Source organism: Coffea arabica, chromosome 8c (assembly GCF_036785885.1).
Source record: "Coffea arabica cultivar ET-39 chromosome 8c, Coffea Arabica ET-39 HiFi, whole genome shotgun sequence".
Lineage (NCBI taxonomy): Eukaryota > Viridiplantae > Streptophyta > Magnoliopsida > Gentianales > Rubiaceae > Coffea > Coffea arabica.
The window spans coordinates 14,896,372-14,968,460 of record NC_092325.1 but is presented as its reverse complement, the minus strand read 5'-3'; the positions used below and the strand labels follow the sequence as shown (position 1 = coordinate 14,968,460).

At 37.2% G+C, this 72,089-nt stretch overlaps 2 protein-coding genes across 3 annotated transcripts; one reads left to right on the top strand and one right to left on the bottom strand.

Moving 5' to 3' along the window:
- Positions 1-2,176: 2,176 nt before the first annotated feature.
- On the bottom strand, positions 2,177-2,677 carry LOC140013397 (uncharacterized). The gene has a single exon (XM_072062669.1). The coding sequence runs from the start codon at positions 2,675-2,677 to the stop codon at positions 2,177-2,179; it is 501 nt and encodes a 166-aa protein (XP_071918770.1).
- Positions 2,678-18,428: 15,751 nt separating this feature from the next.
- On the top strand, positions 18,429-35,758 carry LOC113692721 (LRR receptor-like serine/threonine-protein kinase FEI 1). 2 transcript variants are annotated; one of them, XM_027211234.2, is made up of 14 exons: positions 18,429-18,789; positions 20,903-21,125; positions 21,489-21,624; positions 22,453-22,524; positions 22,635-22,706; positions 23,826-23,897; positions 26,219-26,290; positions 26,376-26,447; positions 27,125-27,216; positions 29,220-29,384; positions 29,503-29,835; positions 31,223-31,468; positions 33,588-33,721; positions 35,106-35,758. In XM_027211234.2, the coding sequence occupies exons 2-14, from the start codon at positions 21,029-21,031 to the stop codon at positions 35,322-35,324; spliced, it is 1,782 nt and encodes a 593-aa protein (XP_027067035.1). In that variant the 5' UTR covers positions 18,429-18,789; positions 20,903-21,028; the 3' UTR covers positions 35,325-35,758. The 2 variants fall into 2 exon arrangements, with proteins under 2 accessions (XP_027067035.1, XP_027067036.1); XM_027211235.2 differs by lacking the exon at positions 26,376-26,447.
- Positions 35,759-72,089: the final 36,331 nt, after the last annotated feature.

The following is a 72,089-nucleotide window of genomic DNA, read 5'->3' as shown; positions in this document are numbered from 1 at the left end:
TATAGGGTACATTTGCTTGAGAGTCCCCTTTCGATAAGGGAAACGAGCGAGTTTGGCTACAAAATAGCCTTAGCACGCTAGTTCTTCCTTCTAATCCAAGGGAAAATCAAAGTCGTAAAGTTAGGAGTCCTTCCGTGCCCGACCTGATGCATTCCCTTAGGGTCATACACTTGCATTCTTTTATATCACCTCCTCACTCTTTTAGCCACATTTTCTCACTACTTAGATTTTTCTCAATCCATTTTCGTACCACCTTTTTCCTATCCCTCATTTATTTTTCTACCTCATAAATGGCACTCAAATTGCACTTATACGTATCTAATATCCTATTTTCATTCATTTGCACACACAAACACCTTTATTTTCTCACACTCGCACACTTACACTTGAGTCCTCACTTGCATTAATCACGACTTCTATGAGAGCTTTCCTTATTGGCCACCACAATTCATGTGGTTGGGACCAAAAAGCCTCATAAGAAACATTTTAGATTTAGGATTGCATTTTTTTTTCCTTTTCGCATCCATTAGTCATATCCAACATGCGATACATACCTTGGGTAGAATAATTAGGAAAAGTGGGGCTAAGTCACGCAACTAGCTTTGGCTAGGGTGAGGGAGTGCCTTAGGCTTTGCCTTTGCCTTCTCCCTTATCAAATGTGACCCCCGATCCCTTTCTTTGGTTACGTAGACTCAAAAGTTCTTTAAAAAAGGTTTGTTTACTTTTTCGTTCAAAAACAAAAAATCATTTTTGGGTGACTTGGTACACTCTAACTCTATACCGAGTGGCGACTCCATTTTTATCCCAAAAACCCTTTTTGAACTTTATTTGGCCAAACCGTCGCATTTCATAATCCCACGGCCTTTTATTTTGTCACTTTCACACACATTCACATTTCACACACTACACCACACACCATCAAAAAGTGGGGGGCGACACTCATCGCCCGACCTTGCGACTCGAGCCGGCATAGGTACGGTCGAAAAGTTTGGTGAGCCATGAGAAACTTGTATAAACTTGATCTAATGGGGATATCTTGCTTGGCATACTCGAGTAGTATCGCCTTAAATAAAAGATAGGCGGGTCCAATACAGGGGTATGTAATGGTGATCGGGGAACGAGTAAGTGAAATTCTACGGATTTTAACCTACCCGATTGACGGAGTGTCAACTCGTGGAGGTTCTTAATCGTGCAAGTGGAAAATAGCTCCTGAGAGTTCTTATATCCTTGAATTGTTTCTGTTTACTTTTCTCATCCGAATTGTTATTTACTTGAATGTTATTGTTTCACTTGTTGGATGGAATTGTTACTTCGATAATATGCTTGCATGTGTGTTCTTGGCCTCACGAGCAATTGCTCATCCCGTAGATTTATTTTCCTTAACAGGTGGATTAGAAGATTATGAAAAGCCGACTACGTTATGTTTTTGATTGGAAATCTTGGTTGTAAATATTTAGTCGACTTTTAATGGTTATATTTTGAGACTTGATATATCTTTTGAGAACCTGATGTAAAATTTGGAAAATTGATGTACTTCGAACTTATGGTGTAAGATTTGGATATTCGGTTATGGAAGCGACTTTTCTTTATTCGACTTGTATTAATTGTTATGTATCGTTAAGCTTGAATCGATTTGTCTTAAGTCCTGGCGAGAGTTAGGCAGGCGTTCCGCGGATACCATTTGGTTCGTCTTAAGGAGAAGTGGAGGTGTCACATTGAGAATGAGATCTTTTTTTCCTGATGAAGGAAGAACCATTGAAGAAGAGTAACTCTATTTGCTATTGAATTGGATGCTATCCAGAAAAGAAATATGTCCAGAATAAATTCTTTGAAAGAGCTGAAAGCACAAAGGGGATGAAGGTCGTTTGGCCAGAGAGCTCATGGTATGTGTGTTTAGGGGAAGGATGCAGACATAGTGGTAGACAGCGCAAAAGAGAAAACATGTAAGTGGGATAGGTTTTTTTATGTCGAAAGCCCCAAAATTGGCTATCTTATAGCAGACAACTAACGCAAGAATTAAAGGCAGTCTTAGGTATATCTTTTTTCAAAATCCTCAATTGATAATAACCCTGCCTGAAATCCAACTTTGAAAATACTACCGCCCCTTGCAATTGGTCGAACAATTCATCAATATGAGGTAAAAGATACTTATTTTAATAGTAACATCGTTCAAGTCTCAGTAATCTATACACAATCTCAATCTCTTGTCCTTCTTCTTAACAAATAACACTGGATCTCCCCACGGAAAATCACTTTTTTTAATAAAGTCTCGCTCTAGTAAATCCTGCAATTGCCACTTCAGTTCTTTCAATTCAGCTGGAGCCATTCTATACGGTGTCTTAGAGATAGGTGCTACCCCTGGAATCACATCAATTTTAAATGCTATCTCTTTGTCTGGTGGCAATGACTCAAGTTCCTCAGGAAAAACATCTGGATATTCCTTTACCACTGGCGTATCTTCCAACCTCACCTTATCACCGGGAGTGTTTATAAGAAAGGCCAAATATCCTTGAGTTCCCTTACTCAACAACTTCCTAAATCGAATTTCTAAAACAAGAGCGAACGATGCTAGTCTACCCCTTACATCCAATTTTAGGATTGCCTCTCCCGGAATACATAGTTCGACCGTTTTCATCTTACAATTTAACTGAGTATGGTAGCGAGCTAACCAATCCATACCTTGGATAGTATCATATCCCTTAATAGCTAGACCTATCAAGTCGGCCAACAACTTCCGTTCTCCAATCCATATCTTACAATTTCTATACACCAAATTAGCAATCAAATTTTGATCCCCAGTAGGCGTTTTAACTTCCAAGTCATATAGTAGTTTAATCGGCCTCACGTCTAGCCCATCATGAATTTAGGGTTTATAAAAGAATGTGTCACACCATGGTCAATTAAAACCTTAACTAAGTGGTGGTAAATAGGAATCGTACTTTCAACGACCTCAGCATAGTCTAAGGCGACAAAGATGTTAGTCATTCTCTCCAACCAATTCTCTGCTAATTCTGGGTTAGGCCTTCCAAGAAATTTAGGCAGGGTAAACTTTAAAAATCGTTCTAAGACTCTATCCTCTCCTCTCTCCTGAACCCCAGATTAGTTAACAAGTCCTGAACCCTGACGATCTGCTAACCGTTCTAAAATATCCATCATACGGTTAATAGCGGTAGCTATTTGATTGTCCCCTTCATTCCTTTCCATTGGTTCGGTCCGATTGCCGATTCCTGATCATCTCCTTGAACTTGGGGTTGCCCAACTTCGCGCCCTCTGCCCCTTCCACTTTTTTGTCCGTCCATAATTCTAGTATTTTCTAAAGGAATGAACGAAAGATAAACATGCACAAGTGAGATTTAAAGTGACACTTTAAATATGCAAGACGAAAATAAATGTGTGCGACACAAATAATTGCAAATGTGCACAACCCATAACATAGATTAAAAGTCATAGAACAACAAAGTCAAACGCATCATGCATAACGTTCAAGTGCTTCAAAAGATAAGTAACATAGTTAAACAAAATACAATGGTCTTTGAACAAACACCACCCCAACTATCCTGGACAAAAACTACTAAAGTGGAATAAACTACTAACTTAGTGACTGGCAGAGGCAGAGGTCTCGACTACTTCAGTAGGATCATTCTTATCTTCAGCACTAGGATTTGCACTCTCCTATCCCTCATCAAGTAGCTTGCCATCAACTACTTGTTCAACCAAAGTCACACATTCAGCCAACATTCCCTCAGTTCGATCCCGCACTTCTTATACTACTCTAGCAAGCCGACGATTAGCCTCTTGAAGCTGCTTACGAAGAGCCTCTGCTCTGTTTTGCTCTTCGAGTACATCCGTCTCCAACTCATGAATCCTAGCGGTCTAGGCATCCATAGTCATCATCAATTCTCGATTATCTTTTGGGCTATCTCATTCGCATTAGATAACTGCCTACACTTTTCATATAACGCTAGCATCACGTCGTTAGGGTATGAGTAAGTCCTCCGATAATCGCATGAAGGTCTAGTTCGACGAATTGGATTCCACATCCAAAGAGTGCCCCCAGGCCTTTCTCGATAACGGATCACTGGAAGACGCCTTGAAGATGGCTCATTTCCACCATTTCCTTCCATGACCTACAATTACAATTAGAAGTTTAGACAACTCAAATACAGTCAATAAACTAGATCCTAATACTTCACACTATTACGTATACTTTTCACAAGATCAAGACTCCTAATTGTCCAAATAATTCAAACCTAGGCTCTGATATCACCTGTGACAACCCCACTTCTCCTTAGGGAGAACCCTAGGGTTTCGGCAGGTCACCTACCTAGCTCTTGTTAGGACTTGATACAAGACCAGATTTTAACTTGGAACTAATCAACCAATAAGAAAACTAATATAAAGAAGAAGTCGCTTCCTTCAAAAGACATAAAATTCAACGCCATATTATTTTCAAAAATTACATCAAACTTTCCCAATTTACAACTACCAAAAGGCCAGCTAAAACATTTACATCCATAATCAGACCAAAAATATAACCAAGACCAGCTTCTTCCAATCTTTCCACTTCAAATTCCTGTTAAGGAAAACAAACTTAAGGGGTGAGCTAACGCCCAATAAGGCCAAGAAAATAGGCAAGCAAGTAGGTACAGGTAGCATTAACAACATAAAAAAAATAGCCACGATATTCGTGTAAACTCACAAAAGAAAATAAAACACAATCAATAAAGGATACGGGAGCTCTCAGGAGCTAAATTCACACTGCTTCACCGATATCTTGATCTAAAATTTTCAAGCGTTGACACTCCATCAACTGAGCAAGTAACAAGTCCGTAGTACCCCACTTTTCACCAATTTTTCGTCCACCGTTACACCCTCTACCGGGTCCAAATATCAAACAAGTTGTGATATTATTCGAGTATATCAAAGCAAGTCAAGTACACGAACCCAAGATTCACCAAACTCCTCAACCAAGCCCATGCCGGCTTGAATTGAATGTCTAACCATTAGGTTTTGGGGCCCCCAAGTTCAAGTATAAGTCGATGAGATTGCTCTCAAATCGACGCCAAGTCAAGCACAAGCACAAGCATAATTGTCAAGTACGAGCGAGTCAATCATCAAGTCAAGCAAGAGAGAACCAGTGAGATAAAGTACATACTCGCCTTGGCAAATTTAATTCACATAATCAACAAGAAGCGATCCAAGTATTATGCAACAAGTTATGTACTTGACACTCACCAAATTCAAAAGCAAGCGAGCAAGTATGTCCTTTAATTGTCTGCACCGGGATTTCTTTCGAAATCCTCTTGAACACCTGAAAAAATATTAACCAACCACCTTTAGGTCAATTTTTTCCCTTAATCCATCACTCATGTATATCCTAAGTCACTTAGCATATAAGGAAGAAAATTCATTTCCTTAGGCAACCAAGACAACACATCACAAGAGGTTTAATCCTTTGAAAACCAAAATTCAAAATGAAGGTTTAAAGTCACAAAAGACCTTGTATCCATCCATGAAATCAAGCTTAAAGTGGACTAACAATCTCAAAGGAAAGTTGGAAGTCCTTAAAAGAACATTTTGTTTGAAACCAGAAAATCCCAGATTTGTGCGACAATACTTGAAAAATCATATCTTGAGTTTTGTAAATCCAAAGATTGGGAAATTTATACCGTTGGAAACTAAATTCAATGTACTAAAACTCTCTAGAAGACACTTTTTCCAGATTCAAATCAGAAATCATTCAAATCTCAGCTCCAACTTGCTACTTCATTAAAACAGGGCAAAACAGGCATGATTTTCAGTGAAATTTGAAAATTTAGCAAAATTCATAGGAATCGAATTGGCCTCTGAAATTTATAATACTGAAAGAAATTCAAGTCTAGTTTCAAACACAATAAGTGGAACTCAATTTGGATTTTTTTACACCAAGATACAATATCTCTTCGAAAACTGGTTTTTGAAACCTGGTTCACGGATTTTCAGCCTTGAAGCATCCGACACAGTTTCGAAATCAAGTCATAACTAAAGCTACACAAGTCCAAAATTAACATGGTTTATGGTGTTGAAAACTAGATTCAAAATGGCAAAAATCACTAGAAGAAACTGTCTTCAAATTGATTTCACAAGAAGAGTGAAAACAGACTACAAGATGCAGCTGTGCAGGTCTCACGGGTAAAACACTAGGAGAAAATCAGTCTTGCCAGTTCACTATGGCTCATAGAAAATGAATTATACCGTTGGAAAGTTCTCGGAGTCTAGTTTCAAATGCCGCAAACGACACTTGATTTCGACTCCTGTACGAAAATTTACAGCTGTTGAATGCGCACAGGCAGGCTGCACTGATCAAAAATTTCAGATTTGATTTTTCTCTCTTTAGCCTAACTTTCACCCACTCAAATGAAATGATTTTTGAGAGATAATTTTTACACACATAATCCAACATATAACAAGAATTTTTACAGCAATTTAACAGGAAAATTCCAAAATAAATCAAGAGGAATAAATCAGGAAAAATTCGGATAGCACTTCCTCCTCTTTTCTTCAAATTTTCTCTCCAACTTTCAAGCCCAAAATCAAGCTAGAAATCACTAAATATCAATCAAACAAACAAGAAATCTTCAAGTCCGCTTCCTAATAATCCACCTCAAGGCATCTACCTAATTATAAATCAAGAAGACAAGGGTTTCCTCAAGTCATCTTGCCTAGCTTTGTTTAGGGTCTCGAATACCCTTTCATAATCACCCATAGCTACTACTAAATCTTGCATGAACTAAAGATCAAGTGAAGTGAAACTAGTTACCTCACTCAAGCTTATTTAACCCTAGTTAGAGCCAAGCATTGCACCGCCAATCCACCAAGAAATCACCACAAGGTTGGAGCTTTCCTCTATCTTGATCAACTTCCAAAGGTTTGAGGGTTTTGGAGAGATTTTTGGAGCAAAACTTGTTGTTTGAAGGAGGAGTTTTCTACCCTTATTTTTGAGCTTCAATGGCCGGCCAAGTGAGAGGAAAAGGAGAAGAGATGGAGCGTTGAATTGTGATGTGAAATTGAAAAGAAAGCTTGCTTTTTGATGGGTTAAAAAGTCAACTAGGAATAGTGACCAAATAGTGTCATGCACTACTAGTTTCCTTCTTGTTTCTTACTTTCTAATACTAATCTTTCAAGGTAGTTTCTTTTACACCACTAATACTCATTCTTACTAGTTCGAGATTAATTCTCCAAATCCCCAATTAATCGCGCCGGTGCGACTTTTTTTGAAATTTTTGACGCGTAAGAGATAAAAATATGTTTTGAGTAAAATTTATGCTAAAATAATAAAATTAAATAACACCAATGCAAATAATTTTAAAATAAGTAAAAATTAAGAATAAAAATACAAGTCCTCACAATCTTTCTGTGGACGCTTAAGTACTTTGGTGAGTGTTCTAAGTGCGTGGTAGCACTATATATATGCTTGATATGTCAATGAGTTTGAGAAAAATGATATGATTATGAACTGTCATTTTTGAACTTGTTTATGAACGGGCGAGTGTGTACTTTATCGCAGTCGACTCTACTGAATTGTTATTGCTCTAAGTGAATGTGGCATGATATTATTGATATGTGGGGGCCTCAAAACCCAATGGCTAGTTATTTGAGGTTGAGCCAACAAGGGCTTGGTTGACTCGATTAGCAAACCTTGGATAGTATATATGTGTTGGATCCATGCTGTTCTGGGTATACTCGAGTACTACCAATCATTGAAATTTTATTGGTGTATGGGCCCGGTAGAGGGTGAAAGGTGAACGGAGTGGTGTAAAGTGGAGATTCTACATGGACATAAAAGTTGACGGAGTGTCAACTACTTGAATTACTGATTGATCGAGTGTTTGCCAGTGCTGAGTATCCTCTTGTTTATGATTGACATATCGATTTTAATGATGTGCTTATATGATACCTCTTGTTTATGTTTCTTGTTAACTTATATATGTGAAATAATTGCTTCTTAAATTGCATGTCTTTCTTAGACCTCACTAGGCGCAAGCTCATACCTTTCCTTTTGTTTTCCTTAGTAGGGTTGGTTCATGATTCGGAGATTAGCACTTAGCTTTTGTTTTAGTTAGACTAAGTGATTAGGGTACTGCATTATTTTGAATGTGAATTGTAAGTTTAAACCCTCTTTTGTATTTTAAGTTGCTTCGCCGAACAACTGTATGTATTAGTTGTATTTAACATACTTTGTGGTAAGATTGGATATTAGGTTTGATTTTGTGGTTTGTTAACGAGTCTTGGTGAGAGTTGGGTAAACGACCCGCTGATACCTTAGGGTACACCTGTAGGAGAGGTGGGGTCATCATAACAAGCATCTATTTCGACTATAAATGGAATGATAAAGTCTGGTAATCTCAACACTAGTGCATTACTAATGGCTAGTTTGAGTTGCTCAAATGTTTGTTGTAATTTTTTCCCCATGTAAAAGCATCTTTCTTCAATAGAGTTGTGAGAGGTTCACATATGATGCTATACTCTTGAATAAACCTTCTATAGTATCATGTTAACCCCAAAAAACTCTTTAACTCTTTGACATTTTTAAAGACTGGCCAAGATAGAATACATTCCATTTTTCCTTCATCCATACTGACCCTTTTTTTTGAAATAACATGCCCCAGGTACTCTACTCTAGTTTGTGCAAATGAACATTTAGCCATTTTAGCAAATAACTAATTCTCACGTCAATACTTTTCTCAAATGTTCAATGTGAGCAGTCAATGTAGAACTATAGATTAGAATGTCATCAAAAAAATACCAGCACATGCTTCCTTAAGAAAGGTCTAAATACTTGACTCATGAGAGCTCGAAAAGTTGTTGGAGCATTTGGCATGACAAGAAACTCATAGTGCCCATAGTGTGTTTGAAAAGCAGTTTTGTGAGTGTCTTCCAGCTTCACTTTGATTTGATGGTACCCAGATCTAAGATCAATCTTGGTAAAGTACTTGGAACCATGTAATTCATCCAACAACTCATCTACATTAGGAATTGGGTATCTGTCCTTCATAGTGACACCATTTAGATGTCTATAATCCACACAGAAATGCTAGGTGTTATCTTCTTTTTAACCAACAACACTGGAGAGGCATATGGACTACCATTGTGTTTAATAAGCCCTGCCTATAACATTTCAGCCACTTGCTTCTCTATGAATAGGGATATCTGTATGGTTTCATCTTGAAAGGTTGTAACCTTGGTTTCAATGGTATTTGGTGGTCTAGTTCTCTGGCAGGAGGCAGTTGTGTAAGTGGTTCAAATACTTCAGGGAATTGATTTAAAAACTTCTGATATGGATGTTGGAGTGGCCTCTTTTTGAATTACAGGCTCTCTCTCAATTGGACAGAAATAGCACAGTATATCCTTTTCTTTTGCAAAAACCTTTTGAGATCTTTTCTTCTGACCAAATCCATAGTAGTCTCATTTACTGCTCCATGCAAGGTTATCGATTCCCCTTGATGGAACATTGACACTTTCAACTGATGAAAGTCAAAGGTTATTGGACTATAATTATGCATCCAATCTACTCCTAGGATTATATCCCATTCTTCCAGCTTCATATTTCTGAGATCAAAACAGAATCTATATCGTTGTAGATTCCAAAGTACTCCAAGACACTTGGCACAATTGGTAACCAAACTGCCATCCCCCATGCTGACTGTAAATGGTTTGGCATACTCATAAGGAATACCTAATTTTGAGACCAGTTTATAGTGAATATAACTATCAAAACTCCTAGTATCCACCAAAATCTTGACAGTTTCCCTTGCAATTTGTCCTTCGAATAGGATAGTATTCCTCTTTAGGGAGTCTGAGTGTGCATTTAAGGACACATTTGCAGTTTCTCCAGGTTTCCCGATGTACTCATCTTGCTCTCCATTAGCATCAACAAATTCTAATTCATCATCTTTCTTATTCAGCATGAAATTTAGGTGCTTTATTTTACATTAATGTCCAACGCTAAATTTCTCACCACATTTAAAATAGAGTCCATTGTTTCTTTTGAATTGGGTTTCTTATTGGGATATCCTCCTGGCTTTTGGCTGCTTAGATGTAGATGTAGTGTTATTATGAGTCTCTGGTAACTTATAGTAATTACCTCCCCTACTTGCAGATACAAGACTCCTATATAGTCCATTTTTGCGTTCAGCCATTACCTTTCCTCCAGTCTTCATAGCTTTACCTTGAAGTTTAAGGGCTTGCTCCTGTAATTGAGCCACCTCAGCCTTTCCAAATAAGGAATATGGCTTGAGCATCTTGACCATGGGTTTAATCTCCTCTTTAAGTCCACTGACAAAACTAGAAATGAACTATTTTGCACTTAAATTGGGATTTTTCAGCAACATCAAGGTTTTCAGTTATTCAAACCTTTCTTGATAATTTTCAACTGTACCTTCTTGTTCTAACTTGTTAAATTCTTCTACAACATCTCTATCACCACTGCTAGTAAATCTCTTGCATAATAACTCGTCAAATTCTTACCAATTCATGTTCGGTTTTTCTAGTTTTGCTCCTTGATACTAGTTATCAACTTTTCCATCTAAGAACATTTTGACCGTTAGCAGCTTATGTACTTCTGGAATTCGATTAACTAAGAAATCCTTGTTACACTTTCACAACTATTCTCTTGGTTTTTCACCACAGAACATAACTAGTCCAACTTTAGAAGGGTTGTAATATAAATTCTTATCGATATTTAACAGCTTTTCCCTTCAGTATTTGTCCCTATATTCAATTTGTGATGGGAGGGAGGGGTAGGCAGCAAGGGTTCTTTGATTCCTCCTTTATCCTTGTTGATCATCATCTTCCCCATTGTACCGAGTGCATTGAACTTTTGGTCCATTCCAGTGATCAATGATTCAATTTGCTTTTTTTTCCTTCCATTTCTTCACGGCATTGAAAATGAAACTTGTGCATGTCTTCCATTACCTACTGTAGTTTAGCATCCTACCTTTTGATCTGGTCTTCCAGGGTCTTAAATCTTGTACTCTCCACCATGGTTATCCTCTATTAGCCAAGATTCACTTGCTCTAGTACCAATTTGTCAAGAACTCAAGTTCTTGAGTTTGGCAGAGATGTAGTTAACAAGAAACAAGAAATGAAAAGAGAGGGAGATTGAGGACGCGAGAGAGAGAGAGAGATAGAAGACAAAATTATAGAGTTGTCTTATTCCTCAAGCCTTTTCAGTACATTTCATTTGAGTTACATATGTTCAGCTACAGTTTCATTGGCCAACTGATTCTCAATATCTTCTAACCAACTCTTCTGGCAGTTACTAAGTTCTAGTTATTCGCTATAATATCCTTCTATTTTTTTTCGCTATAATATCCTTCTAGACTTGACACATTTTCACAACTAGGGCCAAACTTGTCTTGTGCTTATGTAATGCTTTTAAATACATTTGTTCAAATCCTACAAATAACTCTCTTTTCTATTCTTTTCTTTTTTATCAACTAACTTTGCTATTTAAATATTATTCTTTTAGACATCCCTTTAAAAACTTATTCACTTTTTCTTTATAAATTTGTTGTCCTTATTCTATTCTAAAAGTTGATGATTCACCAAATTACATGATACTAAAGTCCTCACAACCAAAATCAATATCAATAAAATTTTATACTTGAAATTTTGTGAATAAAATATCATAAAAAATCAAGTACAAATGTATTTGATATATATATAAACCATCTTCACAAACTAACCATCTAATGCATAGTGAAAAGACATATGATATGTTTATGTCGCGCCCCATTTTTTAATAGGAAAAAATAAAAGATGAGTTTAGAAAAATGGCTTTTTGATTCAATTTTTTATTAGAAAATGAATTTTTGATTTGAAAAGAGAATGAAGAACATGGGTCTAAATGGGACTTGAAAATGTGACGATTTGACCCAAAATATAGTTTAAAAAAGGGTTTTTGAATGAAAAATGAAGTCGCCACTTGGTAGAGAGTTAAGGTGTACCAAGTCACCTAAAAATGAATTTTTAAAGAAAAAAACGTAGAAAACCCTTTTTAAACAACTCCAAGTCTACGAAAATCAGAGAAAAAGATTCGGGAGTCGCATTTGAAGAAAGAGAAGGCAAGGATAAGAATCCAAGGCACCCTTTCAACCTAGCCAAGGCTAGTTGCGCGATTTAGTCAAAAATTTTCTTATTTTAATCTAAAGATTTATCGCATTTGGATGTACTATATGAATGCAAACCCTAGACCTAAGAGGGTATCGGGGGGTTGAAATGTATCTTCAAAACTCAATTGATGCCAATCACATTGATTGTGATGCCCAATGTGGACTCTTTGAAGAAGTCGCGAATAATGAAAGTCATGAGACTCGAAAGAAAGAAAAAGTAAAGAAAATAATAATATACAAATGTGTATGACCTCAAGGAATGCATCATAATGGGTGCGGGGGACTTATGTTCGTGACTCAATGTTCCCTTTAATAGAGGGAATACGAGCGTGCTAAAGCTAGAAAGCCAAACTCGTCCATATCCCATATCCAAGGAGTTTTTCCTAGTCTAGTCAAGCAAATGTACTAATCCTAGGTCTAATACTTAGATGAAATGCAAGTCTAATGTCATGTTTCATACAGAGGGGTAAGGAATATACATATAAGGGAAAATATGGGGGAAGGGATATACGTATAAGGAGGGATGTCATGCAAAAAATGATAAAAGACCCTAAAAAGTGAAAATATGCATGAGATGAAGTGATTTTATCACACAACCATGATCTAATGCTCGAAAGGCTCCTAAGGGTCTAGCGTTGGACTAGCCCATGTCTACAAATTCTCACTAGCGTTGGACTAGTGGAAAATCGGAACAAAGAGCCACCACTAGCATTGGACTAGTATGGATTCGAGAAGAGGACCACGACTAGCGTTGGACTAGTGTGGTGATGTCACACATTCATTGCAATCAAATAAATCATGTAAAGCATAATAAAGCAATTAAACACATAAATCACATATAGCACATAACAGATAAGCATGGTATCTAGATGCAAGGCCCTAAGAAACCAAGTAACACACAACACATAAGCATGCAAAAACACACAAGACAAATATAAAGCAAATAAAAAAACCCTAACTATTACATTTGAGGGGAGCCCTACTACAATCTAAGAGGGGGAAAGGACTTATAAAAGTAAATCCTAACTATTACATTGACTAGTTAAGACATGTCTTCAAGAGAGGAGCCAAAACCTAGCTACAAATTGGGATTCAAATGCCCTCAAATGACTTGCCAATTAAAGAAAGCAAAAAAAAATAAAAAGAAAAGTAAAACAGGTGATTAAACATAAAAAAATGAATTAAAGCATGCATATTCACACATAGCACGTAGGAGCACATAAGAGAAATAAAATCAAAGAGATAGAGGTTACCTCCCTTGCAATGGTAATGAAATGAAGGAAATATTAGTTTCAAAACAATAAAAGGGTCAAGGCACCAATTAAATAGTAAAGTATAAACAAAATCATCAAATCCCTCCCAATTACGACTTAAATGAAATCAAATAATGCATAATTTCTAAGAAAGTAAATTATTGATCAAATTCTAAAAATAGAAAAATTATCAAGGACCCAATTGCAAACATTAACCAATCACTTCAGCCCAATTAAAACATTTTGGGAACTCTAAAGGTTCAAGAGCAAAGAAAGGGTCAAGTAATGATTGAAATTGCAATTATTCTAGGACTTGATTGCAAGAAATTAAAACATAATTGGGCCTTTATAGAACGAGGAGAAACATGTGAGGTTAATTTGCAATTTTTAGAAGTTATTTTGCATGCAAATTCCATGCAACAACCCACGATCAAATCAAACAAGCATTCTGCAATAAATTTCGGCAGGCCGAAGTTACTTTTTTTTTTTTTTGCAAATTTCTTTAGCAAACCAGCAAAATGGCAAAGGCTTGAACAAAGCTCACGCTGCATCCATTCTTCTATAACCTCCATTGACACAAGATTGAGTATGCAAACAAGGTGATGAAAACCCAGCTTTGTGGGCTGTTTTCGTGAAAAAGAAAAAGCAGCAAAAGACATAAGAATGAAATGCAGCTTTTCTTCATACACTTCAGAAACTAACATGATGAAACGAAGGAATGGGACACTGATATGAGGATACAATTACAACCCAAATGAATGTTTAACAAATGCGAATGGTGCGTGGATCAGATGGGTTGCTGTGCAACAACTTCATGAGCTATGGACTTCATAAAGCTGCAAACTGAATAGCATTTGGGCAAGAGATGGTTCTAGCAAACATGGGAGTGACCATTTCATGCAACACAAAGGAACCTTAAGGTATGAGGGACAGAGCTAGGTCATTACAAGAAGATCATAAGCAAGGAAGTCAAGGAAGCTCGATCATTTCAAGCATGCCAGCTTCGGCAAGATGTTCTGCAATTTTCTGCTGCAAATTTGCAGCTCAAACCCAAACGGATATTTTACAAAAAGTTCACAGAACACCAACAACCAAACCGACATAAACCTTGAGCCTCTGGTCCCCAAACCCAGGCCAAGTTCTTTACTTTATGAACTCAAGATAAACTGCTCACAGCAAGAGGATACCATCGAGTAAACATAGAAACAGTAGGTGGGCAAAATAAACACAGTGAATTTTTTCAAATGCTTGGGAAAAGTGGAATCCAATCACTATGAACCAATCATCAACCCCGTGATAAACTTCGATGCAAACCAACGTGATCCAGGGGAACAAAGGAGACAGGAACGTGGGCATGCAAGTACTCAAACAAGAAAAGGGGAAACCAGTTAGCGAATGGAAATACAAAACAGCGAGTTTTTGCCGCATAGTTTCTGGGCATGAGTCATAGTCATCAAAGAGGATTTCACCATCCAATAAGTTAGAAAATGTATCCATATGAAAAATGCAGCAAGGGTACATAAGGAACAACTTGAATCGATCCTAACTAAAAAACAGATTTTGCTCAACTTCCTTCCTACAAAATCAGCATGTATATGAAACATTCAACACCCCAATGAATCTGTAGATGCATCAACTAGTGCCCCTAACTCAACCTAACTCATGTTTGAACCAAGCAACAAAACAAACACAATTCCAGTTACTGTAATTCTTCCCCCCCAAAAACCTAGTCCGAACAAAGCCCCAATCTAGATCTATATATGCCAAAAAATTCTGAATAAAGAACAATCAAAGTTAGAAACTTTTCTACAATTTTTCGTTGCTACTTTCTGCAGCTTCCGTAGCTTAACATTCCCCAAAGGCTACACAGAACAAAAGTTCAGCAAAACAACATCCTATGCTCACGCACTAAAGAGACACAATGAAACGTAAAATAGACTGTAAAGACAAACAGAAGCGGTGGACTGAAACAGGAACAAGGAACTGAAATGGCAAGATCAAAAGAAAGGGAGAACCTGATCTGGAGAAAGCTTTAGTTTTTCAGTGTATTTATTGCTTCTCAGCTTTCTCTCTCGGCCGAAGCTTGCTCAGTGCTTCTTTGCTTCGTTTCTCCCACAGATCTTCGCTGCCCGTGGCTTCTTCCTATCCCTTGCCAAACGTGTTCAAGCTTCTGCCGTCACCCTCCTCCTCACTCTTTTTAGCTCTCTCCCCAGCTTTGAATCTTTTTCCAGCTCATTCTTTTCCCAGCTTTTTCACCACAGTCTCCCTATCTCTCACTCTCACTAAGCTCTCTTTCTCTAGACCTAGCCGCCGCCTCTACTCTCTTTTTCCCCCCAAAACTCCCCTTCAGTTGTCACTGATCTCTATTTCCCAAACCCTAGCCACCGTACCTCACTCTTGTTTCTTTCTTCTGCCTAGCCGTCCAAAACTCTTCTTCCAATTGTTCCCCCCTTTTTTCTTCCTTTGCTCAGCTTTTTATATCAGAAACTCACTCCCGAAACCTAGCATCTAAGGCCCGAAAGAACTCCATTTTTTTTTGTATTTTTTACAACCTTAGATCTTCCTATTTTCTAGTAAACCGTGGATCAAGCCAAGTGTTTTCTATTGAGATCATCAGACGGAGGAGAAAAAATGAAAATAAAGGAACTTAACAAAATATTACAAAGCCGAAGAAATTGCAGCACTCTCCGCTGTTTTGTTTTTTGCCTGGAAATATAATATGAAGGAATGGGCTCGGATCCTGTGTGGCTTCTGGTGCATGAGCTTGGTTTTCTTTTTCCTTTTCTTTTCTTTTTTTTATTAGTTAAATCAAATATAAAGCATATTTTTTTGAACAATTTTCTTTTTCCGCCAAATCCTAATACTCAAAGTCTTAAAATAAAATTAAACGACTAAATGAGCAACGATAAATATAGAAAAACTAGAATAAAATAATAAATAATAATAATCTAAATTACTATAAAATGCTAAAAAAAATGCCTGAAACAAAAATCATGAGATTAGTAAATAAAAAATAGAAAATAATTATCACTAAAAATAAGAATAAGAATAAATTAAAAATTTGGTGTCTACAGTTTATATATTATCATAAGTAAACTTATTTAGAAAACTCATATATTTTAAAAAAAATTAAAGTTTACTCGTCAAATTTATTTTTTCCTAATCCTAGAAGTATTTAATTATCTTATAGTTTATCCAAAATTAATAAACATTTGCTGTAACATAGTGCATTAATGTTTGTAGAATATATTTGTATTAAAAAATCATTGAATACGATATTTTAATCAAAAATTAATATTATAATAATTTCCCGGTTCAACCACACTAATTTAATTGTATGGTTGTATTAGTAACTTGTTAACCCACCATTTTCATTGGTTTCTTGTTCTAGCCATATTTAATAACTATGACTAAGAGTTTAAACAAGTCAAATTAAATAGAAATCCTTTGCATTCACCGTTGATTGAGATGACCAAAAATCAAGCTCAATTAACTTAACTTTTTCGCGCATAAGTATCCATTTCATGTGAGTGTAGCTAAGCTCTAAGACAAGTGCAAAATTTTACACTTTGAGAAAGTTTAACAAAGATTAAGTGCTATTCATGTTTAGCTTGTGTTGATTAGTGAACCTAAGTTCAAGCAAGCTCTTACGCTCGTGAATCCATACCTTTAAATGCAATAAAATCTATCTTTTGTTTTCAATTTTGATACCGTCTTTTATGAATATTTTCCCCCTTATTAACAATAATAATAAAGAGAAAAAAATCTAAGGAGCCCTTAAATTATTGTCATTGTCAACTTTTGACCCCTCATCTAAAATTTGTTTCCGATTGATCCTTAAACAATTTAAAATGCATACTTTGAGGACTTCCGATGACTTTAAGCACAAATCTGACCGGAATTAAAGGAGAACTGAAAATGAAAAGAAACCATCCAAAACTACAGTAGCCATCAGCAGCAGCAACACGAGTGCAAGTCCAGGAAAGTAGCTATTCAGGTGGGGGGGGAGTTCAACGGGAAGTGGCAGCTATTACAGCACCATGGCGAGTTGCAGCTCTGCAGGAGGAGGAAGCCAAAGCAAAGGGAAGATGTGGGTTGATGACAGTGGCGGAGCTAGGAATTGCAATTAGGGGGGGCGAGTTTCTGTTATTTAGACAAAATCCAAATAACTTTCAAACATTATTATTTGGGTCCTTAGGAGGGGGCAAAGTGAAATTTTTATCAATATTTTGGGGGGCAAAACACTATAAGAAAATTTTTTTTTACTTAGAAATTTTTTTATAACAATTGGAGGGGGGCAAAGTGAAATTTTTTATCAATAATTGGGGGGGCAAAACAATATAATAAAAATTTTTTTACTTAAAAATTTTTTTTTTTAACGATTGGAGGGGGGGCGGTTGCCCCCCCTGGCCCCCCCCTTCCCTCCGCCCCTGGTTGATGAGTCTGACCGGCAAGATGATGAGCTTTTGGCTGTTTTGGGCTATAAAGTCAAGGCATCAAATATGGCTGAAGTTGCACAAAAGATTGAGCAACTTGAAGAGGTTTTTGGTAATGCTGAAAATGATAGTTTATCCCATCTGGTTTTCGAGACCGTTCATTATAATCCCTCGGATCTTTCGTCTTGGTTTGGATCTATGATTTCTGAACTCTACCCGGATATGTCTTCCATCCCTGATTCTTCTGCAATTTCCGATGAATTTAAGCACAAATCTGCAAAACATGAACAGACAAAAATGCCCTTTAATTCCGGTCAGATTTGTGTTCAAAGTCATCGGAAGTCCTCAAAGTATGCATTTTTAAGGATCAATCGGAAACAAATTTTAGATGAGGGGCCAAAAGTTGACAACGATAATAGTTTAAGGGCTCCCCAAATTTTTTCCTCTAATAATAAATCTACAAAATCCCTCCTAGCGTCTTATCTCTGCTCCTCGGACACAACACAAGCGTCGGCGGCACGTGCGGCGAGTCCTGTTCACACGAGCGAACCCACTCTAGTTACACTGCATATCTCGTTGGCCTGATTGATGCTCCCCACTTTTAATTCCCACCCAGCACCAGTAGAAGAATCACCAGCGCAGCCATCATCACTCATTCACTCCCTCACTCATTTCTTGCCCCCAAATCTACACACACAACACACACTGACCTCGCTCCAGTTCCCAGACCGATTGAGACATTGAAGATAGATAAAGCTAGAAAAAGGGGCTCTGTATTTTGTCCTTTGTTTTTGTTTTTGTTTTTTAGCTATTTAACTTGGAGAGGACTTTACAGCTCAACCTCACTCTCTCTAACTCTGCACTTTGAATCGAGGAGAAGATTTCACCTTTTTTTGGGTTTTTTTCAGCTTCATTTTTTAGGCCCAGATCAAATCTACCCATTTCCAGGTATAGTGCGTTTGCTTAATTGACTCTCTTTTTTTTTTCTTTGGTTTTTGAGTTTATATTAGTAGTAGTTTGTGAATTAACAGTAACTTGCATTGATTGTGGTGGTGTTCTTTAGTTTTTTTTCGAGGGTTTGAGTCAGAGTAATAGTGAGGTTGAATAAGGGTAAATTAATGAGCTGAGTTGTCGTACTTTTTGCATCAAAGGTTGTAATTTTGCTGATATTACATTTTTTTTAAAATTTTAGTAAAAATGTTTTCGTTTTTAGTACTACCTTTTTTCCTTAATAGAGTCTGATGAAGTTCTACATTTGAGCTATTGGTTGGTTGGCGCTTGAGGCATTAGATGAATATTCTGAACAGAGCCCATTGGGGTGCTGATTTTGAGCTGTGGTGTAGGTTAATTTCTCATGGAATGTAGTCTATTTTGACACGAGGCAAACTGACCATGTTAGTTAAAGGACATGATTTCCCACAGAAAGCAGGCGAATTATAAGCTTAGCATCCATTTCAGGAGTGTCTTTAATTATGTACTTTGGAAAGGTGCTTATAGTTTTGGATTGTTATCAGATTGTTTTATGCATTTCTTTTTCTTAATTAGAATGACAGTCTATACTATTTTGGGATGTGGTAGTTCATATGGTTGGATTTGAACGGAATTTTTAATTCTTGGGGGATGAGATAAGTTATAGGATATTATCAATTTCAGAAATTTGGGTGCTTCTAGGCTTTTGATAAAGAAGAGTTACAATTTACATGGAAGAGAATATCTAGTAGTCTGTGATGATATGACTGTAATGTGTATTGAGTTAAAGGTCATACTCAAATTACTAGTCAAACAGCTTTACATAGTTGAATAAGGAGTTACTTGTTCGACCTCAATCTCGAGGACACTTCAGGAGCACATAAAAATTGGGGTATGTTTAGGTTTTCAGAGAATGAACAAAACTAAGGATGTTCTGGAGCGTAATCAATGAACTCATCTATCTTGTCTGGAAATGTTTCACTCTAAATGTTCGGTGTTAACATTCACGTTGCACTTATAAAGGAGTGCAAGAAATTTTACACCTCATCACTTGTAGGGCTACATCTCGATAGATGATGCTCACCAATACAGGTCTTGCAGTAACATCAATGTACATGGTTTTGACATGCAAATTTGCACCTAAAGCTAAATTTTCTTAACTCCCAATTCTTGTGCAATAAATTTCAGTTTGGCATGTACAGGGTTGTAATTTTGAAAGTAAGATTGAAGCTATAGTATCTCTAGTTTTTCCTCAACAACAAGATAATTGCAGAAGAGCCATGCTAGTCACTTAGTGTTTCATAGATGAGGAACCAATTGTTATTATTTCTTTATTTGCTATCTTGTTAGTATTTAAGATAGTTGGCAGCCAATCTAACCATTTGTATGTGATATTATAAATGCCTCAGCTCAGCTTATACTGCATTTCACAAACGAGGATAATATGCATGTAATTTGACTTGACAACGACTTCCAGGATTTAAAAGATGGTAGATTCTGCCACATGTTAATAATTGCTGTTGGTAGATTAATTGCATTCATTTAATAAATAACTTGTTTACCTCCCCAATAAGTCGAGCTTGAAGATGAAGTGGTAACTAAGCATCTATAGATGGTGTTGGATCTTGATATTTGGCACATCAGTAGATTCTTTATGAGTCTATTTACTAATTTGACGTGCCATTAAGAAGGCTGGAGAGTGTATTCAAAAAATGGGAGTCTTTGGATGGTTGTTTTGATGGCAGTTTTGTGGGTTTGTCCTGTGAAAGAGTAGGTCTTTTGAGGTTAAAGATTTGTCTATGACTTCTTCAAAACGCTAATCTGTTTCTTGTTTAATATTGGGGTAAGCGTTGATGCCGACTTATGTAGATCCTTTGACTGATTTTATGTGACTCAAAATCAAGTACGTAAACATTGTCCCAGTTTGCTGAATGTATTTTTATTATCCTGTTAAGGTTATAATACAATAAAGAATACATGTTAGTTTTATCAGTTTTAGTTTAAGATTTTCATATATCTATTGAATAAATTTTTGGGGCTTGTAGACATGGTTATCATTGTTTAAAATCTAATGCTTTTCCCTTTTCTCCAGGGACTTCTTTTTGGTGGCCGGTTTGCAGATCGATAAACTTGATAGCTATATGTCTGCGAGAGACTTGATACTGTCTGGTACATTAGATGATTTGTCATAACATTATTATGCTTGACCAGTGCCACAATGAGCAGTCTCTTTGGGAATTTTCAGTGGCCGTTGCTTCAATGCATTCTACTACTTTGCACATTGGCAAAGGAAATTCGGACACTTAGTCCGGATGGTGAGTAATGGTTCTTGTGAATAAGAAGGTGTCTATGCTGATGTATCATCATTTTACTTAAGGATATTCAAAGAAGAAAAAAAGTTGAAAGTCTAGAGCTGTTGTGGATGCCTCAATTTACCTAGCTGGTTCATGAATATATTTTTCATCCTAATCTGATGGGACTTTTTATCAATTCCCAGGATATAGTTTTGTTTTCAACTTTTAAGGTTACCATGTGAACATTCTGGACCCTAACTAGCATACAGTACCATGCGCTATTGAGAGCTTGCAGTTATGATTGACAACATCATGCATGCTGACCAGCTAAGGAATGAAAACAAAATGATATGGTCCTTTCAACACATGTTTTGTGATTTGTAGGTCAAGCGCTCGTCAATTTTAGAACAGCCATTCTTAGTTCGGATGGTGTTATCCAGCAGTGGAGACCAGAGGATCCTGATCCATGTGGGTGGAAAGGAGTAAAATGTGATCCAAAATCCAAGAGAGTTATATCCTTGTGAGTTTTTATTCTAGCCTCTAATTTTCTCTAAAATTCAATGATGAACTTATTACTTTTGTACCAGTAAAGTCATTGATCCTAAAATCACCTGGGAAGACGTGTGTATATGTCTGGATGTGAATGGTTTCCTAATTAACTACCACTAGGACAGTATCACATGTTTGCTTGTATCTTGGTCTTTAACGTCCTTTACCTGCTGTAATCCTGTAACCTTATTATCCTTTTGCATGTCCTTTCTTTTGATCTTTTAAGAGAGTTTTTTGAAAGTGATTGTTTTAAAAGCCTGAAGATGGGTCTTTGTAAAATATGTAGTAGTGTTTTTTTTCTCTTTTGGCTTTGGTTGCTGTCAGTCAAACCTTATCTCTCTTCCGATCTCTGTCAGAGGGCTACATCAAGCGGGAAGTGGTGATAAATCAATCTAAATTTTATATGTGGTTGTTATATTTCTTCATTTCACCATACAATCCTCAGCCACACAAATTCTGGATTCACTGCTAATCATGTCAACGCTGTATCTGTAGCTGATGTCCAGACCTTTCTTAAGTGTAAGCTAAATGTTGAGAATCTGTTTGTGTTGACTGAAATAAATGTATGAACTTTTTTAATGGTATCTGAAATATTAGTGGAACAATGATTCTTATTGTGTAATAGGTTGCTTTTCTTATAGCTATTGATAAGTGATAATTTTTTACTTCACTGTCTTTGTCTTTCACTTGGTTTTAGTTTTTCTTTAACTTCTGTAGCCCAATGTATGCTCATTTGGTCTAGTCTATTGCTGATTGCTTGCATAATCATGGTTTTGCATTTATCCCCATCCTTGTCCAGGAGTCTCCCTGGTCATAAGTTGAGTGGATCTATCTCACCAGATATTGGGAAGCTAGACCAATTACAATTTCTGTATGTATCTTATTCTCTCTCTATCTTTCTCATTTTTTAAAATTTTATTTTTATTTATCAGCATGCTTATCGTTACTTGTGCAATGCTAAGACGAAATATTTCTTTGTAGAGCTCTTCATGACAACAACTTTTATGGGACAATTCCTTCAGACATAGGAAATTGCACCTATTTGGGATCATTGTAAGTTGATGATTAATTTTTAAATATAATTATTTGCTTTGCTGTTACCTGTCCTCTTTCTCCTCATCATCATTATAAGAATGCTTGACCTAGTTATTAGCTGATGCGACAAAATAGTTGAAATCATGGATGCTTACTGTGACAAGCTATTGGATGGATGACCTAGATGTTTTTCCAGATTTTCTAGTGATCCCATGGTCTAAGAGAGTTTAAATGCTTGTGTCGTTAATTAACATAGTGTGATTGATTTCTGGTTGTGGACTAACCTTTCATTGGACTGTTTTAGTTAAATTGCCATGGGTGGATCTGCATATCTGGCTGTGAACCTAACCTCTGTTTCCTTCATATTGTACATGAAGCACATTTTCCCTTGAAAGAGTTGTACTAATATTGGAGAATATTAGTATGACATTTTGTCTGTTTTCTTCTCTCTGAACGTCTTTCTTTTTGTGTCTTACTGCAACTGAGGTTTGCTATACATTTTTATCTTCTATGTAACTTAGCCAAAAGTCATTTGTTTGCTATCAGGAGTGATGTAATTGTAGTGTTCTCAGACTATCATATTTCCCTGTAATGGGATATCATGGAGCTATTTATCTTGGCTTAATAGGCGATGAGAAAATCATGCCCCATGAATGTGTCTATTTTATACCTCACTGAACTTTGCAAGTGCATCTGGGGTTGTGAGCTAATGAAGACTGAAACTGATGAGAACTGAAGTTGGGAGCACAAAGTTACATTGCAAATAATATGAGAAATTTCTAATGAAAATCGCTGCAAATCATTGAGATCTCTGATAGTTTGGTAAGAGGACAAATCTTTAAAATCAATTTCTCTGTTTATTAATTTAGAATCTCCTCTTGCCTAGTTTTTGGATTTTGTCTTGGTTTTAACTAACTATTTCTTGATAGTTCCTGGCTTGATGCAGCTTCTCCTTCTGTTGTGTGATAAATCCTACATTGTCCTGCTTTTTTTGACATGCCCACCCAACCCTTACAAACATTTATGACCATAGAAACAAGAATTGCAATGGAGAACTTGTCTGTTCAACTCTAGAAGGCATTTTCTTTAGCTTCAATTCAGATTCACAAGTTTTTCTTATTCTATCTTTGTGTGCAGGTTTTTGCAGGGTAATTACTTGAGTGGATTGATTCCCAGTGAATTAGGAAATATTTCTGAGCTAGAAAATCTGTGAGTTACTATCTAATCCTTCTAATTGTAACATTTTAATGTTGTATTCATTTCTTGTTTTATGCTTAATTTTCTTCCTTGCCTCAGATGGTTTCCCAAAAAGTATAGTTCTTTTTTTTCCTTTGATCCCAACTTCAACTTGAAAGTTTGCTAGCTTGGTTGAACACGTGTGATTTTGGTGGTTGAAGGAGGTTGCCCTATCTTTTGCTAAACACTTTATAATAAAATTTCTTCCTTTATCTTAGTGTGCACTAGCTTGATAAACCTTGATTTTATTGCCTCCTGTTTCTACTTGGAACTATTATGTTCATTTGTGAAACCTACTCAGTGAAAATGCTGATGTTTGGCAAAACTACTCAGTGAAAATGCCAATGTTTGGCAAAACTATAGCTAAGTTTCTTTTTAATCCTTTTGAGCAGTACAAGCCCATCACAAAGAAATTAAAATGTAGAAGATGAATTGCTATAGTTTTTGGATATGCTATATGAAACATTATTGGAAGCTATTTGACATATATTTGTCAAGATGGAAATAAGCCATATGCCATGGAACAAGGGACAATAAAATAAGAGATTTTAATGAATGTTAAGGGTCTATTACTATATGAAAAAATGGGTTGAAAATTTTAAAAGTCGTTGAACGAGTGATTAGCATGTTGCAGCCAGCTATCGTAGGATACTCTTACACATGATATGATTATGTTCAGACTATGCATCTGTCCGTATTTGCCACTATTGTCAACAACTCTCATTTCTGTTTTCATTAGCGGTTTGAATCATTGCCACTATTGTCAACAACTCTCATTTCTGTTTTCATTAGTGGTTTGAATCAAACATTTGGTGTTGCTTAATTACATGAAATATTTGTTAAAAAGGCATATGAATTCTCGATTGGCATTGTGTCAAACTCAGGACTTGTAGCATAGAAGATTTTGCATGTGTGCATGTGAACTGATGGTGTCTTAACGGATGATGAAACACTTGGTGTGCTGTGGTAGAAAATTCTTGTATGCATTCCTCCACTAGTGGACTCCCTCTTGCCTAGAATGAAAGGGAAAAAAATATTAGCCTCAAAAAACAGAACCGACGTGCCTTGAAAATTTTAAAAAATTCAGGCTAACACTTCAAAGTTACATAACCAATGAAGTGAAGCAAGTATGGAACTAAGTTACATCCTTAAGGATGATGTTATCTGTAGGCTGCTAGTTTCATAAAAATTGGAAAGTTCAAAAGATAACGTCTATGTAGAAATCTAAATTTTTGAAATGCTAGAACCAGGATCTTGATTGAATTATTTACCTGAAGACTGAAGAAGACTAGCCGGTTAATTGCTTCTATTTGATGACTGCAACGAATATCACTTGTGCGCCCACATTTGAGTTCACTGAGTAGCTTATGTTATTTTGCTCCAAAACTGAATTATTGGGTGAAAGCTATAATCAATGAAACTTCCTCTTTCCAATATGTCAGCAATTCACCAGGTATCTGAGGAGTTGGCAGTTGTTTTTGCTGTAGCGACTGACAAATTCTTGTTGTCCAGTTTAGAATTTGGTTTGTAGGGCGAGGGAACTGGAATGCTTCTTGGTCATAAATTTGGGATACCAATATCATGTAGACTTTGTTGATCACAGACTTAACACTTGTGCATAGTCTTTCTCCTCGGCCTCACAAGCAAAAAATGAGATTGAGAATATGAGAGCAGGTGTATATCCTAAATCATTGAGTGGATTTGTGAGATAGGTTCATAAACAAAACTAGTAGATTTCGACTTAAGTGGAAAGTTCAAATATTGTTTTAACTCAATAAATCAAAGGAATCTTCAGCCCTTTGGATATTTTTCTGCTTTAAAAATGTTTAGGGGAGCGCCATGTTTTTCAAAAGCAATCATCTTTATTTTTCTGAAGTTTCTATTTCATTATATGTGCAAACTTATTGACTGCCTTTAATATCCGTAAACATGAGTGCTGAAATAAATGAGAGATAAAATGTTTAAACTATTAAAGCGCCTCTTGCTATATGCATATGGAAAAGTGTTATTAGGCAATAGAAATGGACTTTTTTTCAGCTTTGGCAAACAGATATCAGTTGGATGCTAACTGGCAAATATGGTGTTTCCTACTTGTTCAAGAATCTGAGAGTTTTCTTATTGAGAACTTGTTGAAAGTTTTTATTTTTATTTTTTTTTATAAAATCTTAAATATCTGCCACTAATGTTAGATGATATCTTTTGAGACATTGTGCATTGACTACATTGACATAAACAATTTATGTGACCTGGTGTACAACCCATGTATAATGCCAATTTATATGCTGATACTGCAGGGATCTCTCAAGCAACTCCCTTAGTGGAAGCATTCCACCATCACTGGGAAAGCTAAACAAGCTTGTACTTTTGTGAGTACTCTCTGTGGATCTTGATCAGCTCTGAATAGTTTCTTCATGTCTAGCATTGACGTATAATTTCTTTCAATATGTGTAGCAATGTGTCGACTAATTTCCTGGTTGGGCAAATTCCATCTGATGGTCATCTTACTGCCTTCAGTAATAATTCGTAAGCACTAAACTTATTAATTCTTGAGTTGGACAATTAGGAATACTATGTGCTTTCAGATTTAGTTTGAAATCTGTCGTTTGATTTACCTGTTCCTCTTCCCATTTGTTACTGGAACTTCTTTGACTGACTTGGTTTTAAGTATTAACTAGCTTCTGTATGGGAGTTTGTGTCTTTTTTCAACTTTTATGTATCTTTTATTGTAACATATATATCTGGCTTTTTTTTATACCTACTGAAAATCACTCTATAAACAATTCTGAAAGTACTATTATCCAACAAATTTGTAGTTTCTGTTAGCAAAAACAACGAATGGAAATCATGTGCTCAACATTGCTTCATTTGACATGCAGAGTCAAAGAAAATTGAAAACCAGAATACAGTGTTTGCTTTTTGGTGATTTCCTATATTCTTCAGTATATTTTGACTTATCCCCACCTTGTCTTGTACTTATCTCATCTGAATGTTATAGCTGATAACTTGTACTGATTGTTGAATGATAGTGTCATTGAGGATTATGTCTGATGACAATAGCTGAGGATTATTTGTTAATTTCAACAATATAGGAACCATCCCATAGCTGCACTAACATCTTTTTGGTTTCAAATATGTGCCTGCAAATCTTTTAGAAGCTTGTTCATTTAAATAAGATGTTAATTTGAAATTTTGTTTTGCAGCTTTGTTGGAAATCGTGATTTGTGTGGTCAACAGATCAACAAAGTATGTAAAGGTGCTGGTTCTCGACCATTTCCCGGAAGTCCAGTTTCTCGTAAGTTATCAGTTATAAGATATTCACCAAATTTTTTTCTATTCCTTTTTTTGTTGCCTATTGTTTTTCTTCCCATGTCTTTGGTAATTTTCTTCCTTCACAACCTGTTTTGGTGCAAAACCTTAATTAAGTGGTGGACTGGAACGGAGTAGAAAATGTTTCAGAAAAAAGGCTGCTTACTGTATAACGATGTTCATAGGGTAGCAACTATTGCATTCTCCATCTCTTACACCACCTAAAACTGCAAGATTCATCTTTTCATACCACCTCTCAATCTCTTCAAAGTCTATAAGGCTTGTTAACATCAGGCATCCCAAGTGCCCTCATCTTCAAAACAATGTCTAGCTTTGGCTGATGTTTCAAATAGTCCATACAATTGCCACGTAATGTGAATTGTTTTTGACAAAAATGGGGAGATTTTATTATCATGCACCAGAGGAGTGCAGCTCAAAAAAAAAAAAAAAACAAAAGAAAGGCTCTATCTTTCTGTGCCACAATGAGCTTCATCTTAGCAATCTCTGTATACTCTGTCAATAAGCGTGCTTAGCTTTATCCAAAAGTAGAGTTCATTCCACAATAATGTATATGCACGCACTAGATTTTTGTACTCCACTAAAAACCATAGGCATCCAGTGTGTGTGTGTTTGTTTTTTTTTAAAAAAAAAAAATTAAACATGTTCTCTTTTACATGAGTACTTAAAGCCCTTCCTCAGAGGAAATGCTGCTTCTTCATTATGCATAAACAGAGAACTCTTGGGATATCTCATATCAAGTCGTGTGACATTACTGGATGGTTTCTATTTCCAAGACTTGCACTTCTACCTGAGAATTTGTTCTCTGTTTCTCTCATCCTCATCCTCCAATACCTTATAACTTTTTTTTTCTTTTCTTCTTTTTGGAATGCATCTGCACATGAAATAAGCTGCTCGTGAGCAACTAAAGGTAGGCTAGGTCAAAAGCTTTACGCTGTTCAGCTGCAGCCAAGTTCGATGGAATTTGCAGCTATTCGAGTAAATATATGAGCCAAGGTCAAGTACTTGGGTGGTAAAGCTCCAAGTTGAGCTTTGTATCTGTAATAGAGTAACCAGAGTAACCAGCTTCTGAAAGCATATTTACTACATTATAGCAAGGCTTGATGTATTCCACTCAAGCTCAAGTAGCTCAAATGATAGTGGAGCTTATGCTTGCCAAGCTTTAGGTCATTCATTAATTAGCATGCTTTGTCTCAGTCAAAGTTTGAGTACATATCGTTTAGTTGAGCTTGAGCTTGATGAGTGCAATGCTTGTCTCAGCACAGCTCATTTGCATCCCTAGTGGGGAAGTAGAGGCAGTAGGACGAGTATATGGATGTAAAGATTATTTGCATCATGTCTATGTTTATTCAGGAGTGCCTGCGTAGTTTTTGAAACATGTACAGGCACTGACACCTGCAGTGCCAGGACCTGGTAAAAATGTGTATACGTGAAGAACACTAGTATTGCAGTTCCTCTTGTTGGGAAACTTGCATATGGCCATCAAATATAAGTGTTGCTGCTTGTTTCACCATGATATTCCTATCTTGTAAATCTATCTTTGAACATCCTATCATAGTTCAAAAATCATTTTGAGGGCTAAATTTTAGTGTTTAATTCTTTTACCGTGATTGTGTTGATGCGCTGTTGTGGATGTTTGTGAATAGACTAAGACTTATAGTTTGGATTACATATAACCTTGGATTAGTTACATTTTTACCTTGATGTAAACCTTTGACTCAAAAAACATGATTTCCATTTGATATGTTCTTCTTTCAGCATTTGAAGAATTTGTTTCAAATTCACTTGAATAACCTATTGGAAGTATGTCCCTTGCAGTTTTATTGTTATTTAAACCAGCTCAACAGAAATAGTCAGGCTAATACGATTTTAGATGCATTTGTTTATGGTGACACGCTTTTGCATTTTTATCTTGCTTGATTACTCCCTCTTTATTCCTGTTGTACTGACAAATTTCTCTTGGTATTTTAGCTGATAACCAAGCTAAGAAGAAATATTCTGGCCGACTGCTTATAAGTGCCTCTGCTACTATTGGTGCATTGCTTCTGGTGGCATTGATGTGTTTCTGGGGGTGTTTCTTGTATAAAAGGCTTGGGAAAACAGATGGAAAAAACCTTGCAATGGTTGTCGGTGGAGGTGCTGATCTAAATATCTGTCCATAGCTTACGGTGTTTATGTGCTTTTACGCATAGTTATTTGCTTCTTGGTGCTATTGAATTCAATTACTAAAATACAAATCTTTTTGTTGTCCCAGGAGCATCAATTGTGATGTTTCATGGAGACTTGCCTTATTCTTCCAAGGATATAATTAAAAAATTAGAGACTTTGAATGACGAACACATCATTGGTTCTGGGGGCTTTGGAACTGTCTACAGACTTGCAATGGATGATGGCAATGTGTTTGCATTGAAAAGAATATTAAAGTTGAATGAGGGGTTTGATCGATTCTTTGAAAGAGAGCTTGAAATTCTTGGAAGTATCAAACATCGATATCTTGTCAATCTGCGAGGATATTGCAATTCGCCAACATCAAAGCTATTGATATATGATTTCCTTCCTGGAGGCAGCCTAGATGAAGTTCTCCATGGTAAGCTGAAATGTTGTTTCTGCTACTGTTTGTTGCTCGCCTTGCTCTCCTTGTGGAGAGGTAGAAATACGTGCTTTTTTTGCATAAACATTTGAAAGTGATGCTATAGGGGAGACATGGATTATTTGGTTGTATGAGACTTAATTTGATGGAAGGTGTTCCTATCAGAAAAATTCTTTAGGTTATAGTTATATCCCCAGTTAGTTGCTAAATTCATGACCTTATTATCTTTGACATAATTGCTTATATGGCGTCTGTAATGAAGATCACTGTTATTGTCTTGCTTGCAGTAAGCATCACCTGAAACAAGATATATGGGTTATGGGATTTAGAAATAAAAGTTGTGGAAAAAATGCATCAATATTAATTTTAGTGTTTCTTGCTTTTGAATCTATGGCTGGAGGTGTACTGGAATCTTGCTTCCTTGGATGAACTGAAATCCCAATCCTAAAGTAAACAAAATTCTGGAAATTTTATGAAGACATCGTGAAATGGTCACCATACACAAAAAATCGTAGACAATATACTGGTGTTTAACTGAAGCTATTCGATGATTGCAGTGTTGTGTATTTGAGAAGCATAAATAGCCCAATTGTCAGATATCATCGTAGAACTGCTTCTCACTCCCCATATTCCCCTTTCTTGCTCTTTTCTCCCAAACCACGAAGTTCCCGTTCCATAGTCTTCAGAATTAAAAGAAAAAAGGATTTGGTTCTGCAAGCAGTATGTGTTAAATAATTTCATCTGAAAGGTCTCTTCCAGGTCCAGGCGATCAACTCTTGATCCTTGGGGGCATGAATCACTGTTTCTGAATCTCTCCTTCATGGGGAGATTTTATGTTTTATGGAAAAAAAAATGCTAGTACAAAGAGATGGAAACAGAAATTTACAGACAAGTTTCTCAGCTCAGCAATTGAAAGTCCATAAAGAAACAGATTTAGCCCCTGTAAAGCATTGCCTATGTTTCTGTATGTTTAGGCGATTCATATTGAAACTTACAGGTGGAATGCATTAACTATGTCAAAGTATTTGCACTCTATGAAGTAAAGGGTGAGGCATAAATGGTAATGTGTTCCCCTTGCCTATTGTTTTTGCCTGTATTCTAAGCCAACTGTGTTCCTAAGAATGCAAGAAGCAGATATGCTTACTTTATGCCAAAGGTACAAGTACTTTTCAGACTTAATGTCCATGCTCATGTTTCACATAACATTGAGAATCAAAACCCTACTGTATCTTTTTTTTTTCCTCTTGTTCTTTTTTCTTCTGTTTAAAGGTTGTTTTCACCCTTCCTTTTTGTTAGATGATTTTATATTTTCTATTCTTATTGGAAAGTTATACAAGTATTCTTTATTCCTGGATTGCATCAATGTACTTTTCCACTTGTACAGAAAAGTCTGAGCAACTGGATTGGGATGCAAGGCTCAATATAATCATGGGTGCAGCAAAAGGCCTTGCTTATTTGCATCATGATTGCGCTCCTCGAATTATCCACCGTGACATAAAATCTAGCAACATTTTGCTTGACGCCAGTTTCGAGGCACGTGTTGCTGACTTTGGATTGGCCAAACTACTGGAGGATGAGGAATCCCATATAACAACTATTGTAGCCGGTACATTTGGGTATTTGGCCCCAGGTAAGGGAGACATCCTTTTTCCATCTGGTTTATAGCATTCAGGAGGGCTAATTTGACTGTTCTCTGGCTTCAAATCCATTGTTGAATTCAGTTTATTAGAGCAACTCGTACGGTCATATATGTTTGTTCTATCTCCATGTGACTTGAGTGCTTTGAGACATGTACAGAATGGATTATGTTATGGCTTTTTTTATACGATCTGTGTTTAATAACAGCCACAGAGGAATTCTTCTCTCTGGTTATTCAAGTATAGACAAGTGTAAAGGAAAAGTACTTTTGTCCTACTTCAACCCCTTCACCTGAAAAGACATTAATAAGCATGAAAAATGTTGTCTAGGAGATTGTCTCAGATAATCGTCAATTTTGTCTCTTTATGTATTTTATTGTTTGTGTAATGCATTATGTTGGCTCTGCTTGATTTATCCACCCAAAAATACAAATATATGTATGCACACTCACGTTTTGAATCTGGAACTGTTTTTTTCCCCTGTTTCATTTGTTTCCTGTCTACTTGTTTTTTTGCATGTTAAAAGCCTGTTGTATCCTTTACCAATGACAGCCACTGAAATGGTTCTCCTTTGTGCATCTTCTCCAATCAATTACATCCCCAATTCCATAAGTCTTAAAATCAATAGGGGTATGATACAGAAAACCCTATGGCCTATTGAACCTATATATTGCCTCATGGTTTTCAAACATACAAAAAGACCACCTTTTGGTATAGGTTAAAGTGAAAATGTTAAATTTTCTGTTATAGCTGATGGGGCCAATACTGAAAAATTTGACCTGAATCTATTGGTCATCTGAGTGCTGAAATGATTTAATTATTAGAACTGAAAAGAAGGCTCCTTTTTAGATGAAGGAGAGAGAGAGAGATAGTATTGCAAGCCCTCCCACCCTGGTTAACTCGCTGCCCCTTCCTCGTCTTAGCTGGGCTTCCTCTCCACTTACCGCCCCTTGCTTTCAAGCAAGCTGGCCATCGTTCTTTTTCTCCCCCCTTCATAACTTCCATCATTGCCTTCCCACTGGTCTGCAAAGCTTTTGGCTTTGTCGGCTTTCAAAGTTTTAGTTGTTTTGGCTGAACGATTGGATTTCTTCTTTTCCCTTTTCAAGTGTTAGATGTTGAGAGCTTCTTTGCAGTGAATCATGGTGCTGAAGACAAGCTTTGGTGTTGACATGGAGGTTTGGGCTGAAATGTATAGCTGACAGCTTTGAAAATATGAAGCTTCTGATGCAAATTGGCTGAGGGAAATCGAGAGAAGTAAAACTTAAAACACATTTTCTGTTTCATAATGGAACAGGTTTTGCTGATCCCTTGTTTCCCAATGAAATTTTATCTGTTCAAATTTTCTTAAAAGTGGCTGGTTTAGAGTTTGTGGTTGAGGCAACAGTGGTAATATCGGTGGTGGTGGGGATGTGTGAATAATGTACACTATCTGGAGATGTTTGTGTGTTTAGAGTGGAGTACCTGGAGGTATTACCATGGATGGTAGGAAAAAAGGGGTCAAGGATGGGACAGTGGCATGGTGAAGAATGTCGAGTGGGTTAGGGGAACTGGGATTTAGGTATTTTAGTTAGTTTCTCATGTAGAATCTAAGTGCATCTCTTTGAATCAGTAATTTCCTTGTGTGCATTTCTGGAACAATTGTGAATGACCAGTTAACTTGCAGTAGATGGCATATTCTTGAGAACTGCAGCCATGACTCACCTTGCCAGAGAAGGGAGGCAGTGGTTGGGTGAAGAAATAAATAAAATGGTGGACCTGACATTTTGATCATGTCAATGGAAAAATTCTTGGCATTTTTGTGTTGACTTTTAAACTTATGGAAACCTAACATTTTCACTTAGTCCATATTACAAAAGGGTCTTTTATAGATTTGAAAACCATAAGAAGTAATGTGTAGGTCTGATCTATCTCAGGGGATTCTGTGTGATTTGCCCAAAAATTAGAGAACTGATATGAATATTAGAATGAGTTGTTTTAAGATCTTATTTTCATCTTGGTCGCATGAAAAAGCTGTTGATTGCCTCTGTATTTTCCCCTTTTCCTTCTTTTTGATGAAGATAAACATTGCCCTCGGATTCAGACTTGCTAAAATCTGATTGACTTTATGAACAGAATACATGCAGAGTGGTAGAGCTACAGAGAAGACTGATGTTTATAGTTTTGGGGTTCTGGTGCTTGAAGTTGTAAGTGGAAAGCGGCCTACTGATGCCTCCTTTATTGAGAAAGGGCTAAACATTGTTGGCTGGGTATGTCTGCTTTCTTCTTTTGATTCTATTGCACTGGATGACAAATTAAATATATTAAAGTTCCTGCCTTGGTATTTCAAATCAAGTTGTATGAGCAAACAGTATATCAGACCCTAGTGCAATGGTCTACATTCTTAGCTTCACGAATTACTTGATTGTGCTTAACAAGTTTTCGATTATTTTGTCTGCAATGCTTTCTAACATGTATGTTGTGTCTTTTACAGAATATCATTTTATTTCAGATTTGTCGATTTTCATTCAGTATGGTTGCTTGTTGAATGTATCTTGTTGCTCTATGTAAGTACCTTAAAACTTGTTAACCGTCTAGTTCTGGCCTCCAGTAATGGAACTGCTATGGTTCAGTTGTTCTTCTGTCTTCACCAAAAGATGTGTCTGGCATTTTATTTATGTTTATTTATTTGATTATTTACTTATTATTCATTCTTTTTTGCTTTAGCCATATCTTTGTGCTGTTTGTGAACATTCTTTGTAGTTAGCATGAGACAGTTAAAAAAATTGCCACATAATTGCTGTTTGCTGATTATAGTGCGCATATAACCTGCATATGAGTGGGATTTGTTTTATGATGTACATGAAACTTTCTTCTTTGTATATTTGAAAAGGAGATTTTGGAAGTTTGAGCTAAATGCATTGGATACTGATATAAGTATTTCTAAGCAAACTGTCGACTCTTAAATTTATTTTTAGATACTATTCTATGGAAATATAAATGCTCAGTAACATTAAAGGGCACCATCATGTACCAGGAAGAAGTGGTTGTTTATTCCCTGGTGAAATTTAGAATCAATTCACTCTAGAGATTATGAAGCTTGGGTGCCTGAATTAAATTACAACTTGTTTATGACCTCATCCAGTGACTAAGAAACATAAGCATGGCAACCAGCACATATGTACGTTGAGTTAAAAATTCGAGTTCTCTCAAGGTACCAGCACTATTCTATGGAATTTAGAGTTTGTGAGATGGAAGATGCTTTTTGAAGGACTTTCTTTTCCTAAATTTGGTGCTTGGTTCTCTTTGCTGTTTTTATTTGTTGACCACGAGGGCTACTGAATATTTCAGCAACGTTGCATATACAGAAAGGATTTGGAAGGCATGATCATATAACAGAAACCTTAGGGTTAAGATATGACTTCGTAACTGGATGATGTATAAATTGTAGGAAGCTTTTTTTGGTTTTAATTGGTGCTTTTCTGGTTAAGCAAAGAGTTTACTACTACACCAATTGTATAAAATATTTGTATTCTGATTATTCCTTTTCAAACTCCGTAACCTTTACTGGGCCGAAATCCTACCAACCAGGGTCCTTAGATTGTCTGTTTGCATGAATTTGACATTATTGCATTTTGGGATGTGTTCTTGCAGTTAAATTTTCTTATATCTGAGAATAGACAACGTGAGATAGTTGATCCACACTGTGAAGGAGTTCAGGCAGAAACCTTTGACGCCCTGCTAGCAGTTGCCATTCAATGTGTGTCCTGTGTCCCTGAGGATCGGCCTACCATGCATAGGGTAGTTCAAATACTTGAATCTGAGGTCATGACCCCATGCCCGAGTGACTTCTATGATTCAGCCTCAGAATGAAAGCAATTTTGACAAGAAAGGGCAAAGATTCGTGTTGGATACAATACTTCTGCCACCTTAGACAACCAAACACAGGAGTGAAGAAAGGATGAACAAGGGGTTGAGAATCTGCAGTACTTGAAAGCACTTTTATTGTTTTCTGCAGCTTCATGATAGCAAATACTCAGGTAGTGACGCAAGAGCAAATGGTTCATCATCACTGTGCGAATTGTGCCTTTTCTTCTCCATTTGGAATCCCAATTTAGATCTGGGGCCTTCTCATCTCTTTTTCTCTACACAATTTCCTCCCTTTGTTTCTTTTTTCTTTTCTTTAATTTATGTAATCCCCTATAATTATTTGTATATGAAATGATTTAACTTCATGTCAACTCAGATAGAGGATCCTTGTAATGCCAATTTTTTTGTAATATATCTTTTTATGGTTTGTGAACCAACTTATTTCAAGTCATTTTTTACTTTGTTCTCTGGGATTTCGATGTGAACATGATTTGGGGCCTGTGGATTTGCCACGCGCAACTGGATGGAATAATATTTTGCATAGGCACAACAAATGTAAACTTCAAAGCAACAATTTTAGATATTTAAGTCAACAAATTTTAGATATTTAAGCTTCTTCATATTGTCGATCGGCAAGTTCGAGGACTAGAAGCATCTATAGAGCATTGCCAAATTACAAGGACTGAGATATTGTTTATAATACTTAATTTCATTCATTCAATTTTAGATTAACTCATCCCCGACCGGTACTCCCCATACAAATTTGCCAAATTGCAGCAGTACGTCTACTCGTTTTTTTTTTTTTTTTTTTTTTTCTCTCTTTCTCAAAATTTCTATTGGGTCTATTTATTTTTAAGTAAAATAATAATACTTTGCCCTCAAATTTTGTGATAAGTTACTTTTTACCCCCTTTAATTTTTTTTTTATAAAATGTATCCTATTACTTAACTTTCCTTGTGATTAATAATAATGTAATATTAGTAAACAATTAGGAGAAAGTTAGCCTTTGAATAGCAACTAATCAAGTTTGCCTTTGTGCAAGTGTCTATAATAACCTAAATTGTACCTAACTTACCATGTCAATACACATACTTACATTCATTGACCTTCTGCATTTGTATACATCCTCAAATAAGTTCCACTCTTACACAAAAAAAAAAAAAAAAAAAAAAAACTGAAATTATCTTAACAAGTGCCCTCGGGACAATCATTAGCCAAACCCATTAAAAAATCTAAGAAAACTGACAGCAAACTGTAAGATTGACTTGGATTAAAAAAAATGTAAGTTTATTAGTTAAAAACAAACACAAGTTGCCATAACTTTTTAATGTGTTATAAAGTATCCGTCATTGCCAACTCCATTGAGATTTTTTTACGATGATGTTCTTGCTCATACATTCATCATATGACATCGAAAAAGAATTTGTGCTAGAAAATTATGTTAATTTAACAATTAGTGCATTTGATCAAATGAAGGATCATAAAATACAGTTTCGTATCCTTTGCATTGTTAGGAAATAAAATGAATAGAGAGTCTAATATTTATATTTGTTTTATACTTTGTCTTTCACAACTAAAATCATCTTATTGCTAATTATCATTTATCAAACTTTAATTTTAAGTTTACTATGCTTTATTTATATGATTTTTTATTATATGTTTCACTATTTCCCCCTCCATCCCAACTAAAATCTTGGGTCGATCATTGTTGCTCATACATTGATCATGTGACATTGAATAAGAAATAATTCTAGAAAATTATATTAACTCAACAATTAGTGTTTTTTGATCAAATGAAGGCTCATAAAATGAGCAGAGAGTCTAATGTTTATGCTTGTTTTATACCTTATATTTTAGAACTTAAAACATCTTATTGCTAGTTATCATCTATTGAATTTTCATTTAAAGCTTATTATGCTTTATTTGCTATAATATTTTTTTGAGAATATTATATTAATTCAAAAATTAGTGTAACTGATCAAATGAAGGATTATAAAATACAATCTCACATCCCTTGCATTGTTAGGAAATAAAATGAGCAGAGAGTCTAATGTTTATGCTTGTTTTATACCTTATCTTTTAGAACTTAAAACATCTTATTGCTAGTTATCATCTATTGAATTTTCATTTAAAGCTTATTATGCTTTATTTGCTATAATATTTTTTTGAGAATATTATATTAATTCAAAAATTAGTGTAACTGATCAAATGAAGGATAACAAAATACAATCTCACATCCCTTGCATTGTTAGGAAATAAAATGACTAGAAAGTCTATTATTTATATTTGTTTTATACTTTATTTTCTTACAACTGAAAACATTTTATTTGTAGTTATCGTCTATTGAGCTTTTATTTTAAGCTTATTATACTTAATTTGTTATAATTTTTTTGATTTTATGTATAGCCAACAAATATTTGAAAATATTACTTTTGAAGTGATCAGTTTTATTGCTAGTCTCATCTGCTAGATAACTTTTGTGAGTAGTACCTCATGGGATACTAAAAAGTGATAAAAATGCTCCTTCATTTAGGCGATGCCAATTGCAACCCAATGTAACCAATCAGGCCCAACTGAGTTGGTCGTCGAAAAGGGGCTTCAGTCCCTTTGTGAGTGTAGATCGGGATTCTAATCCTTCATTTATATTCACAATTCAAAATATTTTATAATTTCATTGGCCTGTGCAAAGTGCATTTATTTAGTGTAGAGACAGTTCAATTTACTTCGAGTCCCCCATAAACCTTAGGTCCACTCCTTCCCTTTGTATAGAATAGGAGTAGAAATAAAAACTATTGTATCGAAAGTAAAAAAGAAGAAAACAAATTGCAGGCCATTTTGATTTGCTTTCCTCGGATACCTTCGACAAGAAATGTAGGACAAAATCATATACAATTTTTGAATTTGTAAGTGTTTTCCGTTAGTAATGACAAAATAGTGTGCAGAAGAGAATGTATACACTGCAATCTCCAAAATTTTGGACCCATAAGTTTCTTTTTGTTGAAACTTGTAATTATTTTCTCTTTCCGGGTCAGAATATTTTTAGTTTGAAGAAATTATAAATGATAATGAAAATTACTAATGAATATGCTTATATTTACTTCTATTTAACAATTTGTAAGAATTAGAAAATAACTAAGGTTTCGAGGCTATAAAAAAAAAAAAAAAAGCAGATTCGTAGATTACACAAGTATGAACTACTTTTAAGCATCTTTTAGGACTTTTGTCTTAAAGGATTTTGGAATATGCTTTGTTTAAGATAATTCAGAAACAGATCAACATAAAATTTGTTGTTTTGTGACAAGGTAATTGATCAGGTGTTGTAGTTCATTTATCTAACATGAGTATTCTTTAATTGTCTACTTTTACCTTTATAGAAAGGGTTGGGGTAAATTCAAAATCAAATACAAACATTGGGGAAGGTTAGTAATTTCTTTTCCCATTTTTGGCTCTCCATATGTTTTTTTTTTTTTTGGCTAACTCCGTATATAGGGACAGCCGGCACCCCAAATTTTATTTATGGAAAACAAAGTTACAAGAGGGGGACTAGGCCTTACCTCAAGTATCAACATGAAAATGTCAAGAAAACACATCTTAGACGAGCTTGATCTTCCCAACAGAAGGCATTCCTAATCTATCTAGTTGGATTTCCCCTTGAGCCAACTTTGGAAACAAATGTAGATGCTCATAAATTCTAATATGGTTTTGGGGATGACAAATGCCCACATTGGGCAATATGTTAGCAACTTTGTTAGCTTCCCTAATGTGAGAACCTGTAATTTTCTTATTTTCTAGGCTTTATTTTATTTTATTGCACGTCTTTTCTATATTTTCTTTATTAGAAAAATTTTCTATATAATTTTTATGAGTAAATATGGTTTTTAAATCATTTTTCTAGTATAAGTTAGTTCATGAGAAATTAGGAGCGTATATCGGGCGTGGGACCTGCTAGTGTGGAAAGTTCAATAAAATTCGGCCAATTAGATTAAGTTTTGTATACAGGGAGTAATTTACTAGGTGTTAAGAGATAATTAGAGGTTACCCAAATGGATTGGTGTGGGAGAGACAAAAGGATAGCTTTGAGCTCAAAAGGTGACAAGTGTCACTTTGTGATTTAAAGTTGGACTTTGACCATTTTACCAACTTTACTAAATAACCAAGAAATTGACCAAAATTCACCTTCATCATACATCTCTCTTGGCCGACTCTCTCAAGAAGGAAAAGAAAGAAAAACCTTCAACTTTCTTCAACCAATCTTGCTCAATCTTGCAATTCAACTGTTTAAACTTCAAATCTCTCCATAAAAACCCTTAGCTAGGTAGTATTGAAGTAGTTGGTGGAGTGGTTTGGAAGGAAGTGGTGCCAAGTTTCTTCTTTTCTTGAGGTTGTAAGGTGAGTAGCTAAGGAATTTTTTCTTTGGTCTTGATAATGTTAAATTAGTGACTTGTGTGAGTTAAAGAAGTGATTTTGTGGAAGATTTCATGATTATTGGTGGAGATTGATGAATTTTTATTTTTATTCATGATTTTTCTGTTTTTATATGTTTAATATTGGTTGGCCATGAATGATGGCTTGGTATGGTCTAGAATGAAGTTTTGAAGTGTTAATTGTAGCTATTTGCGGAAAATTTCAGATTTAGGGTTTTGAATTGGGGCTTTTCTAGGGTTGTTATAGAACTCTTGAATTGGCTTTATTTAAAGGGTATCGTGACCCTAATAAGTTGTATTGAGTGGCCTATGACTTGTAATGGTAATTATGGTGGTGTTTGGGAAACAAAGTGAGTGATTGTAGGTTGGAAATTTGAAATTATAAGGGGAAATGCTGTCCAAATTGTGGGTTCATATGCTTTCTTGGTTTTGGGTTGCTTTAGGGGTTAATTAGTGACCTTAGGGTTGCCTAAACCTTTAGCACCAAGTGCACCTTGCAATATTTTCAAGGTATTACAGTTTTACATTGTGATGTGTGGTTCAGATTTATGACTTGTAATTGAGTTTCATTGTGTTTTATTGAATGTTTAGGGCGCCGGTGACGCAAGGCGCTCGTTGGACAGAAATTTGTGATAACACTCTTTGTTTGCTTGGTGAGTGTACTACTCACATGATTGTTAATTCATGACTTTGATTTACTTGAAATCTATGACTTGAATGCTTGTGTATACTGTTGAGATTGATTGAAACGAGGGTGTACTTTATCACTCTCGCACTTGATGTCTTACGTGACTGTTTACTGTATCAATTGAATGTCACTTGAATATACTTGAACTGGTGTCATTTGGACGTGTATCCAACGACCATTACTGTTATCACTGAGTTCAACCCTATTGGTAGTCAATTGAATCGAGCTGGCAAGGGTTTGGTCAAGAAAATTGACAAGCCATGGGGACTGTTTATGTGGAATCCTTGAGTATGAGACTCTTGATTCCGGTATACTCGAGTATTACCATTTCTGAATTGTTTGGAGTTCGGGCCCGGTAGGGGTATGTGAGATGGAAGGAATTGGAGAAAGTGGGGTCTACGGTTGGTTACTCTTTGTACATTGACGGAGAGTCAATGAGGTGAGATCAAATATGGCAAGCAAGGAAAAGGGCTCTTGAGAGCCGTCCGTATCCTTTTACCAATCTTTATTGAAATGTGGTGTTAACTGGTTCATTTATTGAATGAATTTAGATTGAGTAGCTTTGTGCTTATATGAACTTCGTGCTTGGGTGATGGTACCTCATTGGGCGAAAGCTCACCCTATTACCTTTGTTTTCCTTACAGGGATATGAGTAACTTTTGGGAGACTGTGAATTTGGAAGCTGAGTTGAGCTAGTTTAATATTCTTTTGTATAGCTCCTCAATGATTGAAAAACCCTAAGTGTATACTTGTATAAACATGGTTGGCAATGTTCAGGTGTTATTTTGGTTAGTAAATATTTAATTTCGAGGTTTATATGCTTTGTTGGTTTTTGGTTGGATTTCGGACAGGTTTGGATTTCAAATGGAAAAAGGGAAAAAATTTGGCGGGAAAGGGTACAGGTGAATCCGGCCAAGAATTCGGCCAGGACTTGGCCGGATTGCCTTGGAAATTTTGGAATCCGGCCATTTGCTCTCTGGCCCCAATCCGGCCAGATTCCGGCCGGATTGTGACGTGGCCGGCACTGTTCATGTGCAGCTCCGTTTTTCGTTTTTCCGTTTTGCGACTTTTGAATCGTTTAAGCGTGCTTTTATCTTCCGGAACGTTTTAGATTGTGTTTAACTGCCTCGTTAGTCCTGGCGAGAGCTGGACAGGCAGTCCGCTAACCCCTTTGGTATGCCTTAGGAGAAGGTGGGGCTGTGACCTAAAGCAATGGGAGAATCTAGAAGAGTTCGTAACCAATTGCCATATCTGTCGTACCTCTCTGCGAATATGCCAAGGACGATGCAAATGCCACTAAAGGATCCCAATTAAAACCAAAGACTCTGATTGCACACAAACATTTTCAAACCCCTTTTAGATACACACCTAAAGACCAGTCAAAAGAGCCAAGGTTTCTATGCATAAACTAGAGGGTTCCCAAAAAAAAGCCGAAAAAGCTACTAAAGGGTGACTAGTGGAATCACATAGAATGCCACCACCACCACACACTCTTGGATTCCCCTTGGAACACCCATCGGTATTTAGTGTCAACACCTCAACTCCATCCGCCTTCCAACGAACAAATTGGAAGCCAAATAAGCTTGATGGTTGAGAAGACCAATAATAGAACTGATGAAAGGTTTGCACTCCAATAGCTTGCTTAAACTGAATCTCAACAACCGTTTTGACCTCCAGAAAAATAGCTTGACAAATTACTTCACTACGTGGCTTGATACCTTCAAATACTGCTTTATTCTTAGCCTTTCAAATATGGTAGCATATAAAAATTGAAAGAATAGTAAAAATAAAAACACCTGTTATCTAATTTTTGCGAGGACAACCACCAAGCGACTATGTGAGCTCGCAAAGTAGAAGTCGAGCAAAGTATACTGTACATACTCCCAAAATAATTCCAGACCTCCATCGCAATTTAACCCATAGAAAACACATATTCAATAGATTCACCAGATGCTAATGAGCAACAAAAGCATTTTGAAGGCAAGTGAATTCCAAGCTTACATAGCATGTCATCCAAAGGCAGCCTCCCTATCAAAAGTCGTAACATAAAAAAGGACACCTTCGATGGAATTCGAGAATGCCAAATCTGTGAAATACAATGGAAGTATTGCAAGTCTAACGAACCTCTTAAAAAGCTGATGATAATAAGAATTTTCTAGACCTCATCGGTATCCAAACAACCTCATCCGCACGTCCTCCTTAAGTAACCGGCTGTTTTAAAATAGAAGGAATGATGTCCTTTGGTAATACTTGAGAAAGCAAATGTGAGTCCCAATTACCATTTATGATGAAATCCCGAAAGGATAGATTCGAAATAATAGGTGTTTTGAGAAATAGAGCTTCACTACCCATCCAGTTGTCATACCAAAAATGACAGTACCCCTTATGTGTGATAGCCCCACCTCTCCCTAAAGCGAACCAAAGGGTTCGGCGGACCGCCTGCCGAGCTCTCGCCAGGACTACGGAGTCGATTCACACAAACCCAATATAGTACGCGCGATAGGACCCAAAGAAAACGAACAATCGGAAACTACTAGGGTGAGAACATGCTTACCAAACCATAAAATCATAGTCTCAACGGAATACATTTAATAGACAAGGTTAAATATTTATACATATATTTATATTGGACTCTTAACATACAGTGCAATCCAGGTATTCATACTACACAAAATACAATTAGGCTTCATTTTCAAAAGAGCTTAACAACATGACATATATACTAGCTTGACCCTTTTCTTCCAAAACTGTGGTTTCCAAGTTTGTCCCCTGTAAGAAAAACAAAGGTAACAGAAAGGAGTGAGCTTACGCTCAATGAGGTACCAAACATATAGGAGAAAAATCATGGTCTTTCATGTTTAACCAATCAGATACATATACCAGATATAAAGGAAAGCAGTTAGACACAGTGATTCAAAGGGAAATGATACAGGTGGCTCTCAGGAGCCAGATTCCCATTTGCAGTACTTGATCCGAACCCGTTGACTCTCTTTCAACGCAAATAGAGCCAACATATCCGTAGACCCCACTTTACACCAATTTCCATCCACCAAACATACCCCTACCGGGCCCGAACACCTCAACAGAAACAGAAGTGGTAATACTCAAGTATACAGGAACCAAGAGTCTCGATACCCAAAGATTCCAAGAACAGACTACCGTGGTTCGTTATCTAATCAACCTGGCCCTTGCCGGCTCGACTCGAGTAACTAGCCACAGGTGTTGAGTTCAGAGGTCACAAACTTATACAGAGAACAGATATAGATGATAGATACAAAGCAAATACAGACTTATACAGTATGCAGGAAACAAAGTAAACAGACGAGAGAAACGAGAGCGATAAAGTACACGCTCGTTTCATACAGAGTATATTGAAATCATAGCTAGCCAGATAGTAACAAATTAGGGAAGTGGTACACTCACCAGTTCCAGTATAGATACTTCAAAAGTGTTTTACCCAAAGTGGCTTTAATCGTCAAGAAACCCTAAAATAATCAAGATAAAACAATTATAGTTTGCACATCCAAAACCAAGTAAATGGAATGCATAAATGAAGTCTGACTTCATGTCGTACGCATTTCCAGGTTAAGTACTGGTACTGAAGAATAAAAATATGACTTTTGAGTAAAAGATAATAGTTGGTCCTAGGGATACAAACAACCCTCAAAATCCTTCATTTTTACTAAGAGCAACTCAAGTTGAAGGAATCGAATAGCCCTAAACTTTTGGGCAGCATGCCCTCTGTATTTACCTATTTTTCGACCATTTATGACTTCATTATTTTTCTCAAGTCAGTCCAATTCAACACATAAGAAATCTCAATACAATAGCCCTTCAACTAGGCTCAAATTCATCTAAATACAAAGCAAGTCTAGGAATGCAACTAGAAATAAAATTTTAAGGACAAAGCTAAATAGCCGTCTCTTAGTGAAACAGACACAACCAAATCTACACTTATCAGATTGGGGTGCAATTTATACCATTTCGAAACTAACACAGAGGGCTACAGTTTTGATGAAGACTACTTAATCCAGTTTGCAATGTATCCAAGTCAAATTCCCAAATTACCGCACCAGATTCCTACCAACAGGCCAGCTAACCATACTACATTTCAATGGCCATAATTCAGGCTACTGAAGTCCAAACGAGGTGATTCTAGGGGCGTTGGAAAGCTGAGACACAGTACTACAACTTTCATGTTTTGGCTAATTGCTAATTCAGTACACATCAGGGTGAACAGACACGGTTAGTGTTGTGAAATATCAAAATTGTCCATTGGACTAAACCTATGAGAGTCAGGGGTGTTTTTATCTTTTCACAGGGTACGTTGCTCCGATTGAGGTGAAATTTTGCAAGAAACTAGAGAATATCATTCTCTACAACTTTCATGTTTTGTACTAAGGCCAATTCGGCCTGTAACTAGGTCTAACAGTACCAGGAAGAACAGGGGAAATTGACAACCCTAAACTGTCATTTTCTGCGCTAACCAGAAATTTCCGCAAACAATCGTATCCAACATATATTCGCTCCAGGTTACACTATAATAGGCCCTCAATCCATGACCAAACCATGATTATCATACAAAATAGAAAAAGAACAATAATAAATCAAAATCCATCATAACTTCACTTCCAACCATAAACAAACCATAATCACACCATATGTCATAATATTAAACCACTAAAGCCACCAATTGAACATTATCAAAGCTAAAGGGAAAAGTTCTTAACAACTCACCTTGTAACCTCAAGAAAACAAGCGAATTAGCACCTTTGCTCCTCAAACCACTTCACCCCTCACCTTAATCCTACCAAGGGAAAGATTTTTATGGAGCAAATCAAAGTTTTAACGGTTGGTTTGTGAGATCAAGGCAAGAAATTGAAGAAAGAAGTTGGAAGTTTTCTCTTTTTTTTTCCTCCAAGAAGCTCGACCAAAGGATGGAGAAATAAGGTGATTTTTTGGTCAATTTTTGGTTCTGTAATAAAGGTGATAAAATGGTCAAAATCCAAAGGTGAATTGAATGGTGACACTTGTCACCTTTTGGCTTAAAGTTTATCCTTTTGTCTCTCCAACTCTCATCCATTTGGGTAACCTCTAATCATCTCTTAACACCTAGTAAATTAATCACTGAATACTAAACTTAAGCTAATTAGCCGAATTTTATCGAACTTACCACACTAGTGGGTTCCACATTCGGTATACACTCTTAAAATATTATAAACTAAGTTATACTAGAAAAATGATTTAAAAATCATATTTACTCATAAAAATTATTTTTTAAAAATTTTTCGTATAAATAAAATATGGAAAAGCATGCAATTAAAAGAAAATAAAACCTAGCAATTAAGAAAATTACGGGTTCTCACACTCCCTCCCCTTAAAAAAATTTCGTTATCGAAATTTTCTTATCAACGGAATCTTTCAAAATCTAAGGTACCCAATGGATCATACCTTCTACGTCCTCAGACGAGCTAGGGACCTGATGGTGTTCTAAAGAATATACCCGAGTCGGTACCTTCAATCCAGCCCCTTCCTTTTCCGATTGTCCAGGGTTAGTCTTAGTGGGTTGCGGGGTCCCTTTTCCTTTTCGCAATCTAACTGGGCAGTCAGCAATCCGATGATCGGCACTTCCGCAGCGCAGACATTTTCCCTCTTTCTTCCAACAATTTGCCTTCGTATGATTTGGCCCTCCGCAATATCCACAGGGACCGCGAGTAGCAGAGACCGGTCCCTCCTGAGAGACATCACACGACACCTCCCGTTGTCGTGCTCCCTCGTTTCTCTTTCCAATCTCAGGGGGTGTACTTATACCTGCTTGCTCAGAGCTACTCCCAGGAAAGCCCCTTTTCTTGACTTGAAGGTTTTTCACCTGCAGCCTAGCATTCTTTACTCGTTGCGCCTTCTCTACGGCATCACTGAAGGCATTAATTTGGGCTATGGCTAGATCTTTCTAGATCTCCACGTTCAGACCTTGGATGAATCGCCGTATTCTTCGTTGCTTGGTCACGATGAATTCGGCCGTGAATTTGGATAACCGGGTGAATTGGCTCTCGTACTCGGCCACTGTTTGGGTCCCTTGATGAAACCGGATAAATTCATCCTCCTTTTGTTCCTGAACTAGAGGAGGGAAGAATTTAGTGTTGAACTCCCGCATAAAGTTCACCCAAGTCTTGGGCGTTTGCTCTCGGTCCCATATTTGTCGTATTACGTTCCACCAAGAACGGGCCGCCCCTTCCAGTTGAAAAATAGCAAAAGTCACCTGCCGTTCCTCCTTGTAGTGCAGGGCAGCAAAGATATCCACCATTTTCTCTAACCACCTTTCGGTTACATCTGGATCGGGTCCCTCAATAAACTTTGGTGAGGCAAACTTCTGGAACCTCTCGAGGGCCTGGTCCTCGCTCTCCACGTGATTACCGGGGTTCCCAGGGTTGGGGTTAGGGTTGTGACCCTGTTGGTGCACCACTTGGGCTAGCAAATCAGTCATTTGCTGCATGGCAGCAGCTATTTGGACGTTGGGGTCAACCCTAGGTTCAGGGTTTGGTCCAGACGAGATTTCCCCAGTGCCTCTTTCAGACGTGGGTTGCCTAATTCCACGCCTACGGCCTCGTCCACTACGAGTGCCCTCCGTTGATCTAAGTTAATCTAAGGTCGAAGTGCAAAGATAATATTAAAGATAATTATAAGCATAAGCAAATAACAAGAGGTACACATAGATCAAAAGCATATATACACACAACTGTACCGAAGCAGTCACACAGTAGCAGCCAATTAGATACAACCAAAAGAGGTCCATGAAGGTAGCGAGGTTATCCAAAAGTACTATAATCGAATTAGATTAAAAGCACAAAAGCAACTAATGAAAAGTTATTTCCCTTCCAGGCCTCTATCCCTAATCTACGAGAATGCCGCAATTTATATCTTAATCCAGGTTAATCATACTTACGAACACCTGAACAAACCACATGAAGTTCCATAGAATCAAATTTCTAGTTCGCTCAAGTCCTTTCTAACCTAGGCTCTCATTGATTTAGTAGCCGGACACAAGAATCCCATATAAGATAATTCACAACTCGAGCCGGTTGTCGGTCCCAAGAGTAAATCATCCATATATGAAAAATTCCTACCCGACATACATACCTAGCTTCCCCAAGTCCCATGATAAAGATCTTTACACTTATGACATGCACGGTTCATAATTGGCCGAATTTTTTAGAACTTTTCGCACTAGTGGGTCCCACGTCCATTATATATTCTTAATTTTTCAAAACTATCCAATACTAGAAAAATCATCTAAAAACTATAATTACTCCTAAAATTCACCAGGAAAATTTTCCTAAGCCAGAAAATGCAGAAAACATGTCTTTAAAGGGGAAAAATCCTAGGAAAATTATTAGGAAATTTACGGGTTCTCACAGAAACTGAAGCTTTACCAACTATAATTTTTGAAACAGATAAGGAAATGAAGATCCCTCAATTTGATAGTGCAGAAACTGATATTGGTTTATCAGATATGGAAATATTACGACGAGAAAAAAATCGTTCCAATCTTGAGCCTGTGGTATACACTAGGAGAAATATTTTCAAAAAGGGTGAAGGTCCATTGATAAGTCCAGCTCCTGTTCATGAGAAGTCCTCGAGGGAAGTCTGTCCAAATACATCAGGTAATACTTCACCTTTCTTTTCTTCTGCTGTTCCAGAATCTGACCCAGTTTTAAACCTTCCTACTCAAGAATCTGATCTTGATCTTCCCATTGCCATTAGGAAAGGAACCCGTACTTGTACTAGACATCCAATTTCCAAATATGTGTCCTATGATAACCTTTCCCCTAAATATAGAGCCTTTACCACTGAAATTTCAAAACTTGTGATTCCTAGCAACATTAAAGAAGCGTTGGTTGATCAGAACTGGAAATCCGCAGTGTTTGAAGAGATGGAAGCATTGAGGAAGAATGATACATGGGATGTGGTGGAGTTGCCTAGGGAGAAAAAGATTGTTGGGTGCAAATGGGTGTTTACAGTTAAAAGCAAAGCAGATGGTACTGTAGAAAGGTACAAGGCCAAATTAGTTGCGAAGGGTTTTACACAAACCCATGGAATAGATTATCAAGAAACATTTGCCCCTGTTACCAAGATAAATTCTATTCGGGTCCTTTTATCTCTTGCTATTAATGCAAATTGGCCATTGTACCAACTTGATGTGAAAAATGCCTTTCGTAATGGAGACCTAGAAGAGGAGGTGTTTATGAGTCTTCCTCCAGGTTTTGTAGACAAATATGGTGTTGGAAAAGTTTGCAAACTGAAGAAATCTCTTTATGGACTTAAACAATCACCAAGAGCTTGGTTTGAACGCTTCAGCAAAGTGGTTAAAAAATTTGGTTTCTTACAAAGTCAGGCTGACCATACTTTGTTTTATAGGCATTCAAAAGAAGGTAAAGTTGCAATTTTAATTGTATACGTTGATGGCATTATTTTAACAGGGGATGATTGTGGAGGATTACAGAATTCGAAGAAGTTTCTGGCCAAGGAATTCGAAATCAAGGACTTGGGAAACTTAAAGTATTTTCTCGGGATGAAGTTTGCACGATCCAAGGAGGGAATTGTTGTAAGTCAAAAGAAGTATGTGCTTGATTTGCTCAAAGAGACAGGTATGATGGGATGCAGGCCAGCTGAAACTCCCATGGAGCCAAATTTGAAACTTCAACCAGCTAGTGTAGAGAAAGTAAGAGACAGAGAAAAGTTTCAAAGACTAGTTGGAAGACTTATTTATTTATCACACACTCGGCCTGACATAGCATTTCCAGTAAGTATTGTAAGTCAGTTCATGCATTCACCAGGCTCAGAGCACTTTGAAGCAATTCATAGAATCCTAAGGTACCTAAAGGGAACACCTGGCAAAGGTATTTTCTTTAAGGCACGAGGACATCTTCAAGTTGAAGCCTATACCGATGCGGATTGGGCTGGATGTATAACAGATAGAAGATCAACTTCTGGATATTGTACGTATGTGGGAGGTAATTTGGTAACTTGGAGAAGTAAGAAGCAGAATGTTGTGGCAAGGAGCAGTGCAAAAGCAGAGTTCCGGGCTGTTGCTCAAGGTATTTGTGAAGTGATATGGATTAGAAGAATATTACAGGAGTTGAAGGTTTCAGAAGTACTTCCTATGAAATTGTGTTGTGACAATAAAGCGGCTATTTCTATTGCTCACAATCCAGTTCTTCATGACCGAACGAAACATGTTGAAGTAGATAAGCACTTCATCAAAGAAAAAATAGAAGGAGGTGTAGTCTGCATGACCTATGTGCCAACTAGAGACCAAGTGGCAGATCTGCTTACAAAGAGTCTTCCCAAAAAACAGTTGATTTGTTAGTGAGCAAGCTGGTGATGAAAGATATATTCAAACCAGCTTGAGGGGGAGTGTGGAAAAATCTGTATTTTTGGGAAATAGAATATTGAGTGTGGAAAAATCTGTATTTTTGGGAAGTAGAATATTGAGTAATAAAACCGTGTAAATTAGGAGAGATTAGAGGAGCTAAATTGGGGTAAAATCTTATTCCTAGGATCAATGATATAATTGTGTATAGTTTCCTAATATAGGCTGAAACCTGTTGTATATATTCTTTTGAATCAATGAAATAAATTATTCCCCTAATTCATTATTTTCAAGTTTTATCATCCAACTTATTTCTAAATACCCACTTCATACCAATGATAGGTTGATTTTAAGGTCTATCAACTAGTATCCAAACCTTATTTCTCTCAAATTGATTAAGTTCCTCTTGCATTGCCAAAATCCAGTTTTCATCCTTTAAGGCATCATTAATATTTTTAGGTTCAAAAAGAGAGACTAAAGCAAAATTGTCTATCAATTTCTTAGATGAGGAACGAGTCTTTACCTTCTCGGATGGATCACCAATTATAAGCTCTCTTGGATGATTTTGACTAAATTTCCAAGCTTTGGGAAGGTCTTTGAATGAATCATCATTCTTGTCTTCATCTTCCTTTTCTTGATCTTCATGAGCTTCATCCTCCATTTCCTTTGCTTCCGGTTTAGAGTTTCCTTCATCTCCAATTGTTAGCTTTTTCATTCCTTCACGAACACCTACATCATCATCCTCACACGAACTTTTGGAATTATCATCATTAGTTTCATCAAATGTTATGTGTATAGCTTCTTCTATCACAAGAGTTCTTCTATTAAAGACTCTATATCCTCTTTTGTTCTCACAATACCCCAAAAATATTCCTTCATCAGATTTTTTTTCAAACTTACCAAGATGTTCCTTTAAGTTCAAAATAAAACATTTACAACCAAAAACTTTGAAATATCTAACCGTAGGTTTCTTATCAAAAATCAGTTCATAAGATGTTTTATTCAAAATAGGTCTCAAGAGGATTCTATTCATCACATAACATGCGGTGTTTACCGCTTCAACCCAAAGATATTTTGGCAAACTACATTCACTCAACATAGTTCTAGCAGCCTCTTGAAGTGTCCTATTTTTCCTTTCTACAACACCATTTTCCTGTGGAGTCCTTGCAATAGAAAACTCATGTGTTATGCCATTATGATCACAAAATTCTGGAAAACCACAAAATTTGAATTCCGTTCTATTATCACTTCTAATCCTAACAATTTTTAAACCAAGTAGATTTTGCACTTTAGCAAACAATGAAGTAAAATTCTTGAAGGCATCATCTTTATGAGCAAGGAATATCACCCAAGTATATCTAGAATAATCATCAACAATCACAAAACAATATCTCTTACCTCCCAAGCTCGTAATTTGAGTAGGGCCAAATAAATCAAGATGCAAGAGTTCCAAAGGTTTAGAAGTTGATACACACTTCTTTGGTTTAAAGGAAATTTTTGTTTGCTTCCCAAATTGACATGCATCACAAATTTTTTCCTTTTTAAAACTAATTTTTGGCAAGCTTCTAACCAACTCCTTTTTCAAAATTTCCTTTAGTAATTCCATATTAAAATGACAAAGTCTCCTATGCCACAACCAAGGATCTTCATTTGAAGATTTAAGACATTGGAAGCTAGATGAATCAAGTTTATGTAGAACAACAATATAAATATCGTTAAACCTCTTACCTTTGAACACAACATTATATTTAGAGTCAAGCACAATGCATTCATGCTTTTTGAACAACACATTCAAGTCTTTATCACATAATTGACTAACACTTTATCACATAATTGACTAACACTAAGCAAGTTATAACCTAAGTTATCAACTAAGAGTACATTATGAACAAAAGTTTCACCATCCTTACCAACATCACCTATTCCAATTATCTTAGCTTTCACGTCATCACCACGTGTCACCTTTCCACTTGATTTTGATTTTAGCTTTATGAACAACGAAGGATGACCGGTCATATGCCTTAAACAGCCACTGTCAATGAACCATTTGGACTTGTTTGAGCCTTTTCCCTGAAAAGAGAGAGTGTTTGGTACCCTTTAACTTTTGGGTCCACAATAGTTAGCATTGTGTCTAACTAATCACATGCATCTCATTCCTTTGTTCAGATTTCTTTTCACATAACAATCTCCTTTCAAATGCCCTCTTTGACAACAAAAACTACACATAATGGAAGAGTCTTTAACATGTAATGGTTTGATAAATCTCAATCCACTCCTTCTATATGTTGTGAAACCATGTGCATTTTTGTTGTGTGCTAATATTCTTTCATGAGCAGTAAGAAAGGTGGTTGACATGTTCTTTTTGAGATAATCTTGTTTTCTAGTTTTTAAAGTCTCATCCAAATTATCCATCCTTTTATTTAAATCACCAAGTCTTTCCTTTAGCATTTTACAAACACTTGTCTTTCTATCAAGTTCATTTTGAACATCAAATCCGGCTCTTACAAGGCACTCATTGTCAGCCTTTAGTTGTTTATTTTGTTGAAAAAGACTTGCATTTTCTTGAATGAGAAAAATAATTTTCTGTTTTACCTGCTTGTTTTTATCATAAGATTCCTTCAAGGCATTATGTAATTTTTCAACAAAGGATTCAAGATCATCATCATCTTCATCATCACTTTCAGATTGAGAGTGTATGGAAGTTACCTCATTATCTCCAATAGCCATGAAGGCCATTTGAGCAGATTCTTCTTCTTCTTCAATTTCGCCTTAGGAGTTACATTCATTCCATGTAATCTGGAAGTTGTTGAACCTTGGCTTTCGATCAGCTTTTCCATCTTTCATTTTCTTTAGGGAACATTCGTTTGCGTAGTGTCCAGGCTGTCCACATTCGTAGCATTTGTCCAATTGTTTCTTATTGAATTCTTGTTTTCCTTTGTTCCTTGCGTTTGAAGACTGATTCTGGAATTGATTGCTAGGTCCTCCCTTTCTAAACTTCCTTTTATTCAAGATTCTCTTGAAACTTTTTGTGATGAGAGCAAGATCGTTGTCATCACCATCCGAGTCTTCATCATCCAATTGAGCTGGATCATCTTCACCTTGAGCTGCTTTTAGAGCTATGTTTCTCTTTGCTCTCGCGTCCTCTTCCTCCTGCACTTTAGTTTTCAACTTCAACTCATAGGAGGTTAGTGAGTTAATGAGAGATTCAATAGGCACAGAATTCAAATCCTTAGCCTCCTCTATTGCAGTCACTTTGCTTTCCCATTCTTTGCCCAACGCATTGAGAATTTTCCTGTTTTTCTCTTCCAAGGTGTAATCTTTGCCCAACACCTCGAGATCTTTGATCAAGTCATTGAACTTGCAATACATTTTGTCAATATCCTCAAGGGGTTCTATTTTAAATAATTCATACTTTGTGACCAAGATAGACTTTTTCTGTTCTCTCACGTTGTCACTACCCTCATGAATTTCTCTTAGCTTATCCCACATTTCTTTGGCAGATTTACATCCTTTTACTCTAATTGATTCATTTGAGTCTAAGGCACTATAAAGAACATTCATGGCTTTGGCATTCAATGTAAAATTGGTTCTATCTTGAGCATTCAACTCAACTCTTATTTTTGGCTGAAACCCTATATCTGCATCAAGAACGTTAGCATCATGCGGTCCTTCATTCACAATAAACCATAGCTCAATATCAATGGATTGCAAAAAGATAATCATTCTTTCTTTCTAACTAACATAATTGGAACCAGTAAATATGGGAGGCCTAGTGACAGATTGCCCCTCAACAAACTTGGCATGATTGGTTGTCATCTTTACTCCAAGCCGCTTAAGTTTAATCTCTAGGAGACCAAGCTCTGATACCAATTGTAAGGTCCAAAGACAACCTAAGAGGGGGGTGGATTACGTTGATTAAAAATACTTTATTGAGTTTATGCACTTTTTCTTTAATAAAAATTTACCTTCTTTTCTAGTAGTGATCAGCCAAGTAAATTTAAAGACGAGAGCAATGTTGATCAGAAATAAGAGTGTATATAAGTAATGAGAATTTTATTAAATAAAAGGAATAAGATAGAGTATCAAACCGATTGTCTACCAAACTTTCCTCAAACTTGAAGACCAATCACAAAGATGAGCACCTTCTCTTTGATGAACAATAATCAACTCAATGTACAATGGAGGGATCACTTCCTCCTTGCCCCAAGCCTCACTTAGTCAAGTTAGGAAATTTTACTATCACTCAGATAACCCTCAATAAAGTTACACTATTGAAAATTTCAAACACAAGAGAAGTGCTTACAAGAACTTCACACTACTTGGAGAACAAATCTTGCTTAGAAGACTATTTTCTAGCTAAAATATCTCTTGAGATCTTATAAACGAAGTGTTCAAAAGTTCCTCCCTGGTTCAGAATCGTTTGCATTTAAAAAGGACCAAAAATGGACTTCATTAATGCTTCCAACGGATAGAAGGCAGATAAAGAGTCAACTAGCCGTTGGGGCTGTCGGACATCCAATAGTTTAATCATCGTCCAATCCCATCGTCCGAAAATCAGCCAAGTTGTCGTTCGGACGTCCGATGGGATTTTATCGTCCGACAGCTTCTGCGTCCGAATGTCGTCAGAGAGTCATCAAAACTTTGCGAAATTTTTCGGACGTCCGACGCGATCGATGTGCGTCCGATCCTCCCGGACGTCCGATGCTTCCTCACGAGCGTCCGACAGAGTTTCCTTCTTGATGTTCTTCATCCTTTCGGATGTCCGACAGCTTCCTTTCGGACGTCCGACATGAGTGCCATGTTTTTGCTTCTTCTTTTGGTTGATTTTCTTTCCTTGACACCTTTGTACCTGATTCTCTGAAAAGCAAAAAACTTATATTTGAAGAGAATTAGATAAACATTTCAAAGTACTTTGTGATCATCAAAATCCAGAATAACACATCTTCAAACATAAGAGGCTGCAAACAATTGAATTCCACTTCATGAGAAGCACACAAACTAGTACAAGTTGAAGTTGACAAAATAAACTCTTGGCAACCAGTTTTTAGACGTTGGAATAAGCGTGAAAGGTCACAACATTTTGCTGGAACACGTATGTAATCTGAGGGTGAAAGTTTAGCGGGTCGCTTGCCCAGCTCTCGTCGGGACTCACTCACTCATTACAGTTCTCAAATAAATTACAATATAAATCTCAGATATACATCAAATGTTCCACAAATTTACATAGCATAAGTGAAACGAATACTTCCCAATTTCACTACAAACTAAAACCTCAAGAGATAAAAACAATACGAATTTCCCGAATAAGACAAAGGTTCTTAGTTCTCCCATAATTACAATTACAATCTCAATTTCAAATACTACACAAGATAAATCTAAAACTCCAACGGTACAGGAGATAATCCAACCATTCATATGGGGAACTTTAATACAAATGCTTCCTTCGCCTTGAGCCCTGTAGAGGGGAAATAAAAATATTTTGGGGTGAGCTAGAAGCTCAGCGAGTGTCCAGTAAAATCAGTAATCAAGTGAGTTTCACAATAGTTCCTTTCAATGGTGTCATGGATCAGTAATCAAATATACGTTCATGGTACTTAGACTTCCAACACTCAAATAGATCCAGTAACAGTGAAACAGGAATAGGGAGCCATTTGTGCTCCAAATAAACAGTAAACAGTGGTGGAGACATTGGTTCTAAGCACAAGACTTCCCAAGTACTCATTTGAGCCAAAACATGTCATGAAACACATGCAAGCACGCATGATATGCAATCGAGTAACAATGCAAGAAATAGTTCAAGAGTAACTTTGGAAATAGCGTGGGAATCATTCACCAACCACAGCTCATGATCCATCATAGACAGTTCCTCGATCAAGTTCAAGGCCTTCAACTCAAATTCAAAGCAATCAAATGCTTTCAAAGATCGGACAGCATTTCCCCTACATTTTCTTACTTTTCCATCCTACAAGCAACACCAATTCATCTCAAATCAACCACATACACATCATAGAATATCAAATACACCTTTCAGTACAATATCCATAACTGAAGCTACACTTATCGGATTGAAACGAATCTTATGGCGTTTCGAAGCCAAAACATAAACCTATATTTCTTATGAAGACCTCCAAAGCCAAATCATGCATATTCATGGTCAAAAATGAAAAACTCCATGAAAACAGAAATCTGTCCGCGAAACAGGGTTCATGGGCAGTCAAGGGTATTTCGGTCATTTCACATGCTACAGTGCTCCGATTGAGCTGAAATTTTGCAGGCAGCTAGTTAACACCATTTGATACAACTTTCATATTTTAATATAATCCTGATTCGGCTTTTAACATGTCCAAATAAATCCGGTCAGAACAGGGCAAATTTGAAACCCTAAACCTGGAATTTCCACACAAAACTGAAATTTTCCGCCACCAACTACAACTAACATATAAAAGCCTCATTTTACACCATATCAAACCATTATACATGCCCAACCACTAATGATCATATAAAATCAGAAAAATCCCCAATAAAATCTGAAATTTAACTAATTCTACCTCAAACCACAAAATCTTTCATAAAATAACATGTTTAGCCACTACAAACTACTAATTGACCATTATTAGGAACAAAAGTAAGTTTCCAAGCGAAATACCTTAGCCCCTCAAGAAAGGTAGTAGCTTAGTGGTTCCTTCTCCAAAATAACTCTACCAAGACCTTGAAACACCCTTAGCAAGTCACCTTTGTAGACAAATTCAAGATTTAATCGGTTGGTTTGCAAGATCTAAGCAAAAAATGGAAGATGAAGTTGGGGTTTTCTCTCTCTCTATTCTAGCTAAGGAAGTCGGCCAAGAGGAAGAAAGAAATGAAGAAATTTGTCCAATTTTTTCCAAGATAAAGATCAAAAATCCTTGGTCAAAAGTCAAGGTCCAATGGTTATGTGAAAAATGGTCCTCTAGGGTTTTAATCTTATCCTTTTGTCTCTCTGTAGACACCAAATTTTTGGTGTTTTATTATTTACTTACTATTTGTTTTTATTTGTTCTATTTTTATTTGTCACATGTAGTTTTGTTTTCTTTTAGTTTAGTTGTTTTAGCATAGAATTTCTAAAAAAAAAAAAAAGAAAAATATATGTTTTAGATTAGTTTCTTCATTTAAAAGTGAAAAATTGAAAGAAATGAAAAAAGGAGAAAATGCCAAAAAGAAAAAGAGAAAAAATGAGAAAAAGGGAAAAATGGTTTAATGCATATGGCTTATTTTGAAAGAAAAAAAAAAGTGAAAAATTTTGAAAATTGAAGAAAGAGCTTTTAGTATAATAGGTATTATTTACTTTTTGATACATTTTAATTATTTTCAAAGAAAAGGAAAATTCCCAAAAAATATTAATTCAGGTTACAAGCATTTTGTTTTTTATTGATTGTTTCTATTATTGTTATTATTTATATTTTGTCAATTTCATTTAAGTAAAAAAAAAAAAAAAAAAAGAGGAAAATTGAAAAAAAAAAAGAGACATTCTAGTCGCGGCAAGCTGCATTTTGGCAGCTTGCACAAGAAGGGCCTGGGGGTTTCGACTGCAAATAAATGAAGGATTGCTGGGGTTTTAGGGTTAGAAACTGGGATATAAAAGAAAAAGAATGACAGCCGCAACCAGGAGAGAAAAGAGATACGAGAGAGTTACGGAGAGGGGGAACGAAAAAGAAACAGCAAGAAAAGAAAGCACGGAGGAAAATACAGCGGAAAAGACTGAGTGAGGAACCAGGGAGAAAAGAACAGAAAAAGGGAAAACAGAAACCAGGGAGGATAGTTTGACAGCCGAGTGATTGAGAGGATCCTTTGATGAAGTAGCGGCTGGAGAAGAAAACCAGAAGAGGCTAAGAGAGAAATCTGACCAGTGCTTGAAGGAGGAAAAGGTTTCGTTTCTGTCTTCATACGAAACTTTGGGAATCTGTTCACCTGAAACCTGCATCTTCAAAGTTGACATCTTGGTGCAACCTCTTCAATTTTTCTTTGCTCACTAGACACTATAAGGCATTAAAGGTAATCCTTTCTACCTAACATCTTTCAAGTAAGCTCAGTAAGTTGTATATTTCAGAATTGCATCATCCTTAGTTTGTTTTTTCATTGAGTTGTTTGTCCGGTTTCTCCTGGAATTTGTGCTTGGGTTATGAGGAAATTGACAGTTTTTTTGTGTTTGGGGTATGCGAGAATTGATAACTTGAGAGTGATGTGGGTTCGGGTCTAGTGAAGTGAAGGTTTCACCGTAGGAAGTATACCTGTTTTGTTTGTTTTGGAGTGTCGATTGTGTTAGTCATTTGATGGGGATATGTATGTATGTGGGCAGTGAGATAGAGCATGTTTCATTCTTTGGTTCGTTGTTTAAAATTGTGTGTCTGGATTGCCAATGAGCCGCACAGTCGCAACAAGGAAAATGGCAAGAAAACTTGTTCCAGATTTCGCGTGGCCTTTCCTTTCCTTTTTGTCATGTTGGTTTTTTTGGTTGTTTCTTTTTTTTTAGATGTTTCTTGTTGAATCTGCTAAGGCTGAGCAAATCATGCTTTGAGAATATGTTTAAAACTGATTGTGCTAGTTGGGTGTCGATGAAATGACAATTCTGGTTAGAGTTTCTACAGCAATAGCATCGCACAAAATGAGTTACGATTTTAGCAATAGAAATTTCTCTTTTACCAGAATTTAACAAGGGAATTATGGTTTCCTTTCTCCCTCTCCCTTGTATGTGACTTCTTAAAGATAAGTTTGCAGCTGGTTCCTATTTGAAATGACCCTTAAACATAGCTGCACAACGTTGCTGAAAAATGATTTTAGATTGCCGAATGGAAATTCTTTTTGACTTATCTCTTGAGTCTTGTCTCTCCTTTTTTTTCGAAATTTCAGTTATGGTGTTTGCTTAGATCATGATTCCATCCCATTTCTGTTTGGTTTGCTTGCCTGAATAATTTTAAATTGAATAAGGGAATGGCCTGAATGTGATTGAGGGGAAGGCTGAAGTCAATAGAGGAAGTGTCGGCAGTTTTGTTTTTCTTCAAATGATCGCATGTGCATTCCAGAATTTTGCATCAGTTTCTCTCCAGATTGTTTGTTGGTTTGAATGTTGAGGTTAAACATTTGTTGTCTGGTTTCAAGTTGTGATTATGTTTGGAATTTCGAAACAAAGCTTGTGTTTTTGGGGTCTGAAACACGAGTTTTAGAAATGGAAGTGCAGCAAACTGGTTTCATAGTGATGACAGAAATGTCTCATACGTTCTGTATGAAATTGTTTGAGTTGGTTCAGATTTGGCATTATTGTTGTTTGATTTTGGGGTTTAAATTGACAAATTTCATGTTTGCAAAGTAGAGAAATGTATGAGAGTTTGCTTAGTCTTTATTTGAGGAATATGTGATGGTTCATTTAATGTCCAATTGCAGCAACTCACGCGTCTCAGAAGCTGTAGAAAGAAAAGGAATTGCAGAAATTTTAGTCGTGAATGATATTTTGCATGCATGAAATAATTTCTTCAAAATTGCCTCTTAACCCCCTCAAGTTTCCTTTGGTTGTACTATGACCCAATCAATTGAATAATTTCATCAGTTTAGTCCTTAGTAGTTTTAATTTGTGCAACTTCATTGCTTGTTTGCCTCAACTAACTACCGTGCTTTGTTTCAATTGCACTTAAGCCATGACTTTAGAGGCTTTATGCTCAAGTGAGCCTTGTTTTGCACATTCCTTTTAGTTTTCTTAAATAAAGTGGTACCTTGACCTTTTTATTGTTTTGAAGCCATTTTTACTTCATTTGATTACCATCGAAGGGGAGGTATAATTTCTTTTATCTTTTTTTGTTTCTTCTATGTGATCCAACGTGCTACGTGAGAATTGCATGTCTACTTGCTTTACTAGTTTTTCCTTAATTCTTTTATTTCATTTGCTTTTGCTTTTATTTAAGTTATTCCTTATGGGGTATGTGTACACCTCTTGGCTTGTAATAGATAGGGCTTGGAGGAGCATTCAAGGAAGACCTATCGAAGACGTGTGCCTAGCTAGCAAATGTAATAGTTAGGGCTTTAATTGTCTTATTTGTCTTGCATACTTACGTGCTACGTGTTAATTTGCTTTATTAGGGCCTTGCATCTAGTCGAGTATGCTAAATGTTATGTGCTATGTGTTTATAAGTGTTTGGCATGTCTATCCGCTTTCCATGGCTATGAATGAATGTGATGGATGAATGTACGTTTCCGCTAGTCCAACGCTAGTCGGAATTCATAGAATGGGCTAGTCCAACGCTAGACCCTTAGGGATTTCCCCTCGTTAGTACATCATTTGCTTGTTCACCACATATCACGCATTTTCCTTAGTTTTATCATTTGGCATGATCCTCGAACCCCTTTTCCCTCCATTTTAGGATTTTTTGCATTTCATGCTAGGTATAGGTACATTTGCCTGAAGAGTCCCCTTAAATATGGGATATAGACGAGTGTGGCTTTTTCTAAGCCTTAGCACGCTTGTATTCCCTCTATAAAAGGGCAAATTGAGTCACGATTTAGGTCTCCCCGTACCCATTATGCATGAATTCCCTAGGTTCATGCATCCACTCTATCATTACATTTTCACTTTTCCTCCCATTTTGCACACGTGCACCTTTATGTTTCTTCACTTGCACACGAACACCTTTAATCGTCACTTGCACACATGCACTTCACATTATCATTTCACGTACCTTACCTTGCCCACTCACGTGCACATTTTCATTTACATATTTATTGTCTTTTATTACTTTTTCAAACTCATGTCCTCACATTGCATACATGCATTCCATTCATTGGCATCCCACTCGCATTATTCGTGGCCTCTTCAAAAGGATCGTTATTGGGCTTCACAATTAATGTGATTGGCACCATTCAACCTTTGAAGGGAAATTTCCCCCAATACCCCTAGGTCTAGGGTTTGCATTCATGTAGTGCATCCAAATGTAATAAATTCTTTGGTTAAAACAAGAAAATCTTTGATTAAATCAACGCAACTAGCCTTGGCTAGGTCGAAGGGGTGCCTTGGATTTTATCCTTGCCTTCCCCTTCGTCAAATGTGACTCCCGAACCTTTATCTTTGTTTGCGTGGACTAGGAGTCGTTCAAAAGGGTTTTTCTTACTTTTTTCCTTAAAAAATTCACTTTTTTTGGGTGACTTGGTACACCCTAACTCTATACCAAGTGGCGACTCCATTTTTCATATAAAAAAACCCTTTTTGAACTATTTTTCTTGGGTCAAATCGTCGCATTTTCAAAAAGTCCCATTTAGACCCATTTTTCTTTTAAATCACGATTCATCTTTTTCCAAACCAATAAAATCACAAAAACAATTTATTTATTTCATCAAAAAATGGGGCGCGACAGTTGGCGACTCCACTGGGGACATTCGAGAGTCCGAGCAAATTTGATTTAATCAACCTTTTTCTCTTTTTAACCTTTTCATTTATCACATTGGATGTTTAGGGTTGCATTTTTCCCTTTTTTAGGATTTTGCATTTCACGCGTATCCAACTACTCCCTCGCTTGCGAATGTATGTTTGGTTGATTGGATATATGTTTACTTGCTTATCTCGCGCTTGCATTGCATTTGGGTGGGGGACATCACCTTAGAGCCTTGCGTTGGTTCTCGATCCCTCCCCTCCAAACGAGCACTAGCATACGTGCATTCGCTTTATTATTCACCCTTCATTTATTTTTCTTTTAGTGGCTTGTCACGCCACTCCACCCTACTAGGATTAGGTGACTCACTTGGCCATGTGATCACGACACGATGTGTGTGTAGCATGTTCCAATGAGTCACTCAATCTTCCGCTTTAAGCTATGGGTTGATAGCATTTAGCTTTTAGTCGAAGGTTGAGGATTTTGATAGATTCACTCAAACACGTAGCCGCGACACGATGTGTGCGTAGCGGTGTTTGGGGAATCGCTCGAGCCACCGACAAAGAACCTTGGGATTGATGACCCTTGGTTTCTAAGTCTGAAGGCTCGGGGACCTGAGCTTATCGAGTCTAGATGCATTAGCGAACCCCAGCCTCATGCATCCATATTAGAATTGCCTAGGGTAGAGTCGGCCTTATCCTGAGCTAGGCACACTATTCACGAGGGGAGGGGTCCAACCCCTTTCTCCCTTTTATTGCTTTATTTCTTTGTATTGATTTCGTTGCTACAATGTGTTATGTGTATTTATCTGGCTGAACTAACTTTTCTTGGTTTTATGTCCCCATTGCATTCACAAACCCTATCAAATAAGAGGTCTGGCATGACCTTCTTTTAGAACTTACCCTCGTAGATAGGTTATTGCACGTTTAAAGATTTTGGTATATTGCATTCATAGATTTTGGTAATTGCATAGCATTTTAGGCCTACCCTGGCAAATAAAGGGTTCCTTAGGTCACGTTTCATTTCGAATTGCACATTTTATCGCTTTAATAACTGGCATCATGCATTAAACCCTAGAAAGGGAATGCCATTTAGGGGATCCCATATTAGGCATAAGCCACCTTGTGTCTCGGATACTTAATCCAACGAGACTTGCACGTTTACCTTTCTCGTACCATCCAAAGGGGTAGTGCACAAGGTAAGGTAGGATCCGATCATTTTCGTAGAGTGATCTTTGGAATATGAGCATCTAATAATCACTTTTTGGCCATTTTATCAAAAATTGGTAAAAATCCCTTGCGTGAAGGACATTAATTTGAAGAAATTCACAAATGATTCCTCCTATTGAGACGATAAATAAATTGAGGCCAAATAGTGATTTTAGAAAGCTCATAGACTAATTTTCTGAAACCATCAATGGCCGAACGATTCAATCGATCCATTTTGTCAATTCATAATCAATTTTGAATAAACCATTCATTTGACCAATTTACCCTTTTTAGGGTCATCCGGTCAATTTGGAATAAGTCGTCAATTCATTTGACCAATTTACCCTTTTTAGGGTCATCCGGTCAATTTGGAATAAATCGTCAATTCATTTGACCAATTTACCCTTTTTAGGGTCATTTGACCAATTTACCCTTTTTAGGGTCATCCGGTCAATTGGGAATAAATCGTCAATTCATTTGACCAATTTACCCTTTTTTAGGGTCATTTGACCAATTTACCCTTTTTAGGGTCACCTGGTCGATTTTGAATAAATCGTCAATTCATTTGACCAATTTGCCCTTTTTAGGGTCATTCGGCCAATTTTTGAATAAATCACTAATTCAATTTCATTCATTTGGCCAATTTACCCATTTTTAGGGCAATCGAGCCGATTTTGAATAAATCAAGTTGCGTTCAATCTATTGGATCAATTTACCCTTTTTAGGGTGATCTGATTAATTTTGGATAAGTTAAATTTCATTCAATTCATTTGACCTGTTTCCCTTTTTAGGGTAATCCGGTCGATTTTAAATAAATGGTCAATTTCATTCAACCCATTTGACTAATCAGGGTTTCAATGTCAATTTCAAATTGGGAAATTTAGTCGATTTTTGAGAAAACCATCCATTGTATCCATGCCATTTGATCAGTTGGAGTTTTGATCCGTGCTCCACTAAGAAAAGTTGTCAAAACGAATTCCAATCTCTTCGATAGGAAGTTCGTCAAGGTCAAACCTGTGCGTTTTTGCAGATTCTTGTATCGATCAAAAGTGATCAATCCACTTGGACGTTGACATCATTTTGACAAATGTCTCTCGGCACTCCAATTGACCAAATTTTTCAAAATTATTTTTCACTTAAATGAGTTGATCAGATCCATCAGGTATGGTATAGTGCCTGCTCTGGAGGATTGCATTTTCATGCTAGGCCTACCCTTGGCACAAAAAAGGGTTCCCCCATAGGACATGCATCTGAATTGTTTTAACAATCACTAACTCATGTCTTTTCCTTTTTCCTTTTCGAATAAATTGCAGAAATCTACCAAATGATTTGTTTATCTAAATGTATCTCTTGCATGCTCAGGAAAATTTCCAAAAACAGCTGTTTCGAAAAAGTCCCACCATTACACGATCCCGAAGTGAAACCCAAGAGAATTGTGTAAACATGAGTACTAAGCCTCAATCATCCGATAAGACCATGGCAACTACTCAGCCGGAAACCACAAGTCCTGGAATTCAGTTGGCCGAATTACTTGCTAAGTTTGAGGAAATGGCATCTACAATGGCCTCCCAAAAGAAATTGATAGACGAGCTTGTCAGTAGCGGGGTACAGCCTGAACTTCCGCACGTCACACAACCACAATCTGAACCTTTTGTTATTCCTGCAGTTCAGACTACTTTTCCCATGCAGGGTCCACCTGAAGGGACTTTTACCTACCCCACCATCCATCTGCCATACACTTACCCTCCTAATCCTTCATTTTTCCCTACTCAAATGCAAGGTCCTCAACCTCAAGTCACTGCAAATATACCACCTGAGACACAAGCTTTTTATTACCCCACCACTGAGCCTTATCTGCCGGACCATTTTATTCAAACCAAACCAGAGGTGGGAGGATCCTCTGCTCCCATTGATGTGAAGTTATTAAAGCGCCTGGACCGTTTCGATGAATTCATGAGGAAGAGTCAGGTGTTGAACAAGCAAGGAGTTTTGGATTACGATGAGCTGTGTCTCTTTCCGAATGTGCAACTGCCTGAGGGGTTCAAAACTCCTAAGTTTAACAAATATGATGGGACGGGCAATCCCAAAACGCACCTCCGATTGTTCGCTAACAAATTGGGTAGACCAACAGATGATGAAAATCTGCCTTTGAGGCTATTCCCAGAAAGTCTGGAGGGGGATGCGCTCGACTGGTATTCCAAGCTGAAGCCCGAAGAGATAAAGACCTGGTTGGACCTGTCCAATGCCTTTACAAGGCAATATGAGTACAATTGTGAGCTAGCGCCAACGCGGACCACACTGGAAGGAACAAAAAGAAAACCCTCCGAGGATCACAAGACCTATGCCAAGAGGTGGAGGAAAATAGCTGCCAAAGTCGAGCCACCAATGACTGAGGATGAAATCATACGCACTTTCATCAAAGCACATGATCCGCCGTATTTTGAAGAAATTTTCCGCATGACTGGATGCTCGTTCGCTGCCATTGTCAATAAGCTTGAGGAGTACGATGATTTCGTGAGGGCAGGAAAGATTGTTAATGTGTCTGTCCTCAAATCACAGTTGGATGCTTTGCAAAGCCAAGGTAGTAATGGGAAAAAGCAACAGCCCAAAAAGCAAGAGGAGGAAACTACTTTTGTTTGGGATCAAAACCCTACCCCAAGACCTAGACCTCGACCACACTTTACCTACTCCAACCCTTACCCTTACTATTCAAACCCTCAGCCTGTTTATCACATTAATACCCCTCATCCTTGACCTCGACCAAATTACCCAAACACACCTACAACACCATTTCATATTTCTCCACATAGTTTTCAAACTAGACCTCGCTCTCCTTATCATCCAAGACCCACATTACCCGTCAACCATAATCACAACTATCAACAAATCGCTGGCACCCAAGACCCGGCTCGATATAGAACTTTTACCAATTTAGGCCGGCCCTTGGATCAACTATATGAGCAGCTCAAGGCCGCAGGGAAAATTGGTACAATACCTCCTAAAGCCTATGCTAAAGGATTTCCTCCTGATTATAATCCTCAATCTTTTTGTGCCTATCATTCGGGAGCACCTGGCCACCCAACTACTGATTGTAGAGCACTTAGACAGAAAGTCCAGGAAATGATCGAGGCCGGGGAAATATTGATTAGAAGAAGTGCAGAACAAGGACCGAACATAAGTACAAACCCCTTTCCCAAACACAGTGACACCTTTGAAGCATCCACCTCCAATGACAAAATTTGAAAATCTTGAAGGAGCTCCGCACAATTTGGATGGCTGATTATCCTCCATCTCAAAGGGAATTTCGATGAATCTAAGGGTTTGTCATTTACTAAAATTCACGAAAACTTTTTCTTGCATATGTGAATAGCTTAACGAAAGCATCTTTTGCAATTGAGTTTTGTCTTGTTTCTGCTTTGATTTGAAGTTTTATGAAATGCACAATTTGTTTTATTTGTTTATTTGATTATTTCCCTGAATTTTTGTTAATTCTTTGAGATGGCCAAAGATGAAATTATTTGATCCTTTGATATCACTGTTCTGGAATCTGATGTAGCCCTTCATTGAAAATCCCTTCATTAAAAATCCTTTCGTTGAAAATCCCTTCCTTGGGAAAGCCTTCATTGAGAAAACCATTGAAAACCCCTCCATTAAAAAATCCATTCATTGAGAAATCTCTTCTTTGAGAGACCCCTTCATGGAGAAAGCCTTCATAAAAAGGAAAAAGCCTTCATTGAGAAATTCCTTCATTGAGAAAATCCCTTTCCTGCCAGGTTGTAAGCTGATTGGTTAAAGCAGTGTCATTAACGATTGATTCTGATTACTGAAAAGCAGTTGAATGCTATGTGCCATGACCAACGTTGTCAAAACGCATGACCTGTGTTCATAACAAAAGGATCCGCCACGATCTTCTGAAAAAGAAACAAAGTGCTAAAGCGATGAAAGACGAAGTCAAAGGCAAATTTGCTTCAAATCGGCAAAGCTTATTGGGTGTTCAAAGGAGAGATGGAAGCACAGACATTCTCTCAACCTATCAACTCGGACATGTGTAAGATGTTCTTTATTTGATTATGCAAAGTTTCTTTTAGGAAATCATGCAAGAGACGAGGCAAAAGTCAGGCCATCTTCCTTTCCAATCAAAATATTTCATCCCTAGTCGTCCCTTTTGAGCCATCAGAACAATAATTTTCGTTTGGCAACCCCTGAGAATTGCAAACCCCACACTGGGGCAAATTTATCTTTGAAATGATCAGAAAGAAAAGAAAAACCCCACACTGGGGCAAATTTATCTTTGAAAGAGATCTGAGGAAAAGAAAGAACCTCATACTGGGGCAAATTTGTTTTGAAAGAGAGATGAAAAGGAAGAAAGAACCCCACACTGGGGCAAATTTAGTTTTTGAAGAAAAATACAAAAGAGAAGAAAATGCAGTGAAAAATACGAAGAAAGAAAAATCCAATCAAACTGGGGCAAATTTTCCTCGGTTTCGTTCAAAAATTGGAGATGATTTCAAAATGATGCAATCTCAGGTTATTTCACCTCTCATAAGCACAAATTGCTTTCAAGCCTCAACTTTTCTAGAAAACACCCCGCCTGACCTCATTACAAAAGCCCAAAAGTCCTGGCTTTCGTCACTTGCTGCATTTCTATTAGGGATTTTGCTAATCAACTAGCACGTGATGTCCATAATGCCTTCGTTAAGTCTATAAGAGAAGCGCATTTTTACTGATGCCAGCAATCTTCAACTTACATTCCTGAGTCGACTATGGTTGAGCTCTTCCATTATTTCATTAGGTGAAAAACCCACAAGGGCACCTCAAAAAAAAAAAAAAAAAAAAAAGAAGAAGAAAGAGAAAAGAAAAACCAACAAAAAGGGTGGGGGGCAACCTTGGTGAAAACCCGAATGGGCGCCAAGGTAGGTTTCTGCAATGAGCAAGCACAAAGAGGAACAACTGGTGGTTTGGTCCATTTAGATTTCTTCTCATTTTTGTCATACCTCTGGCAACATTGAATCCCAGAACAAGGATACCCAGAGATTCGAATATGACATCCGTTGGCCAAAGCTGTCATTTTGTAAAACATTCTTTTGCAAATACATTCTTAGGAAACTCATTTTTTCCATTACTTGCATTCATGGCATTTTTGTTAGAATTTAAGCACAAATGGTTAGGTGTACATTCTCGTGTATATTCATTTTTACATGACATGTGAATTTTCTTGCATACCTCATTCTTTATCATTGAATTGTGGTGAATGACAATCCCCGTGGTTTATTGCAAAAAGTATGTTTGGATTCAGTCATCTTTTGGGAACAGTTGAAATTCAGCCAAGCCAGCTACACAGACTTCACAATATAGCAAAGCACATACCTGGCCAGTTTGAAAATCGGAAAAGCCTCAGGGTGAGAAATCCAACTCAATCGGCTGTCGCAGCAAATGTTAATAAAGGCGTTGAAAGACTCATGTTTACACGATTCTCGAAGGGAAACGGATCAAATGGTGGTGGCAATTTCTTTATTTTTTCTCTTTCACAGGGAAAATTACATGCACAGATGAAAGTAATCACACATCGCACTGGAATTGGTGTCGGGAAGAGTCCCCAGGTGAACAAGGGCAGATTTGAAAAAGTTGCAATCAAATTTGATCAAAAGGTGCAGCGACATGGCGATGTCGAGTCAACTATGGACTCAAATTGCAAAAAAAAGTCGAAAAAAAAAAAAAAAAAATTCATCCAACTGGGGTAAATTTATTTTTGAGAAAAGAAAAAAAGAAAAGAAGAGAACAAATAAAATCAATCAATCAAAAATCAAAAATCAAATCAAACATCAAAAATCATCATCAGAAAAGTCGAAAAATCAAATCAAGTCTGACCTCGGCAGGCTCGGGTTTTATCCCACTGACCGCTTTTATTTCCATTGGGCACGGGTTTTATCCCTCCGACCTCGGCAGGCTCGGGTTTTATCCCACTGACCGCTTTTATTTCGTAGGGCACGGGTTTTATCCCTCCGACCTCGGCAGGCTCGGGTTTTATCCCACTGACCGCTTTTACTTTCGTGGGGCATGGGTTTTATCCCTCCGACCTCGGCAGGCTCGGGTTTTATCCCACTGACCGCTTTTACTTTCGTGGGGCACGGGTTTTATCCCTCCGACCGCTTTTACTTTCGTGGGGCACGGGTTTTATCCCTCCGACCTCGACAGGCTCGGGTTTTATCCCACTGACCGCTTTTATTTCCATTGGGCACGGGTTTTATCCCTCCGACCTCGGCAGGCTCGGGTTTTATCCCACTGACCGCTTTTATTTCCATTGGGCACGGGTTTTATCCCTCCGACCTCAGCAGGCTCGGGTTTTATCCCACTGACCGCTTTTATTTCCATTGGGCACGGGTTTTATCCCTCCGACTTCGGCAGGCTCGGGTTTTATCCCACTGACCGCTTTTACTTTCGTGGGGCAGGGGTTTTATCCCTCCGACCTCGGCAGGCTCGGATTTTATCCCACTGACCGCTTTTACTTTCGTGGGGCACGGGTTTTATCCCTCCGACCGCTTTTACTTTCGTGGGGCACGGGTTTTATCCCTCCGACCTCGACAGGCTCGGGTTTTATCCCACTGACCGCTTTTATTTCCATTGGGCACGGGTTTTATCCCTCCGACCTCGGCAGGCTCGGGTTTTATCCCACTGACCGCTTTTATTTCCATTGGGCACGGGTTTTATCCCTCCGACCTCGGCAGGCTCGGGTTTTATCCCACTGACCGCTTTTATTTCCATTGGGCACGGGTTTTATCCCTCCGACCTCGGCAGGCTCGGGTTTTATCCCACTGACCGCTTTTATTTCCATTGGGCACGGGTTTTATCCCTCCGACCTCGGCAGGCTCGGGTTTTATCCCACTGACCGCTTTTATTTCCATTGGGCACGGGTTTTATCCCTCCGACCTCGGCAGGATCGGGTTTTATCCCACTGACCGCTTTTATTTCCATTGGGCACGGGTTTTATCCCTCCGACCTCGGCAGGCTCGGGTTTTATCCCACTGACCGCTTTTTCCATTGGGCATGGGTTTTATCCCTCCAATTCTCTCGGCAGGACCGGGTTTTATCCCGCTGACCGCTTTTTATTCACATTGGGACCGGGTTTTATCCCGCCAATCTCGGCAGGACCGGGTTTTATCCCGCTGACCGCTTACTTCGTTGGGACCGGGTTTCATCCCGCCAATCTTGTCAGGACCGGGTTTTATCCTGCTGAACGTGCTTTATACCACTGACCGATTCCCACTGACCAATTCATCATACTGGGGCAAATTATCTTTGGAAAGTTTCTCAAAAAATCAAGCAAAAAATCAAAAAAAAAATCAAAGAAGAAAAATCAGAGAAAAGAAAAAGGAAAAGAAAAAATCAAGTTCATCACAATAGGCTCGGGTTTGATCCCACTGTCCGATTGTCAAAGCATTTTCATTTTCACAGCCACTGGAGTGTGAGGTTTGGCCCGCCAGTGAGCGTTTCATCTTGCTTAGCCACTAGCCATGGGTCAGTCCCACTAGTGAGCCTTTCATTTTTTATCTGCCACTAGCTGTGGGTCAGTCCCACTAGTGAGCATTTCATTTGCATCACTAATAAACATGGGTCAGTTCCATTAACACTTCATTTCATTTCTGCCATTTGCATCACTAATAAACATGGGTCAGTTCCATTAACACTTCATTTCACTTCTTTCATCTGCATCACCAATAAACATGGGTCAATCCCGCCAACACTCCATTTCACTTCAATTCCTGTTCGTGTCAGTCCCGTTTTAAATTTCTGTTCGGGCCAGTCCCGTTTTCAATTCCTGTTCGGGCCAGTCCCGTTTTCAATTCCTGTTCGGGTCAGTCCCGCTTTCAATTTCCCGTCCAAGTCAATTCCATGTTAAGTGTTGTCAAAAAGGGGTCAATCCCCATTTCTAAAACGTCCACCGTTCGTGACGTTCGCCGCCGAATAAAGCAGGTAAGTATTTGGTGTCTACTTCTTTGTCTCAAGTTTTTCCAAAACTCAGACAAAGAGGGGCAAACTGTAGACACCAAATTTTTGGTGTTTTATTATTTACTTACTATTTGTTTTTATTTGTTCTATTTTTATTTGTCACATGTAGTTTTGTTTTCTTTTAGTTTAGTTGTTTTAGCATAGAATTTCTAAAAAAAAAAAAAAGAAAAATATATGTTTTAGATTAGTTTCTTCATTTAAAAGTGAAAAATTGAAAGAAATGAAAAAAGGAGAAAATGCCAAAAAGAAAAAGAGAAAAAATGAGAAAAAGGGAAAAATGGTTTAATGCATATGGCTTATTTTGAAAGAAAAAAAAAAGTGAAAAATTTTGAAAATTGAAGAAAGAGCTTTTAGTATAATAGGTATTATTTACTTTTTGATACATTTTAATTATTTTCAAAGAAAAGGAAAATTCCCAAAAAATATTAATTCAGGTTACAAGCATTTTGTTTTTTATTGATTGTTTCTATTATTGTTATTATTTATATTTTGTCAATTTCATTTAAGTAAAAAAAAAAAAAAAAAAGAGGAAAATTGAAAAAAAAAGAGACATTCTAGTCGCGGCAAGCTGCATTTTGGCAGCTTGCACAAGAAGGGCCTGGGGGTTTCGACTGCAAATAAATGAAGGATTGCTGGGGTTTTAGGGTTAGAAACTGGGATATAAAAGAAAAAGAATGACAGCCGCAACCAGGAGAGAAAAGAGATACGAGAGAGTTACGGAGAGGGGGAACGAAAAAGAAACAGCAAGAAAAGAAAGCACGGAGGAAAATACAGCGGAAAAGACTGAGTGAGGAACCAGGGAGAAAAGAACAGAAAAAGGGAAAACAGAAACCAGGGAGGATAGTTTGACAGCCGAGTGATTGAGAGGATCCTTTGATGAAGTAGCGGCTGGAGAAGAAAACCAGAAGAGGCTAAGAGAGAAATCTGACCAGTGCTTGAAGGAGGAAAAGGTTTCGTTTCTGTCTTCATACGAAACTTTGGGAATCTGTTCACCTGAAACCTGCATCTTCAAAGTTGACATCTTGGTGCAACCTCTTCAATTTTTCTTTGCTCACTAGACACTATAAGGCATTAAAGGTAATCCTTTCTACCTAACATCTTTCAAGTAAGCTCAGTAAGTTGTATATTTCAGAATTGCATCATCCTTAGTTTGTTTTTTCATTGAGTTGTTTGTCCGGTTTCTCCTGGAATTTGTGCTTGGGTTATGAGGAAATTGACAGTTTTTTTGTGTTTGGGGTATGCGAGAATTGATAACTTGAGAGTGATGTGGGTTCGGGTCTAGTGAAGTGAAGGTTTCACCGTAGGAAGTATACCTGTTTTGTTTGTTTTGGAGTGTCGATTGTGTTAGTCATTTGATGGGGATATGTATGTATGTGGGCAGTGAGATAGAGCATGTTTCATTCTTTGGTTCGTTGTTTAAAATTGTGTGTCTGGATTGCCAATGAGCCGCACAGTCGCAACAAGGAAAATGGCAAGAAAACTTGTTCCAGATTTCGCGTGGCCTTTCCTTTCCTTTTTGTCATGTTGGTTTTTTTGGTTGTTTCTTTTTTTTTAGATGTTTCTTGTTGAATCTGCTAAGGCTGAGCAAATCATGCTTTGAGAATATGTTTAAAACTGATTGTGCTAGTTGGGTGTCGATGAAATGACAATTCTGGTCAGAGTTTCTACAGCAATAGCATCGCAC

Coding starts and splice junctions, on each gene's coding strand:
- LOC140013397 (XM_072062669.1), bottom strand. CDS start 2,677: ATGGATTGGTTAGCTCGCTACCATACTCAGTTAAATTGTAAGATGAAA.
- LOC113692721 (XM_027211234.2), top strand. CDS start 21,029: ATGAGCAGTCTCTTTGGGAATTTTCAGTGGCCGTTGCTTCAATGCATT. Junction 21,126..21,488: donor TCGGACACTTAGTCCGGATG/GTGAGTAATGGT, acceptor TGTGATTTGTAG/GTCAAGCGCTCGTCAATTTT. Junction 26,291..26,375: donor CTAAACAAGCTTGTACTTTT/GTGAGTACTCTC, acceptor CAATATGTGTAG/CAATGTGTCGACTAATTTCC.